At 38.6% G+C, this 60,977-nt stretch overlaps 4 protein-coding genes and 1 long non-coding RNA gene across 8 annotated transcripts; 1 reads left to right on the forward strand and 4 right to left on the reverse strand.

Annotated features, from left to right (window-relative positions):
• Window positions 1–15,122: 15,122 nt before the first annotated feature.
• Window positions 15,123–19,339, reverse strand: LOC108680786 (gamma-interferon-inducible lysosomal thiol reductase-like). Its single transcript, XM_047880981.1, has 5 exons — window positions 18,796–19,339; window positions 18,203–18,364; window positions 17,206–17,379; window positions 16,720–16,866; window positions 15,123–16,322 (listed from the first exon to the last, which is right to left on the reverse strand). The coding sequence occupies exons 1-5, from the start codon at window positions 19,198–19,200 to the stop codon at window positions 16,209–16,211; spliced, it is 1,002 nt and encodes a 333-aa protein (XP_047736937.1). The 5' UTR covers window positions 19,201–19,339; the 3' UTR covers window positions 15,123–16,208.
• Window positions 19,340–25,214: 5,875 nt separating this feature from the next.
• Window positions 25,215–35,444, reverse strand: LOC108680788 (DNA-binding protein SMUBP-2). Of its 3 annotated transcripts, none has more exons than XM_018169687.2 (6): window positions 33,552–35,444; window positions 32,737–32,924; window positions 32,460–32,583; window positions 31,625–31,801; window positions 28,982–29,898; window positions 27,889–28,724 (listed from the first exon to the last, which is right to left on the reverse strand). In XM_018169687.2, exons 1-6 carry the CDS (start codon window positions 35,314–35,316, stop codon window positions 28,578–28,580), a joined length of 3,318 nt encoding a protein of 1,105 aa, XP_018025176.1. In that variant the 5' UTR covers window positions 35,317–35,444; the 3' UTR covers window positions 27,889–28,577. The 3 variants fall into 3 exon arrangements, with proteins under 3 accessions (XP_018025180.1, XP_018025176.1, XP_018025179.1); XM_018169690.2 differs by lacking the exon at window positions 27,889–28,724 and adding an exon at window positions 28,731–28,806; XM_018169691.2 differs by lacking the exons at window positions 27,889–28,724; window positions 28,982–29,898 and adding an exon at window positions 25,215–27,358.
• A 5,885-nt stretch (window positions 35,445–41,329) lies between these two features.
• Window positions 41,330–43,919, forward strand: LOC108680790. Its single transcript, XM_018169692.2, has 6 exons — window positions 41,330–41,402; window positions 41,543–41,866; window positions 42,084–42,293; window positions 42,586–42,788; window positions 43,025–43,124; window positions 43,564–43,919. The coding sequence occupies exons 2-6, from the start codon at window positions 41,546–41,548 to the stop codon at window positions 43,771–43,773; spliced, it is 1,044 nt and encodes a 347-aa protein (XP_018025181.1). The 5' UTR covers window positions 41,330–41,402; window positions 41,543–41,545; the 3' UTR covers window positions 43,774–43,919.
• A 5-nt stretch (window positions 43,920–43,924) lies between these two features.
• LOC108680791 lies at window positions 43,925–53,424 on the reverse strand. 2 transcript variants are annotated; one of them, XR_001931447.2, is made up of 3 exons: window positions 52,943–53,424; window positions 46,643–46,767; window positions 43,925–44,062 (listed from the first exon to the last, which is right to left on the reverse strand). It is a non-coding gene; the product is annotated as an uncharacterized LOC108680791 (long non-coding RNA). The 2 variants fall into 2 exon arrangements; XR_001931448.2 differs by lacking the exons at window positions 46,643–46,767; window positions 52,943–53,424 and adding an exon at window positions 45,719–46,094.
• A 1,641-nt stretch (window positions 53,425–55,065) lies between these two features.
• LOC108680787 (probable transcriptional regulatory protein FMG_0893) lies at window positions 55,066–58,146 on the reverse strand. Its single transcript, XM_018169686.2, has 5 exons — window positions 57,812–58,146; window positions 57,332–57,441; window positions 56,950–57,083; window positions 56,537–56,705; window positions 55,066–55,601 (listed from the first exon to the last, which is right to left on the reverse strand). The coding sequence occupies exons 1-5, from the start codon at window positions 58,131–58,133 to the stop codon at window positions 55,401–55,403; spliced, it is 936 nt and encodes a 311-aa protein (XP_018025175.2). The 5' UTR covers window positions 58,134–58,146; the 3' UTR covers window positions 55,066–55,400.
• Window positions 58,147–60,977: the final 2,831 nt, after the last annotated feature.

Consider the following 60,977-nt stretch of genomic DNA (forward strand, 5'->3'; position numbering starts at 1 on the left):
ATTTCTGAACTAATCTAGTCGGCATCCATTCAAGTCTATTTAGGTAAAGGAAAGGTTTAAAACTTGCAAAACTTTTTCATTAAATAACACTCCTGGTATAAACGTTTTTTTTAATTCCAGATTTCGTAGCTTATTTATTATACATGGTAACTTTGTGGGCACTCACCGGATCGCAGCGCTGTCGCGTCCATATCGCTTCGTTCACAGCGCGTTGTGCTGCATAACACCACAACACTTCCTTGCCGACACACAATAAATAATTTCACTCACTAACTATAAAATATAATGATAAAAACTTTATTTGAAAATGAGAACTCTGCTAAATCATCGGCCTAGGATATAAAAGAATATCGCTCCTTCTCCAGCACCACTAAATTGTCATGAATATAGCACAGTAACAAATATATAAGAACCTTGAACGAGAAAACAATTCGCCAAGAAATTATACATTATGTAAATGATATAATGCCAACATGATAAATGTATGTTTACATGTAATTATAAAATATTAATTGTGTACCAGGATTCTACTTCTATTTTGAATTAATTGCCTGTTACGAATACATCAATATTTCATTTAAGTTAGCTTATTCTTCCGCATGAGTCCCACATAAAAAATCTTCTTAACCTACGCAAATGTTTTTACGATTTTCCGCTAAGCCTCGTCAGCATATCGTTCGGAAGCACGAGTTTAGCTCATTTAACTGTTGAAATTTTTCTAAACCAACCAAAACATTTTGCAGAGAACCTATCTCATGAAAGTGGGGTAAAATCAACAAATCCGAAAGTGCCTATAATATTTATCTAATCATGAATTTGATAGAAAGCAATATTTAGCCTGGATTCTCGATGAAGATATATATAAATACAGAATATTTGGTGAATTCCCCTTATTATTAAAATATATGACCATTTAATTCGCATAGGCACGCAAGAAAAGAAACTTGTTTTCTTTTCCGTTTGGATGGGAGATTCAACTACAGAACCTATGAGCTCTATAATAAGGTCCCAAGTTTAATACTAAAACAAATTTCAATCTTGATTTAACTTGTGCGGCGATGTTAATGTATGTTCGCGGTCTATCAATAATCGCTAAAGCAAATCACCGAATGATTCTTTACATGATTGTCTTAGCAAATACATTTAATGAAATTTCAAACCGATGTTACAGCTGCAGCAGAAGCAGCTGCAGCAGAAACAGCTGCAGCAGAAGCAGCTGCAGCAGAAACAGCTGCAGCAGAAACAGCTGCAGCAGTAGCAGCTGCAGCAGAAACATCTGCAGCAGTAGCAGCTGCAGCAGAAACAGCTGCAGAAGAAGCAGCTGCTTCTCAATTCTGAGGTCGGCCAATTATCCCGCACGGCGTCTCACGCGACGGCGATGTTGATCCACTTCCGCGTTCCGGAATTCAGTTTCCTTTGACCGGAGGAGCGCTGCCCAGCTCCTGACATCTTTTTCTAGAGGCGCTCCTCAGTTTTGGTGGAGAAAAGTTTTTTTCTAAGAACTTCTTCCTTCTCGAACCGAAAGCTCATTGGAAAATTGTGGTAAATGGAAAGCGCGCACAATGAAAGTTACCCGACATTAAATTCAACTGACATTTATATATGTATTTAAAATCATTGGTTATTTATTACCAGATGGGGCTGCGCACCTGTGAAGCCTCAACCATGCAACGTATAACCCGTGCCGTCTCTGCTACCCCTGATGCACAAGTGCAACCCTTAACCTACTCGTCGGCTCCCAAATAGCCCAGACAACACTTTATCCCTAATATAAAACATAGTAACTCATTTCTTACAAAGAGCTAGGCCTGAAGGAAAAGAATATTCTAGGCCTAAAATAAAGACTGATGAAGGCGGAAACTGAGGCTACAGAGCCGCCGACAAAAAAAATCCACGGGATGTTGCAGAGAAAAGACGGGCGTCGCCATATAACCTCATCAGTTGAGGCTCGTCTCGCTCTCCTGAGAAGGTCCTGAAATTGTGGACTAAAACGATATTTTAACTTGGGAAACAACCTTAAATACTTATAAAATATTTGCTGATGCGGCCAAAACTAAAACGATATTGCAACTTCGAATTCAATCCATCTTCACCCTGTCAGATCTTCTATGGCATTGTAATCTTTTGATTTACTGCAGATTTTTTACATCAGTTGAATGCAACGCAGGTTTTTCGTCTGGAACATAATTGAAGTTTTATTATTGTATTTTATCAGACAAAGAAACCCCGGTACAATCTCTTCCTACGCTATAAAATTGAGTGTTAGTTCCAAGACCAAACCATGATACGCGGTAGTCCCTCTCTATTCAAACTACTGGATGGTGAATTAATTATCAAACTGATTATCACGCAAATTGGAAAATTTATGAATACAGTCGAAAATTATAATAGGTCTAAAATTATTAGACTTATATTAGTTATCACTTAAACTTGTGGTCCCTGAAATTTCTGTTCTACTATTTACGTAATAAATTTGTTGTATAATTGAGTGGATCTTTCTTATGGAACGGATTGGATCGTCTTATTGTTCATTTCAAACTGGTTTATTTGAACTTGAGCGTGCAAATCGCACCATCTGACTTAATTCAGTTTGGGATAGCTTTTTCAAATTTACAATTTTCCTTGAATAATTTATTAGACTAAATTCAAATTAAACGACAGTATAAAGATGGGACCGCGAAAAAGAAAACTGAAATCATGGCAGTCTCAACTCTTCCCTGGAGACAGGCGCCCGCATCATTCATCGATATCGATACATTGTGGTATTCAGTTAGGCTCAAAATCAGGTTAAATTACTGTATAGACAATTCTCTAGTAACTGTAGAAAATGAGACTAAACTGTGCAAGAATTGATGGTAGGCATGGACATCGCTGAAAGACATAATTGCCCACCGACTTTAATTACAGCAGTTATTATTTAAGCTTTGCGAATTACCCCTCGGAGTCCTTCAGACGGGAAAAAATATTTAAAATGTAGTTGAAATTTTTCTGTTGTTTGTATGGAATTTCGATAATATTTTTAGATGCTGGGATTAGGCGAGTCAAGTATAATGAATAAACCAGTAACAATGTCAGTTGAAAAGTTGAGGGAACTTGAAGCCGCGCTGCGGATAAAACGATATGAAATAAGACCAAAAGATCACGTAATTGAGGGATTGCGTTGCACTGAACAAGCATTTATTTGCACTTGCACGTTTGGCGAGCGCGTAACAACAGCGAGCGTCAATCAATTAAAATTTAGAGTCGCCTCAGCTTCTGATTACCCGAACCAGAAGCTACTATACTTCTGAATACTGTTTGAATATATACCCCGTCCTCACATAAAATATGATCTCAGTATAGCAGTTGCATCGAAACGTTGAATGGGTGCGAGAAAATTTACAAATATATCAGGAATCATTTTTCCGGGATTCCCGTACTTTAGCCTCAATTTGAAAGTTCCTATACGCAGTCGTTAACGCGCGTGTACACATGCTAAACGACTTGCAAGATGGCGATGACGACACGCCTCATCTGATGACTCACTTTCAATCTCACTTTCTCGAAAGTGCAACTGCTCTCGAGGAAGAGTGATCAGTCCTGTCACGCAATCCATCTTCAACTTTTGGGCTGAGATTCAAGAAATCACATTATCCAAACAGCGCACTTGATTCACTAGACAGGTAATCAATCAGGCATTTTTTATGCACTGAGAACCACGTCGTTGCTGTGGGGATGACAAGTGGCTGGTGGATCACTCGCACCTCACACATCCACCATCTGATAGGATACTGTGTGAAGATTGTTAGCGGTTGATCATGCCTCGCTCATCCACCAACATGTTGTAGGATGCTATAGGATGACAGTTAGTGGTGGATCATGCCCCATTCATCCAACAACATCTGATAGGATGTTATATGAGAATTGTTAGTGGTGGATCTTGCCTCACTCATCCACCAACATGTGGTAAGGCGCTATAGGAGGACAGTTAGTAATAGATCATTCCCCACTCATCCACCAACATCTCATAGGATGCTATAGGAGAATTGTTAGTGGTGGATCATGCTCCACTTATCCACCAACATCTGATAGGATGCTATATAGGAGGACAGTTATTAATGGATCATGCCCCATTCATCCAACAATATCAGGACGGAAGCTATTTAAGGACAATGAATGGTGGATCACTCCTGCATCCCTCATCCACCAAGATCTTGCCCAGGTTGAAGGCGTGCCAGGGAGTGGAAGAAGTGAGGGCGGGTGAAGCCTTCCATCATCGGCAGGTATCGTAATCAATAGGGACCAGCAAACGCCACCTCCAATCTGAATCTTACGCGCCCGCAGAAAAGAGGGAACATTTGCCCCCGTGAGGGAATATGAGTGCAACTTTAACGGCCAGCGACTCTGCCTCATAGGAGAAGGGACATCACGGGTCAAAACGCGCGCATGTGGCGCATGTTGCCCCACGTTATAACGGTGCGTGTGGCGCGTGCACGGAAATGCCAATGTGGCGTGACACAAAACACCAGCGCAGCTTTAAACGCCTCCACAAAGCCGCTCTTATGACAGGGGTTCGTAAAGGCGCCACCCTTACTTCCAAGGCATCGCTTTAAAGTTGGAAGAGCAATTGTGTGGAGAAAGAGCGAGTGAGAGAAAGAGAGAGGAGTGCGAATAAAGAGAGTGAAAGAAAGGGTAGCACGAGAGAGGGAGCGATGGACTGACCGATGGTGACAGCAAGGCTCCCTCGGGTCACCAGACTATATATTACACTGAATATTTCCTCACACAATATATAAACCAGCTATAAATACAAATGTAGAGATTCTTGTTCAAAACGATCGGCTTTGAGATGAAGTGCACGGAATGTTCCCGTGAATACATGAAAACAAATTTTCAACAGAGGGTTATGACACATAATCAAGCAATCCACGCTACGAAGATCATTTCAACGGAAGAAATAAAAAACTAGCGTCAATGCCATTATTTGGAATTCATCATCTCATCATTATTCTGCATGAATCTAATCGTGATTCTCTATACACACTAATTTTGCTCTCCCTATCCAGCGCATAGCAGCTCTCTCAGTTTAAATGTACGTGGCCGCCTCAGTTAAACGAGGCAAAGGGAGCTCGCTATGCACGTCGTGCCAGTCTTGATTGTGCGTAGCACGCATATTTATACACAACTTCCAATTTGTTGTTTTTATTACAAAATAAATTGTTTATTACCGCTCCTGCTTTATTACGTTCTCCCTGTTGACATGACACGAGAGTGCACGCGCACCGTGACAGCTAATGATTCTAAATTCTCCTGTCGATGCGGGATGCACGCGCTGTTATTCGAGCGTTTCTTCGACGAAAAAGAACTAATTTTTGCTAATTAATTTCGCCAAAAATATTCGTTTGTTTCTATTTCTTTATTTATATATTTTCTATATTCTCTTATGAATGCGTCTTTTATGCAATTTTTTCCTGACTTGTGAGTACTAATTGCATAATTCACGTAGTATTTTTTTATCCGCCATGAACAATAATTTGTTCGCCCAGTATGAGCTTGATTTTCCTCCTTTATCCTCGCCACTCCTCCATCCTCGCTACTCCTCCATCCTCGCCACTCCTCCATCCTCGCCACTCCTCCATCCTCGCCACTCCTCCACCCTCGCCACTCCTCCATCCTCGCCACTCCTCCACCACGTTCACTTTCAATCTCTATAGCCTAATAAAAAGGCATTATAACAAACATTTAATTCTATGTCAAGGTAATCCATAATTTTTTCCTTAATCACTCTTCCAAGTCTTACCACTGAGAATTTATAGAAATAAATTCGTTCGAGCTCATTTACATTTTCATGTTTTGATTAATTCGTAGATACAATAAATTAATAAATTAAATTGAATAATTCAGTTTTGATTGCAAAAACAGCGAGAATGCTTTTTTTCAAAGGCAAATAAGATCACAATGACGCAGTAGGCGATACATCACATTGATGTTCAGTCGGGATGCCGGTGCCCACGATGGGCGCGACGATATTGTGAGGGCGCGACGATGTTGTGAGGGCACGACGATGTTGTGAGGGCGCGACGATGTTGTGAGGGCGCGACGATGTTGTGAGGAATGTTATATAATCAGTAAAAATATTAACAACTTCTACGCTGTAATTATTTTTCTTACACACAATGGCAAATTGGTGCTGGTATCACAATAGGCTTGCTAAAACTGGGGCTGACGGTACAATACACAGTGAAAAATTTGTGCTGATAGTACGAGTACAATACAAGGTCTAATACTTGTGCTGATAGTGCAATAAACGCAAACAAATTAGTGCTGATATCAAAACACACGCAATAATATTTGTGCTGATAGTACAATACACTGAGAATATTTTGTGCTGAAAGTACGATACACGGTCTAATACTTGTGCTGATAGTACGATATACGGTCTAATACTTGTGCTGATAGTACAATACACGGTCTAATACTTGTGCTGATAGTACAATACACTGAGACAAAGTGGTGCTGATAGTACAATTCACGGACTAATGCTGTGCTGACATTAGAATACACTGAGAAAAATTGGTGCTGATAAATGACAAGTGCAATTTAACATCATTCAGAGGTGCTGGTAGTGCGGCAGAGTTTCAATTTTTATTACCGAACAAAAGAAAACAGAAATTAGTGGTGCTGGTAGGAATAGAGTGCGATAATTACTGAGAGGTGCAGGAGTACGCAATAAAGTGCTTAATAATGAGCCATAGAAGCAAACAAATATCACGCAGATGAATGAGAAGCAAAATAAAATTATTTAATACTCTTGAAGCAGTCACGATTTTCATAAACACATAAATATAGAGGAATTATTCTCGTAAGTTGTGCTCATCACAATTAAGTTGGTGCTTTCCACACAAGCGGTGCTCCCTTCAATCACTCAATTAACGAAAATACGGAGAACAATAAGAAAACACTTCACTTGCACTGTAGGCGTTGCTAGATGCTCCTCAAATAATATGTTTTCTCTACGAGCTGTAGCCCGGTGAAAGTTTGCGAAATTAATTTTTGTTATTGAGTTAAATTTTTAATGCTGACTTGTAATTCAAACAGATGATTTAACTCATTCTGTATACCTGCACTTATCTGCAAAAGAAAAGAGTTATGTTGTTAGGCATCAATTAACGACGGGGTACTTAAGATTAAATAAATCCTTTTGATATGAAAAAGTGATTGCATGCCAGAAATTGATTTGAAAACGTTGCGGTCAAGTAAATACAAGAATAAATTATACAAGAAACTACTAACGAGACGCCAAATTTAGGTTAAAAGACCAGGATATCTAAATTGCCATTTAGATTATAAGACCATAAAGTTGTGCAACGACCGATAAATTGAATCGTTGACGCCAATACAGAACAGGACTGCTACGCGTCAACCTGGGTAGACGCGCTGTGCAAGGCACGGAGTAGAAGTCATCACAATAATACCTTTTGAAAATCCTCTGGACACCAATTTTTTATAATAAAAATTAATATTCATGTTAAAATCCCTAGTGAAGCTCTGATTTTTCCCTATAAAGTTCGGGAGCCCTTTTATAGGGAAAGAGGATTTCTCTATCTTTGTCAAACTTATTTTACATGCTATTTCGCATGTGATTTTGGTCCGTGAGATCAACACTCATTTCAATGTGTGTGTCACTCGTGCTGCTCTCTAAATTCACCATCACCTGACCTCTCGCCACTTGCTTACAATTCTTTCTTCTTATCAGAAGTTATTTACATTTCATCTCACGCTTGCCTGAGAAGCTCGTTCAAAATTTGAATGAATCGCATTATATAGCTTTAAGAGTGAGCAAGAAGAATTCGGGTACTGTTATAATTTGCATCATTTTATACCACAGCACGTGCAATAATTGTACTTTAATTTATATTTTTAATAAATTCACGCTCCCAACTACCACAAGAGAAACGAACTGAACACCGTACCACATTTTGAGACCAAATTCAAGCACTGCGAAGACCACGGGGGTAATTTCTATGGCTATGCACGCAATGATCTTGAACCTTGCAATGATTTCAGTTTCTTCCAATCTATTTTGTTAAAAAAGAGAAACACTCAGGTTAATTATAGATACAATATTTATTGCAATAGTTTTAATTTACTTCATTTTTGATAGCCGTACGCACATTTCATTCACTTGACTTCAACTCCAAAAATCAAACTGTTCACTATCACCATACACTGCATATTGGATTTTCCGTAATCCTTTAAACCAAGGAACCCCGAAAAGAAAACGCACGTTAACACTGCACAAAATTTCGATCTCCTGAGACCATCTACCGACGACACGCCTCGGCCGCCGTTAGGTCAACACGATGTCCCTTCAAAATCACGTCATATGAATCCATGTTTATTAGCTTCCTATAATTAATGTTTGATCCATATTTGTCTCGAGGGATTAAAGGAAGCACAGTCCCGAAGGTAGAATTTCGATTCCTTTGACATATGAGACAATTCTGCGAAGAATTGTGCAGGAAAGTGAATGTTTGGACTGAAGGCGATTCCAGCTGTTTGATCCACTATTTCGTTACTATATGTTCTGGAAAGGAGCCAAGCCCATGAACGTGATTCTTTTTATGGCTTCCCTGGTTTTTCCACAGGCTCGTAATGAAAGCTGGCAGAGTCTGGCAGCGCGTGATAGTGACACGATGTCTGCCTGCCGCTCCGCGTTCCCGCAAGGTATCCTGGAAGGAAGGCTGGGTCTGGAAGGCGCGGTGAGTCCTAAGGAGCGGCTCGGTAGCCCGTGCTCAACTGCCGCGTCCAGGACTGCCTCTGAGGTGTGGCATCCTGCGGCCGACTCCAGAGGCACTGGAAAGGGCGGGACTCTTGGTGCAGTAACCGCAGCTGATGCTCTTGATGCTGTTACTCTTTGGAGCGGCTGCTGCTGACTCTGTTGTTATGAATGATGTCCGAGCAGCTGCTGCTCTTGATGCTGTCACTCTTTGGAGCGGCTGCTGCTGACTCTGTTGTTATGAATGATGTCCGAGCAGCTGCTGCTCTTGATGCTGTCACTCTTTGGAGCGGCTGCTGCTGACTCTGTTGTTATGAATGATGTCCGAGCAGCTGATGCTCTTGATGCTGTCACTCTTTGGAGCGTCTGCTGCTGACTCTGCTGTCAGAGCAACCTTCAGTCGAAGCTGTGCAGAACAAAGGGTAGCTCTAACACACTTATGGCGATGCCAACATTATTTCTCCCCAATATTATACACACTATTAGTGACACTAACACGAGTGATACTTCAGATTCCAGTCGTTTCGTTGTTCGATTGTTTACAGACACTGATCATAACCATGCAAGTGTCACACTACGACAATCAGACAATCACTTCCTTATGAAAAGCATCAAAATGCAGCACTACAGCTACATATTGTCCTGTTAAAGAGAGCACTACATAAATCTCCACGGTCCCCTCTGAATAGCGTTCACTCACCCAGTGCCCAGTGAAGGGTGATGCCGAAAATAACTAATGTTAGCCGCTTTTAGATATGTTAAAAACGTAAAATGTAATAGTTATGTGAAACCCTAATGTACAGTGCAAAATTAATGAACTTTTGTTTTATTCGAATTATTTATTTGAAATATTTCCTGTAAACATTTTAGCTTTTAATACTTTTCACGTCTAACATTGCACTATTCTTATTACATCTCTAAAGCATTAGCCGATCCTAATACACCTTCTTTAATGGGCTTAAACGCAATGCAAATTTTTTGGAAACAAATTCTAAATACGTCTTTACCTCGTGTTTCATTGAATATTTGATTTCTTCTGTAGCAATATCCATGATATGTTTCCTCGCTTTACCTTTTAATTCGCCGAAACTAATAATAATATTCTGAATATGCATTCAACATATGCATTGTTGTTGAAATGTATTATGTTACTGAATTATTATTGATATTATGGTCTTTAATTATTTTAATAATGCGTCCAAGCCCTCGACAAGAGAATTCAATATACATTTCGTAATTTCTCAGCTTTGGGCCGTACCTAAAATAATAAAATATCATTTCAACTTCGTAAGTACAATAACAATAAATCAACTCCACTTTGTACTTATAAGGATGATATATCAATTTCATCGTTTGTCATTATTAATGCATGACCTTACTATTATTCAGCCATTATTCATCGATTTAGTCTTGATACGCTTTCAAAACATGCGTTAATTTATTGATTTCTATAATTCACAATGGAAGAATGTCTAAAATTTTTGTCTGTGATTAAAGTGGTCCTCTCTATATATAGTGGCGCAATTCCAACACACACATCAGAACCTGTACGTGTTGTATGAACATCAGAACCTGACGTACCTAAAAGAATAAAATATTAAATATCACCTCCACTTCGTACGTGAAACAATGCAATACAATAAATCATCGTACCATAAATCATCTCCACTTCGTACTTGTAATGATGATATATCAATTACATTTCGTTCCTGTATTATTAATGCATGACCTACACTATACCTCACTATTAGTCAGCCATTATTCATCAATTTAGTCTTGATACGTTTTCAAAACATACGTTAATATATTGACTTCAAAAATTCAAAACGGGACAATGTCTAAAAATTTAATCTATGATTAAAGCGGTCCTCTCTTTATATAGTGGCACACTTCCAACACATACATAAGAACCTGTACGTGTTGTATGAACATCAGAACCTGAACGTGTTGTATGAATATCAGAACCTGTACGTGTTGTATGAACATCAGAACCTGTACGTGTTGTATGAACATCAGATCCTGAACGTGTATGAACATTAGAACCTGTACGTGTTGTATGAACATCAGAACCTGTACGAGTTGTATGAACATCAGAACCTGAACGTGTTGTATGAATATCAGAACCTGTACGTGTTGTATGAACATCAGAACCTGTACGTGTTGTGTGAACATCAGAACCTGTACGTGTTGTATGAACATCAGAACCTGTACGTGTTGTATGAACATCAGAACCTGTACGTGTTGTGTGAACAAGAATAAATCGAACACTTTCCTATAACGCAACACAAGCTTTGTGAAAAACGCACCACACAACACGCAAGCATCACACAACACACACGCCTCACACAACATACACGCATCACACAACACACACCAGATCGCACAACGCATAGCACGCATCGCACACACACGCATCACACAATACACACATATTGCACACACAGAAGGCAGGAGGCGAGGGCTTGGGTGTGTGCTGTATTGATTGGCGACCCGACGCGAGAGGGGCGAGTGCGCCCCTCATCTCTACCCCTCATTCCCTCACCTGACTTTCTGCACCTCACTTCTCTGCACCTCACCAGACCCCTCTACCTAACTCTAGCCTATTCCACCTCTTTCCTCTGCCCCTCACCAGGCCCCTCTTCCTATCACCAGCCTATGACATCTCTCTGCCTAGCACCTCACCTAACTCTCAACCCTTCACCTAACGCAATTCTCTTGTGTATTTTACAGAGTTAAAATTTTACCACTAATTTAACCTTAAAAATTGAACTTTTTGGGGGGGGGGGAGATTTCGGAAAATTTTCCCGTCAAAGACAGCATTGATGCAATAATTATAGAATATTAATCCAGTAAAAATAAGAAAAAGTTCTAATGTGATAAAATAGGAAAAAACTTCAATGCGATAAAACTTTAACGCGGTAAAAAAATGCTTGACGCGTTAAGGAGACCATTAATACAATGAAGAGAACATTGATCGATGCTTTAACTTAAACGTGAATGCGCTAACGTTATAACTCATGCCAACTTTCCCATATAAAGAGAGTTTTTATTCAATTTTATGCTTATTAGGTAGCTACAACATTATAATCAACTGAATGGTAATATTCGGAATTTAATAAATGATTTTAGGAGCACGTAATATTTAATGTAATAACTTAAGAAACGCTCATCAATATTCGCATGGTTTGTGTTTTTATGATGAATTCGCATACATTTAGAGAAATGAGTGAGCCTTTGTCCAAATAACGACTAACTTTGCCATTATGTGGACCATTCTTACCAAATTTGGCCCGTCATAACTCGAGGTGTATCACTGCTACGCGCTGGAAAGTGTGTCAAATGTGGGCGGAATATCCCATTCATTCTTCTGAGTGTATCAACTGAATTCACAACGAGATGGACACGTCGTTGAACTTTGCATGTGTGCGACATTTCAGTGCAAGTTACGCTGAGCGGCGCGGCCTGAATTGATTACCTTGTTAACATGTCGGCCTCTCACGGACGTCCATTCGTCTCTGTCCGCACTCCGCAGGATCGCTGGCCTCTGCCGTCGTCCGTATTTTGTGGACAGCTGGCGACGACCATTACACGATGTTCTGAATACATTGCGAAACATTCAGAATTCGCTAAAAATTTTATGGATGTTTAGAGTAATTGCAAGTGGAAAAAAAACAGGATAACAGTTGGATACTTGGTCAGTGGTGAAAGCTCTTGCTAGGGTGGCCGATGCGAGATGATGTGATGTATCAGTGATACACTGTGCATGTATCACAGTTGAATGAATCAGTGATACACTGTGAATGTATCGCAGTTGAATGTATCAGTGATACACTGTGAATGTATCACAGTTGAATGTATCTGTGATACACTCTTTAAGTGCATTAAGCCAACATAAATTGTGTAAGGCGTTTATGGAAATGGCAAGGTAAAGGAATTTATTCGATGTAAACATGGTACTATAAATATTAAGATGTTGAAACCATATGATGAGACATTCATTAAATCTCAACAATTTACAAGAACTCTTGAACTGATACACCAAATATATGTAGAAATACCTCAAGTTCTCCGATTCATTTTTATTAGTGTCTAGTGTCTAAACTCATAAAAATTTCGGTATTCATCTTGGTAATCGCTCTGTCCGACACTGGACAAAATTGTTTGCGATAATTCCTTTCTCATTTTTCTCAACAACATCAGTCTGTGGCGTTCCGTCGTTGGGTCCACACTCAATGCGGCGGCAATCACTTAAATGAAATGTTTTTCATTTTACACGATCTTCTCACTTGCTCACTGGCTGTCCTTCTCCACTGCAGCTAAATCCACCGCATAATCTCCTTCTATCTCTACGTCCATTTCAACCATTTACTCCCCTATCTTTCTCATCTCATCTATCGCTGACAACCCTCTTAACTTTCTATATTCATCTTTCACTGGTTGTCTTCACTATACATCCCTGACAATCAATATTTCTTCTACCTCCTTTAAGCCTATAACATTTAACATTCTCCTTTTCACTCTCCATCCATCTCACCTCCTCCATCTCTCAAACTCCATTCCCTCGCGGATCTTCAGAGCTCCTAAAAACTCCGCCAAATCCGCAGAAATCTAAAAATCTCATCCTGGAACGATTCCCGGCATCAAAAGAACGGATCGCGAGAGGTTCTTCCATCGCAGAAATGATTTGAATTGATCAAATAGATGCATAAAGTATATTGAGGCCAGCCGACGTAGCTGCTCTCATTTATAGTCTGCCAACAGAGCAGACGAGAACATTATCTTGAGCCTGTGATTAACATACGTTTTTGTAATTTTATTAAATTTTAAAGCCTATGTAATCGATTATAATCTTGTGCACATTCCATCACACTGCAACGCGTTGCCTGTGAGAGTTCAGAATGTATCACACCAATCACCCTGGCATTTGGCATTTTCTGGTTACATTTTCCTTTTTAATAATACAAAATAGTTTTACGGTGGCAGATTGTATTGTGCCCTTTATAACTTTTGGCAACACAATAACAAGATATTTTGAAGAATATGACAAATTGGTAATATTGAATGTAAACTTCTACTGACATCGAAATCGAGTTTGTGCACTTACTATGACATTTAATCTTGAAAATATTCTAATGAAAATTTAGCATTTTCACAGGATGTTTAGAAATAACACAATGCTCAATTTGGAAAGATAAAATATGGTGTAGAGAGTTTCCAACGATAATCAAATGCACTCATTTCTCGCGAATTTTTCAATTAAACGAGATTTTCCTCTGACTATAATAAGAGTTTAGGTTAAATTTACGAGGACAACTAATGACAAATTCAGCTCTGGTATCTATAAACTATACCTTACAAGTCCACGGTCGTGAGCACACGTGCTTTAGTGGCATCGGTTAATACATTTCGCTAATTGGACAATTCTTGTCCGTTTTTTATTTTATTTATAGTTGTGTTCATTTTGATTACAAGTCTGCTTAAGTAAATATTAATGCGCTTTAAGTGGTCTGTTTAATTACCCGCACTCTTCTAGCGCTAAAGCGACGCCTTAATTCAAGTGATATGAATTTTCATTCATCCGATTCGATGTGGTACTAATAAAAACATTATCGCTACGAGTTTTAGCCCTTTGAGTTTGAGTACTCACATCCATCTAAAGCATCCGCTTTCTATTGACATATTTATTATTTCCCTGGATTGGCCCATTACTGTATAGTACGCTAGCAAACTGACGATTATGTGCAAATTGATACCTGCTATGTTTAATTTTTTAATATGCCGCTCCAACTCTATGAATTTTTCCATTTAACAAATCAAGTACTTGAAATCAAAACCCGTGTTAATTAATTATTTTCAACAGCTACATCATGCAGGCTTCCAGTGGCAGCTGGCCACTGATCTCGCTTGACTAAAAAACGTCCCTGTTCCCAGAAATGCACTTGACATATCCTGGCCAAAAAGTTTTCCCCAAAGTTTAGTAAGCTTAACACTAACTTGCATTATGCAAAACCACATTGTTGACGGCTTGGTAAGAAATTAGTGTCAATGTCAGATCTTACCCTAAAAAATAAACTAGCAGGCAAGGTAGCGGTGTAGAGACACAGTGTTGATGACTGTACTAGATTAAAATCGTCAAAAGATCTGATCAATAGGACAATCAATAATAATTTTACGTATGTTTATTAAAATAATATCTTTTGGCGACGAATTATGGATGTGAACAATTGAGGACCCTATAGATAATAAAGGCACCATCGTTTGTCTCTCTCTCTGTCTCTCTCTCTCTCTCTCAAGCGCTGTTCAGCTGGGAAGTTCAACTTAAAAAAGATTATAGAAAAATATTAGCTAGTTAATATTTACCGACTCACCATAATCATAGTTTTATTATTTCTGAATTAGTAAAATCGCGTTATTACATGAATTACGCGTTTTATTGTCATAAGTTAATTACCGAGTCACTACTCTATATGGACTCTTTTTAGCATTTGGCAATAATACACAAATGTATACAGTATACTATTTGTAACCTAAGGGCTATAAGAGGAAGATGTGGAATGTCTCATCAAACTAATCTCAATGCCTCAAGAGACAAGAAAACGTTTCAAGGAGGTAATAAACTCAGCTTCATTCACGACCGTTGCTCCGCACTTAACTCCCTTTCAGCATCGTACACTTTCAACGCTCAGCAAAATCCCGTCAGCAGAACCCAAGATCAACATTCGCCACCAAAAGCCCCCATAGAATCACCCGCGACCAACATCCGCCAACAAAATTCCCCTTAGCATCACCCACGATAAACAACCGGCACAAGAATTTTCCTTATTATCGCCAACGATCAACAACCGGCACCAGAAATCCCCTTATTATCATAACCCACGTTCAACAACCGGCATTAGAAGTCCCCATATCATCACCCACTTTCAACACCCGGCACCCGAAGTCCATTTAGCATTCCCAACGATCAACACCCGGCTTCAGAAGTCCCATATTCATCCCCCACGATCAACACCCAGCTTCAGAAGTCCCCTACTCATCCCCCACGAACAACACCCAGCTTCAGAGTCCCCTACTCATCACCCACGATCAACACCCAGCTTCAGAGTCCCCTACTCATCACCCACGATCAATACCTAGCTTCAGAAGTCCCCTACTCTTCACCCACGATCAACACCCGGCTTCAGAGTCCCCTACTCATCACCCACGATCAATACCCAGCTTCAGAAGTCCCCTACTCTTCACCCACGATCAACACCCAGCTTCAGAAGTCCCCTACTCATCACCCACGATCAATACCCAGCTTCAGTAGTCCCCTACTCTTCACCCACGATCAACACCCAGCTTCAGAAGTCCCCTACTCATCACCCACGATCAACACCCAGCTTCAGAAGTCCCCTACTCATCTCCAACGATCAACACCCAGCTTCAGAAGTCCCCTACCCATCACCCACGATCAACCCCCATGCTTCGAGGCCCCGCACTCAAGTGGCGGCGTGCCGGTGTAGGTGGCGCATACGTAGGCCTCGAGGTCAAATTCGCAAGCCGCTTGGATAGCGTCGTCGTGTTCCTGGGCAGAAGAAAGTGGTGAGGACAGTATTTAACAAGAATAATGGCAATAAGTCTCATAATGTTTAATTTTATACGGCAACATCTCTCATAATGTTTAGTCACAGACGACAACATGTCTCATAATGTTTAGTCACAGACGACAACATGTCTCATAAAGTTTAGTATTAGGCCCTGAGCAGCACAAATAATGTAGTGAGGGAGAAGTGTTGGATGTGGAGCACCGCAAGAGGTCTGATAAGATTTAATTCTAGACCACATGTCTCATAATGCTTGGTTCAAGGCTCTGGTAATATATTATAATCAATATTAAAAATAAAAGAAAGCAGACTATAATGATCACTTGCGTACCAGCCCTCAAAGTATGACGTATCGGTTATCAGTCCTCAGATGCTCACCCCGTTGCTGATCATCCAAGGGACATAATTGATGCGCGGCACTTGTGCTGCCGTGTATATTCCTGCCTCGTGGAGCAGCTCCTCTCCCTCCTGTGACGTCCAGCACGCCGAGATTTCGGCGAAGGAGACGCCAAGTTCTGCGGCACACTGTCAGTAAAGAATAATTTGAATAAATGTACTGGTTAATTTAAAAATCAAATTCAATATTTATTAATTAATCTTAATCCACGCTTCCCATTACAAAAGTTTATTCATGTCCATTGGGAACCATTATAACTCCTCTACCTTTGTGTGTTGTACAATAAGCGTGGCACCAAGTCTCATAATCTTCAGTTTAAGGCTCTAAGCAGCAAAAATCACTTTCTTCAATTCAGTTGTACACACCCACACCAACGGCTTCATCCTAACGAGCCCTCACCCGTTCACCAGCAGACGGGGGATATTCTGCAGTCATGACGCAGATGTTGAAGTCGATGTAGCCCTCACCTGTTCACCAGCAGAAGGGGGATATTCAGCAGTCATGACGCAGATGTTGAAGTCGATGTACTCAGGCTCCTGCGGTAAGTACTTCTTAGCGCACACCAGCAGCAGGTTGCCCACGCACTCGTCAGGTCCGTGCTGGCACGTGAAGTTGTAGCCACCCTCGGGCTTCGCTGTGTCCTGAAGAAGTTATTATTGAAATGAAATCATAATGATCATAGTGCAGCAAGAAGTGGCCTTGATGAGCACAAGGAATAACAAAAATTCATGATTATATACGTCTAAACATCACAAGTCAAAAACTAATGTTGCAAACCAAGTGTTGGAAATTGGCATTAATGTTCAATGTAACAAAAACATTAAAATATCGATAAAAAAATTATCCCAATTCACAGTTTACTCTAAAAAAATTTTCTTTTGTCTTATTTTGCTCAATTATTTGAGTCTTAGACAATTTAAAACGACAAGATTCTAAGTACAACTCCAGGAAATTTCACACAAAGGAAAGATACCTGGCATAACGGTTTTAGAATGGTTCTGGTAGATCTAAATTATTTATATGCATTGTGCTTTTGATTACTAATCAAGATACATTAACCGTTATTAAGGGACTCAATAGCGTCCTGCACAATACCGGTCCACGCCTGGACTGACTTTTACTTTCGTAGTTATGCCTGCGGTTCTCTGACTGTTTAAATGCATTTTTACTGCCCCAAGTGTCAAAATCCTTCACTTGTACAAGTATCCTCACGTGTAAATGCACCACGTCATCTTACGCAGAGTCGTTGACGGAGAAGACGTTGTGCTGAGCTGAATAATTGCTTAACCTTAAGCAGCGATGTAAAAGCTAGAAGAAGCTGCTCTGAGCTGAACACAGCAGCGGAATGCGGTAGTCAAACCGCGCACCAACAAACAGAGCACGCCAGATGACAAAAAATACAGGCAAACTAGTATTCTAATGTACATTATATGCATGCAGGGTTGTTAAATACATGGTTCTGACCGAAGCAAAGCCGTACGCAGTGATGTCAACGGAGAGGATGGATGAGAGGGATGCGTAGACCGGCGCAAGCTGCTCCTCCACGAAGCGGATGCTGTCGGGGCACAGCGACTCGTAGAAGACCTGCAGGCTCACGGGGTCGGCGTCAGCCCGGGAGCTCGCCACCTGCCGCAACGCGTCAAAAATTTTATCTTGGAATTGTCTCATTGTATTTAGGTTGTATTACAAACACATCCACCTTTGTAAGATGCTCATCTTATCACACTGGTATTAGATTAACTGGATTAACAGGATACAAAATTGCTTTCCATATGAAAATGTATATATTTATGTATGGAATTTAGCCCTATATTTGTTTAATCTGAAATTATTGATGTCTTAGCTCACTGGAATGGTGTAATTCTGACTGAAAGTTGGTGTCATTGGAATGGTGGGATTATCGTGCCGTGCTGACTGGAAGTTGACCAATGAAGGTAGTTTAATATTTATTACAGAGTAGCCTTTTAGAAGATGCGTAATGTAAGATACATGATTTGCCGTTAAACTCGACCTGCTCATGAAATGCATGTGCAAAGAAATGTTCTTTCAGGCCTCACGTGAGCAGAAGCGCAGGCAAACAGCGCTGCTGCGGTCGCCATGAAGGTGTTCAGAAACATTGCTCGAAATTTCCTGCTGAAAAGAATCACAAATAAGAAAGGCTTTACATTATTTGTATGTGTAAACCATTCAGAAAACCGCTGAAGTCGTGATAGATGTTGGTTACAATTTTTCTGCCCTTTTTGTTGGAGATAAGTGGTTGTAAGAGAAGTGACACGATTTGGTCTGCATGGAAATGTTGTTATAGAGGATGTTACACAACCTTGGAAATGCCATTTTTTCAATGTTAGATGGCAGTTTACATGGAAATTCGAGTCATTGCATTGGGCTGCTAAACTATAATTAAGCACATACGAAATAATTTCGTAAGTTAACTGTGTTCTATACGACACAGTGATGTTCATAATGCTTGATTATTTTTGTATGATCTTGGTCAGAAATTACAAATCAGAAATTGCACGATTACATTCTTATTACACGACTACACAACTACTACTTATTACACGAAGGTACGCGACTGGTACACGATTTTTCTGGTTCAAGACTGGTACACGATTCGATTTTTCACGTCTTTATTTAAAAGAACTAATCGGAAGGCATATCCTATACCAAATCGATCTCTATTATTTAATTTTAATTGATGAAGCCCATACTCGTTAAGGTATTTGTTAAATGCTGGCAGCAGTGGGAGTGTGAGGATGATATTTGAAGTTTAAACAAAGCTACCCATTTTTCCATCATTTTTCTTCTTGATGAGGCATTACAAACCAGGAACGCAGTTAAATTTACGTCAATTAGAATGATAGTATCTAATTTTCATTTTATTTTCTCTCCTGGTGACCGGTATTAGATTTGTATTTCATCCTACAATACTCATTTGACAGCAAACTTAGAGTTTCCCCAAAAAGAGTGATTTGTCATATGATTATAGGTGTTGGAAAGCGAATTCAACTAGTGAGGGTGTATGTGTGAATGAATTTAATTTTCGTTCAGCCGAATCAAATACACACAATAACCACAGTTGCCCGCTACGATTTTCGAAACTCGGGGCAGGGCATTATAAGTGAGTATTAAACCCGCGTTAATAATTCTATGAAATCTAAAGTAAGGAAGAACTGATGAGGGCTAGAAATACAAGATGATCACACAATATAAAAGTCATAAAACTAAACAAATTTGTTGGTTTCGTGGTTATTTGTTATGTTAAATGAACAGGACGGTCACATGTTCTTCAATATATAAGCACTGACCATACACACGAGTGCAAAAGTTGCGTCCTCTCCCACGACTAAACGGAAACCAGACCAGCTGCTGGGCCAACAAATTCACACACACACAAACACACACACACACACATACCCACACACGTAGTACTTAATTAATGTCCTTGGGAGCAACACCAGCTGCTGGTCCAACTGCTTCACACACGTGCTGCTTCACGGCCTTGGGAGCAACACCAGCTGCTGGGTCAAATGCTTCACACACGTGCTGCTTCACGGCCTTGGGAGCAACACCAGATGCTGGACCAACAGCTTCACGCACGTGCTGCTTCACGGCCTTGGGAGCAACACCAGCTGCTGGACCAACAGCTTCACACATGTGCTGCTTCACGGCCTTGGGAGCAACACCAGATGCTGGACCAACAGCTTCACACACGTGCTGCTTCACGACCTTGGGAGCAACACCAGCGACTGGACTTACAGCTTCATACCAATAACTATATTAGTGGTGTCAGCATTGAAGAGTTGGCCATTAGTCCTGATGCCGATTCCGAACATCGCAGAATTTTCACCACTAGTTGCGTGTCTCGAACACGCAACTCGCTGCTCCAAGTCTGATGATGTGAACTTTAACCCTTCGGCCGCCCTGCCGCACCATACACGCTTCTCGTACACGCTTGTCATATACGCTTGTCATACACGCTTATCATACACGCTTGTCACACACGCTTGTCATACACGCTTGTCATACACGCTTGTCATACACGCTTGTCACACACGCTTGTCATACACGCTTGTCCGTCCTGCCGTCCCACGCTTGTCACGAGGACTTATATGAACACTCGCATGCCTCTCGATGTCTAAATTAAATTCTCTCTGCGGGAGGACACAACATCAATGTGTGAGGCCTCTGCCTTACTTGTCCAATTGCTCGGTGATTGGTTCGATGGGGCGACAAGTTGCAGGTCCCGCTTCGTGCCGGTCCCGCTAGGTGCCGGTCCCGCTAGGTGTGGGTCCTGCTACGTGCCGGTCCCGCTAGGTGTGGGTCCTGCTAGGTGCCGGTCCCGCTAGGTATGAGTCCTGCTGCGTGCNGAGCATAGATACGAGCTCATCCAACATCAATGGTACGCACGGTATCGTGCATAGATACGAGCTCATCCAACATCAATGGTACGCACGGTATCGTGCATAGATACGAGTTCATCCAACATCAATGGTACGCACGGTATCGTGCATAGATACGAGCTCATCCAACATCAATAGTACGCACGGTATCGTGCATAGATACGAGTTCATCCAACATCAATGGTACGCACGGTATCGAGCATAGATACGAGCTCATCCATCATTCACGCTGCGAGAATATTCCAGGGACGATGACGGACAAATAATAAAGAAACATTTGTGTCGTTAACATAGTTTGTGCATTCCTCCTGCTGCAGAAAAATTAAGTTATCGCTGCGCGACGGACAGTAACCTTCGCAAGCTGCGTGAGAAGCCGACAGGGGCAACGCGTCTGCTCACTACGAGACGCGACAGTTCCCTTCGAAACGCGACTGCTCCTGATATGAGATTTGTAGAGCACTGAGTGGAGAATTGCATGTCATCGATGACTAATTTCCACTATATTACCACTAGGTACGCTCATTATCACTTCACTTCGTCACGCTCTTCATCAGATCACTTAATTTGTGGATTTTGATTATTTTGAAATTCACAATAATCTCTGATTATTTAGTAAGCAATCGTTGAAGTTTACCGCAATTTGCAAAAGAACACCTGGGTGGTGCGACACTATCTCCCGAACGCGCCCCATGCAAGCGTTGCTGCTGAGCCTGATCATTCGTTAACCAAAAGACCGAACCTGCCGATCCAAAACTTTATCCACAGTTTGATGCAGAAGAGCAACAGCAAATCTGCTCCATTCGGAACTATCCATTTAGCATCCATAGGATCGTTCTTCGTTGAACACATTAGATAACCCGAACTACACTCAATTGCTTTTGTCTTTTACTGTGATTACCAATAATTTACATTGGGAGTTTTATGCTTTGAAAATCTGAAATCTCACATGATCATAAGTAGTACTCACCGGGTGCTATGTATTGTCATAAATGAATACTGAAAATTAACATACTCTTTTTCTTTACTTTGCAATATTAAAAGCGTGTGCTATATATGCTTCAAAACATAAGATTATCCAAAACGTTACCTTTCTACTCGTTACTCGCAATTTCGCCGTTTTCGGCTTTTCCGCTTTCAAGTAACAGCTGTGTCTGTGATGAATGGCAGTGCTGACTTTTAATTTAGCACAAACGCTTTTCATAATTTTTTTTTATCAAAATTCGTCAACATTTTTTATATAGTCTGGACTTTTTTAGATTTTAGGACATTCTCTGTCGATTAGTTCAATCGAAAAATGCACTATTCTGCGATTCTGCGACCCGAATACACGGGTCAGGGTCCGGGTTTTAATCACTTGGTCTAGGTTTCTGTCACTTGGTCTGGATCCGGGTTTTAGTCAGCATCCTTTTCGCAGTATGGATACAGTGTTGCCAGATGGGACTTTTTCAGGCCAAAATTCGCAAACGTGGCCTTTTTTAAATGCATTGGCCTGACAAAATTCATGTGGCCTTTTTGGGCCTTTTTTATGAAAAATGTAATTCTCGAATTTGTTTTGTAATAATTTTGCCCTTCACTTATATTTCAATTTTGCCCAAGACGAGTACACTCAAATTGCGACACGTAACTGTGTAAACACTTTGGTTTAGGTGGCAACACTAGCGATAACGAGTGCCGCTTAATCCGGACATTACTTCGATAGTTCGGTTGAACCACAAGGACTATATCCAGTTGTCGACTCGTATTAATAACCATGGATGGCAGAGCTGACAGCGTGTATAATCGAGTAAAGTTTTCGCTTCTAAAGAGTAGTAAATTCAACACTAATTTAGGAGGTTATAGCACAGTTTCTCAATACATTCAGCTTTCTGGTGTGAGTCACTACCAAATTTCACTTTGGATAAATATAATAACTACTCTTCTCTAAGTTATGATAGGCAATATATCTTTTAACGCATTCAAAAATTGTGATAAATTTATAGGATTGACTTTTAATATTTACCTAAGTCTTGCAAGGACCACATCATGATCATCTTTCTACCGCAGAAATGAGTTTGAATTTATTTTCATCTTCCGCGTATAAATATTTTACCGTCAATGCCAAAAACTTCGCCACATCGAATCGAGGCAATCGAATCCTATATATCATAGTTCTGACCAATATTATACGGTTTTATTACGGTCGGCGAGTAACGTGCAAATCGCTACAGGCTAGCGCCTTATGTAGCACATGGAAAAATTAGTGTATTTTTGCTGTCTAAAAGCCTTGAGAGTAAATGCATGCACTGCAAACGGTTAGAACTACCTTAAATTTGAAAATTTCTCATTAATTTTAACTGGGGCCTTTTTTGGTCTCTTTTGTGAGCTAATTTGGCCTTTTCTCTGGGCTCCATCTGCCAACCTGTGGTATGGAACGCCAAGTTGAATCGTAGCTTTTGACGACGTCTTGCTCGCTTACAGTCGTGACGCAGCGTTGCCGTGTCCGCCTCGTCTTCAAGGATTCAAGTTCCAAACTCCATGCATAGCGTTTCTCATAAATGAATTTATAATGATTATATTTTGCATCACTACCTTAACGAATTATGGAAGCACTCAAAGGTGTCCCTCAACAGCAGTGAACGTAGTTCCGCCATCGTAATGTACGTGGATTGTCCTGCCACTGTTATCGTGCATACCACAACAATAATACATACGTGAATTGTCTTCGTTAGCCCTATTTTGTAGTACGACGATCATACGTAAAAATTTCTCAGTCTACCTCAGTTTGTAGCAAGTCGTGCAGCGATCGAACGTTGTATGCCCCGATGCGAGCTCTACAAAAATGAAAATAGTTCCTCGTCACGAAGTAGTTGCCAAGCGTTTCCCTTGTACCAACTATGAATTTGCAGTAATTGATCAATTTTATTAATCTTTTTGTAATATCTAATGGAATAGTGTGAGCGTATAGGGGAAAAATCAGCTTTGACTGTCGTTCGAAATTGGAAATGAGTTTCATAACCTGGCAGCCAACGCTATTCAGATAACATATCAGCATGATAGTGATACCGAAAACACTCAGCATAGAGAATACTTCCGTATGGTATTGGTAACTAGAAAATACAAAGAAAAATCACTTCATTATTTTATTTAAGAACACTAAAAGGAACATAAAATATACACATCGACATGATTATTGACACAGCCGTCGACCAATCTCAAGTACGAAAGTCTCTAAAAATAATATATACACAGATTACATGAGCGCTGTAAATTAAACGATGAGAGTTTGAGGAACGAATCCTCTCAAAAATGGATGGCTTTACAAATTTCTCTATATACAATTGCTGCAATTTCCAGGAGCATTTACATATACACATTTACAATTGCTATACACTTGGAACATGAATGGCAAGTAGCGTGTACATTGAATATTCATTCATGCGCGGTGGGTGATGACAGAAACTCATTCCAAGGTATACGCACAATTTGCGTTACTGCCTGGAACAACAATCATCGATTTGAAAAGTAGTAAAAGCTTCTTCGTGACCAGCAGCTAACCAATTGACTTTATGGTGCGAGCAGGAGCAGGCAAGACTCAAGTTGTGCTCACCCATGACCACAACGTCTCGTGGCAGATGTCGTCACAATAACTGAATAAAATACTAATGGTTGATGCCGTCGCCACAAAATAGGCAAATACTTATGGCTAATGCTGTCACCTCAAAAATGGCTAAGACTTATGGCTGAAACCATCACAGCAAATGAGGCTAAAAGACGTGCTTTCTGGTGGCCAGACAGAACCTCGTGGCTTATTACTCGTTTCTTTATAATAAACAACAAATTATTATTAAAGAAAGATCACAAATTGCTAAAAAAACAATAACGAAATAAATAAATGAACTTATATTGAATTAATATCTATATAAAGTAGAAAACGTCTATCCGTAAACATACACTGCATCAAACTATATGCTTACACTTCCACAATCTGCATACATATACTTCCGCAATCTGAATACATTCGCTTCCACAATCTGCATACGTACACTTCCACACTCTGCATACGTACACTTCCACAATCTGCATACATACACTACATACACTTCCACAATCTGCATGCATACACTTCCACAATCTGCAAGCATACACTTCCACAATCTGCAAGCATACACTTCCACAATCTGCAGGCATGCACTTCCACAATCTGCAAGCATACACTTCCACAATCTGCAGGCATGCACTTCCACAATCTGCAAGCATACACTTCCATAATCTGCATACATACACTTCCACAATCTGCATACATACACCTCCACAATCTGCATGCATACACTTTTACAATCTGCATACATACACTTCCACAATCTGCAGGCATACGCTTCCACAATCTGCAAGCATACACTTCCATAATCTGCAAGCATACACTTCCACAATCTGCATACATAAACTTCCACAATCTGCATGCATACACTTCCACAGTCCGTATACATGAACTTCATCACAAGACATTTATACATAGAACGATATTCACAAGACTTTTGTGCATTCTACAGAATATTGTCGCACGGAGAGTGGAACACAGTTTGTATCGCTGAGCCACGCGCAGACTGACATAAAATAACAAACGATACGACCAACGTCTATCAATTGAAAACTATGTTGAATTCAATTGGATGTAAACATCCTCAATGAACTGATATTCATTATATGATTCATCTGTGATCAGATGTTCCCAAGTAACCGTCATAATCGTAGCTATCCAGGCATCACAAGTGAAGCTCGGCGAAAAAAAAGAGCTCGGCTTATTAAGGTTTCTGCAGAAACGAACCAGTCTTATTGGAATATTATTGTAAATCAAATCATCAAATTGCCACAAACACCGAGGCTGGAGATCTCAAAAATATATGACTGAGAACATAAATTTACGAAATAACACCAAGATTGAAAAGAAAACTTTAAAATTATCATCAATAATTTCTTAGCGAAAAAATCATACAGAAGAATCACATAATATTCCAAAAGGAAATAAATGAATAAAAAAATATCGTAATTAGCGAGCAGCAATTGAAAACCAGGGAAGAACTAAAAGTCATGATAATTGATAAGGTAAGTGAAAAAAAAACTTAACTTAACTAAATTGATGACTAGAAATCGAGTGCAGGAAACCTGAAACTGATCAAGAAAATCAAAATCTGGATCGTACCAGCAAGATTTGAAGAGCATCAGTAAAATCAAGGGCGTCCAAGTAAGATCCGGTGGGAATAAGCAAGATCTGGCGCGCAAATTTAAGATAAGGAGCACATTATCACGATTTGGAGCTAATTATCCAAATTTGGAGCGCCCCGGGAAACTAAAAAGTATATTAGTAAGATAAGAAACGTCATAGCAAGATCTGAAGTGCCTTGTCAAGATATAGAGTGTCTCTTTAGTAGAGTGCCTCAACAAGATGCAGAGTGCCCAATAGGTACAAGGGTATCAGCGTAAAAAGGTCAACAGTAGCGCGTTACAGGAATGAGCACTAACAGTAAGAAGCTAAAACACAGTTACATTGATCGTACAGACAATTGTCCTAATCGCAGTCGGGACACGTGACGAGTTCGAGCACTACGCTCGGGACTCCCGTGTCGATGTCTGCTCCTGTAACCGTCGCGTCGGGAACGGTGATAGGGAGACAAGCGCCTTCTCGTGTAATGGCTACTGCTTTCTTTACGGCGGTGCTTGAGCGGTCTAGTGTCGCTGTAGCCCTGGCCGGCTGGTTCCAAGTTGTAGATGCGGTCCAAGTGATCACATTTCTTAGTTTCGCTGGAGTAGAGAACATTTTTGAGCGACTCCTGCAATTTCCCAGCGACTTCCTCTTTCATGATGGGAAATGTTTCACTGTCACACGACTCTATCAAGTACTTCCTAATAAGGCCAATGACGCCAGAGAAATCATGTAGATCAGAGAAGTCCCATGAAGACTTGATGAGTTTGCTCATAGCACGCGAGTAATTACGCGAGTCTAGGGCGTACAAAAAGAATGCCTGGTATTGACGAACCACAGCTCCCGTTATAATTAGCTTTTCCGATGCTGGGGCGGGCTTTTGCTGGGCGAAGACGTTCTTCCACTTTTGGAGTTCAGTGTTGTAGTCATATAGGTCGTTTGGTTGAACGTCAACATTTTCCGCATTGCACATTTGCTGGGCCAAACGCAGCTGCTTGTTCATTGACAGCGATGTGTGACTCAAGATCCAGCAGAAACCTGCACACCCAAAACAATCTTGTTCATAAAACGTATAAATTAACTAGGAAATTGGCAGTTCGGTATAGCCTGACTACCAAAAACAAATTTACACGTCACATTATTCCGAGCAAAAAGATAACCTGACAGAATTCTTCATCAGTCAAGATCCAATACAGCTTCGCATTACAAAAAAAAAAGAAACAAAAAAATTGTTTCTTGTGAAATTATACTTAAAAAGCAACACGTAAATGAGCAATGCCTAGGGAGCATCACGTAAAAATTTTTGTCCTATTTTAGGTTTCAAGTTCACTAATACTTAATTTGTCCATTGATCTTGATGAAAAAGGAGTAGGTAATAATGAAATGCATCAACTTGAATATGCTCGCAGAAGGAATAACTCATAACACAAGCCACTAGTTTCTCCGGTTTGTTTTTAAAGCATTTAACTCACCTGTTCTCGTTAATGAAGCATTTTTTTTCATAGAATGTACAAGGAAGAACGAAATGCCGGCCTTTCGGCACGACATAATTGAAAAAAAAAAAAACATTCTAGTTCCAGTGTGGTTATTAATATATGATACATGGCATTGCAATGAACTTAGGTGACAAGTCTTATCTGAATAAAAATACTTTTCATACAACAAATTGAAGTCTATCTGTCACGCAGAACACGGTATAAAAAGCTAATCAGATGAAAGATGCCTGAGTCCCAGTGAGTTAAACAAGTGTAGAAATGAATCGGTACAATAATCAAAATGGAAAATGCTCACCAAACGTTTCCATAAATTGAGCTCAATGAATTTGTTCCCAGCATTTGTTCCCAGCATTCAATGAATTTGTTCCCAGCATTCTTGATAGGGTAAATTCATAAGATAATAATTGTGAAAATAAATCCAACTACCTTCTGTTAATAGCTCATACAATCGCTTGAATATTCAATCAAGAAAGGAAGAAAGGCTGTATTGAGGCCTTGGTGGATTGCTATACATCTCACAACGGAAGAACGTTCAGCATACTGAAAACCTACATAGAATTTATCCCTGCTAAAACACTACAGAGAAAATCCCGTTTCCCAACATGAACTTATTTCCATTAACATACAAAAGTTTCACATCGCTGCCAAAAAATTGCAAAGTGAGTTCAGGCTTGTATGTCAGATTACCCTTCAATGGAACCCATCTAGTCACACATTTCCATTTTTCAACACAATTACTATCACAATGTTCATTTTGTAATTCATTTTTTAGTTTGTTTCTTGCGGCTCTGTTCGAGAGACGATATTTTCTTGTCGAGCGCGCGTTGCAGCTGCGCACGGCGGTCGTGCGAAGGAAGCTTGGACGGCACCCCAGACCCAGGGTAGATGACCCCTTCTCGCACCACCATCTGCAACAAGCCAGATTTTTGCAGGTGGTGGTCACCACCGTCTGCAACAAGCCAGATTTTTGCAGGTGGTGGTCACCACCGTCTGCAACAAGCCAGATTTTTGCAGGTGAACTGGCATCACATCCACTGGCATCACACTCACTGGCTTGACACACTCACTGGCATGACACACTCACTGGCATGACACACTCACTGGCATAACACACTCACTGGCATGACACACTCTAAGCACAGCACTGGAAGCATATAGAACTGACCGCTCTGGCATGCTGCCTGGCATGATGGCCACAGCCGTGGGCCTCAGCAATGAAGTGCTGCAGGCAGTACCAGGAGTGACAGTAGTTGCAAGACTGCAGCAGCAGACTTCCAGCGCTGGCAGCAGAGCAGCCAGCCAAGTTGCAGCGCTTGTGGCTAGCAGCAAATGCTGACAATACCGCATCAAAATCCTCCTCCTCCGTGACAACTTCCTTTGCAGACGTGCTTTTCATTTTAGATTCGTTCTTCTTGCGTTTAGATTTGGAGTTTTCTTTGTTAGCTGTGAGTTCGGAGGTTTGTTTTTCCTCTTGCACTTTCTTATTTCTGAGAGAAATTGCTTCGTTTTCTTTCTTTTCACAAGCAAGCCGATGGAGGGTGAAATTTTCCTTCAGGATATCCTTGCCACAAATAGTACAATGCTTCGTGAGGCGCTCAGTGGGAGCTTGCTTCTCGACTATAGCGGCTTCAGAACATAAGTCATTAGCCTCACTTTGAGGAACATTATAAATAGGAGCTTCTTCATCACGAGAACACTTCACCTCATTGTCCAAAGGAGATTTTACGTCACTAACTGCCACGACCTGAGCTTCAGCAACAGGTTCTTTGGACACAACTACATGTCTTTTCTTGTTCAAGCCCTCACTGTAATGCCACAGCCCCATGGACTGAGCTGCTTCATGAACTATCATTCGTTCAAATGAGCTCAATTTGGCAGAGAAATGATACTTTTTATTAGAAGACTCAATGAAAGTGTTGAGCATTTTGCGAATACGCTCGGTTTTAATCTGAGTTCTCTCAAACTCTTCCTTTGCTATCTGTTCCTCAGACTTTGACTCAGGCTTGACTTCAGGCTTTTGAGGCTTAAGAATATCACTGAGATCTAAATCACGAAAATCTGCACTGATTTGCGTGCAGTTCTCTGCAAGAGAGTACAAAAAAGAGCGCTTCAGGGATGACGTATGCCAGGCATTGAGTATTACAGGACAACATATGTCCCAGCCAAGTGATGCTAGGCATTGAGTATTACAGGACAACATATGTCCCAGCCAAGTGATGCTAAACTATTCTGATATATAGTGCGTTATAGTCCAGTCAGCCAACAGATGCAGTAATGATCATCACTATTCAACATCGATGCAAATTACTGAACTCCAAAAATCTGCATCATGAATCTTCCTATAATTTAGAGGAGTTAACTGATTGATTTCAACCTCTATTTTTTCAAAGTAAGACCATTGCGTGTTATATCCACGTCATCAGATGCGAATCAAACCTAGATAACAACTAAGACTCACGACATTGACTTCCAATCAACTATAATATTTTGCTGACTAACTGCAGAACCCATCAGACAGTCATATTTCAATACTACCGAACTCAGACGACTAACACCAGTACCAAGCTATCAAATACTCTAGACTGACTGCAACACAATTCTACAGCAATAGATGTCAACATATTCCTTCACTACCGTATTGTGAAGACTGACTTAAATATAAAACTTTCCAGACGCAGACTTAGTTCTCAACTACCGAATTCAGACGACAAACACTAGTTTTAAGTTATAAGACTGTCGAATGAAATACAGTTCTACACTAAAAAAAAACCGTGACATAGTTCTATACTGCCATACTTTGCAGACTGAGATATTAACTCTGCAGACAGTGATTCAATTCTACATTACACTGTTCGAAAAAAAAAAGCGAGAAAACGGTCTCACTGGCTTCCTGAAAGTAAACAATTTGGCCGTTTTTATTAGATATTACACGACTTTCTGGAGTTAAATTGGAATAAAACGACCACATGGTGTTTTTTTTCACGTGACGGCCGTTCCCTGAAACGCCGGTAATACAGTTTAATGGTGATTTCTCGACAGTGTAATGCACTCTACAAAATGTGATTTACCTAACTAATTGTAACTCTGAAGACGTGAGACATCATTATAAACTACAGCAATCTGCAGACTGTGGCATACTACGTACTTCAAAACTGTCATAATTTGTGTACAGAAGCACCTAAAAGCAACAAAGTTCGTAATTCTGTTCAAGTTTTAGAGCCTAGGTTTACTAAAAATTTTTAATCATTATTGCTGATTTATCCCTGCATCTTAGTAATTTCTGAAAGCGTTAACTGGCGTTTCTGCCTTCAAGATTATACACTCATTGAATCGATAACCAGAAGCCACTAAGGATGATCTATTAATTGGCGACAGCCACATTGTCCCTTAGTCGTGGCCAGCAGCTCAAATGTGACAACTTTTAGAGGGCAAGATAGTGGACAAAATTGCCAGACATGAGTGATTCTTTGACCCACTACTAATGTACTTCACGTTCAAATGGAGTGTGATCAAGCTATCTTACATTGCTGTGATGCCGGATCACCCGATCACGACTTTCTTTTATCATAAGTTTTTAAAGTCAACTTCATTTATAAATTCCAAGTGATAGGTTAAGTAATTAATATGGTTTAATTGTACCCCTTGCAACACTTGCCATTGACAGCAGTAGCACACATAACCAAACACTGGCAAATGGTTGATTTGTTTCTTATTGACTTAGTTTGTTCTATTCGATTCCTGTAAAATATCCAGGCTGTCTATAGGAGATCATTTATAGAATAATTCGATGTATGTACACCCGCCTCACCTTCATCCATGTGCTCGGCGCGCACCACTCTCGCGTTGGTGAGCATGTACTCAACGAAGGTCTTGAGAAAGCTGTGCTGCTGCAACGTCTGCGTGTCGCACACCACACTCAGATGCCGACGCGCTCGGGTCACAGCCACGTTTAGACGACGATCTTCAGCCAGGAAGCCGATCTCTCCTGCAAAACAATGTCTTTAGAAGGCTATACGTGTAATAATTCATCTTGACTGGCATCATCAGTTTTGCTATGTTTATTGTCACTATAAAGCTAGGCATTGCAGGCACTACCTGTGATGCCACTCACGGGTTTTAACAACACAAAACATGAAACTCTCCCTTTACATTAAGCCATCTCGTTCGTAATATTGGTAAGGATAGGGCTTCATATATAAATCATATATACATAAATTTCAGAACTAATAATATTGGTCACTATAAATTTAGCTTTATACTTAAAGAACACAGATAAGTCTAGGAAATGTATCACTGAACTAAACTCAGCAGACACTTGAACTAGTGGAGGCAGCAATGTCGCTTGGACCCAGCATGATAATTACAATTTGACCAACTGTCTAAATTACTGAAGTAGTTACCTTCACTTGCCTCAATCTTGAAAGCAAAAAGTGCAGCAATAACTACACCAAAGGCTCACTGAGGGCCAGCCGAATATTATAAATAATAATCATTTAGTGTTCATCACAGAGGACCAGCTGCTCATCATCATAAATAATCAGATGCAGACAACAACTAAAATACAACAACCTGTTCAGCACAAAATGACATTCAAGAGAACATAAATTACTGAATATTCATTACGTCAAAGTTATGAACATTACCCTTGGTGTTGGAGCGAACTAGTGTTAAAATCACAGCTTCCTTTTCTCTCCCTTGGAAGCCATCCACAGTCTGGACCTCCACTTCAGGATAGTCAACTTGAATGAGTGACCGCACTAACTTCACCTGGTGAGATAAATTAAATTTTAATTTCATTTTAGTTTTAGTGCGAGTAGTTGTTTAGTATTTGTATCAAAATAAAATAAAAAAAGTTGCATACTCTATCATCAATAGTAAAGTAAACAATTTATGAGTTGAAGGCAATAAGTTTCTCCTGACCTGTCGACTGTACGGAGAGATCACAGCAACCTGCTGCGGACTCAGTCCTGCTGCTATCATTTTCTGCACGAGGGCAAGAACCATGGACGCCTCGCCTTCGTTGCTCCTACTGCTTGCTGTGATGCTCTCGTCTATGCTCTCTTCAAAGCCTGGACACGAGCTGGTGTCCACAAGCAGCAGTGGCACACCTGGTTGAGAGAACAAAATTTTTGTTAATTTAAAAACAAGTGACTTCCTAACTGTATTGAGATTAGTGTAGTATATTTAGCATTAATGGCAAAGTATGAACTAAAACATCAAAATGTTTATAATTGAATAACAAGATTGGAAATAATTTTCAACATCAAGACTGACTGTACAATGTCCAACATTAAGACTATTTCATAATTGGGCCATAAAACAAGCATTGGATATTCATTATTAAAATTATTGTATAAGGGTCAAGATTCAAAATAATTTATATGATTGACTTTAGTTTTTAAATTCAAAATATATTTCATTTTGTGATTGAAATTAATAAGGTTACTTGGCACACACTACTCAAATAGTAATAAATCAAGCCAAATATTTAATATTTTTTCTTACTATATGACAGCAATGACCAATTGTTTATTGCATCTAAATAAACATTAAAAATTATGAAAGTTACACTTCTTTTTTACAAGCCACTCCCCAACTGATGTTTTAAGAACATAGAACAAACATTGTTCAATGAATTCAACTTGTAATAAATGCTGTTTCAATGTCATTTAACAAAAGGGTAGTGATCACATGAATTTGGTGACATATATGAGGTATATTTTGTTAAAACTGACCAGTGTACTCATTGTTGGAGACATGAGGCAGATCCTTGAGCAAATGTTGAGACACAGATTCATGTGCAATGAGCTGGTTGTTGTACAAGGCTGCTGAAGACCATGACATTATGTCCACATGCATGCGATATTGCACTGTCAGCATTTTTACAATTTTTGAGCCATGCAGATCTATTACTCGTTCCATAAGTGATATCAAGAGCGCAGAAGCTTCAGGAGAGAGGACTGTTGGAGGAAGCTGCTGGTGATCGCCAGCCAAAACCAACTTAGGGGAACGTAAGACACTGAGATAACAAGATGCTTCAGTACCCTGCGAGCATTCATCAATGACAGTGAGGCCAAAATGGTCCTTTTTGAGGTACCTCATTGCATTACTAGTGTGAGCTGACATCAGAGTGCACAAAACGACATCAGCACCTTGGATTAGATCTCTGACCATTCTTTCTTGTCTTTCATTCAACTCTTTTCTTAACTGTCCCAGTTCCTTGTAGGTGCTGTGTCTGTCTTTTCCATAAATGAAGTCGAGCCTTCTTGTCAAAGTGTTGATCTCATTTTGGATGTCCTTCACAATTTCACGCCCCTCATAGTTGTGCATGAGAGCATCAATTGTGTGCCTTTGAGTAGCAGGTGTTGTACGAGCAGGATGACCTATCCTGACCACTCGTATGCCAACAATGTCAAGTCTTTCTACCAGATTGTCAACACCCAAGTTAGAAGGAGCAAGAGCCAAAACTTTCAGACCCATTTTTACATGCTGACGGATGATTTCTATCAGAGTCGTGGTCTTGCCAGTGCCAGGAGGCCCATGCACAACAGCAAGGTCCTGCTGTTTCACAACAAAATCTACAGCCTCTTGTTGGGACTGATCTAAGGTTTTGTTGAAGAAAATCAACTGGTTAGAAGAATTTGATGATGTTAGCTTAGGAGGAAGCCTGAGGAGAGGTGGCATTGGATCAGATTCTCCAAAAAGAACTGCAGACAAGTGATATGAGGGACCTTGAACTTCAGCCATACACTTGAGGGCTTTCAATATGCGTTTAATATTCTCCAGCGAGGGAAAGTGCTTAACTGAATACGATGAACTTTCTTGGAATTCGTAGGCTTCATCAATAGTGATGTGGACATCTTGGTTTGATATATCAAGAACAACGCCATCTCTGCAATGATCTTCTTGACGGCACATGGGCCCACCACTGTAAATGCTCACATTATCACCTTTTCTTAGGCCATGAGGAGGCAAGGTTTGGTGTGCATAAGAAGCAAATGTGATGCATATTCGTCCAAAGCGAGTAGATGTTACTGAAACAACTTCTAAATGAGAAAGAACTCCTGGCACACCTTCGCCACTACTATTTACTGTCTTCATCACTTCCCGTTCATTTTCTGCATCCCTTTCCAACAAATAGAGCTTTTTTTGCAGTCTCAAAAAATCATATCGGGTCATTTTGTTAAGTTCACCAACACTAATTTCAGTGAATGTTTCTGGTTTGGACTCAGTATTGGATTTCTTTTCATCTTGAAGGCATCTCTGAGTGGACTCGCTAAAAATTTTAGAATTATTTGCCTTATTTTCCATTTCCATATCAGACATACCAATGTTTCTGGATTCCATTGCATTTTTTTCTAGATCACCTGTAGAGTTGTGGTCACCTTTCTTCTGCAAATGAATGCTAGGCAAGAATTTTTCATTCAAATCATCAAGGGCTGCAGTGGTAGTTTCAGTCTCCATCAAGAGATTATCTTGAACATTAGCCTTCAAATCCATGTTAGCAAGAGAACATTACTCAGAACTTCTTAAAATTTGAGTATATCTTACTCTGACTGTCCCACTAAAATTTGAGTGGATAAACAAACTTCTTTGCCATATAATTTAGGTCTAAAATCTGTGAAATGAAAACCTTATAAATGATAATTTCAATGTGAACTTAACAAATGCATACAAATTATAATTTGAAGCCACAAACCTAACTTTGTTATGTAAAAATATAAGTAAATTATGTCCAAATGTAGCACAGTATGGCTACTTAACTTAATACACCATTACTATGGCCAAGATTGTACATAATGGATACAGAGAAACACAGCTGTTGAACAAAAACCTTGCCCAGTCGTAGAGATTTCAATTATTAATGTTGTATATTTATAATGAAAAATAAGTGTTATATACCTTTTTGATGTCAATCATTTTAATTTTGATCTATAGAAGGTACTGTCAACTGGGGCTACTTGGGATGATTTTGAACATTTTTCTTTCATAACTTCTTACCATGAAACATTTCATAAACAAGTTTAGGCTCATTTCAAAGCTCTTTGCAAGGGCTATCACATGGCTTCTCCAAAAAAATTCCATATGCTATTCGTAATGTGCCAGAAGCAAAAAAAGAGTGTCCCGAGTAGCCCCGTTGAACGGAGCTACTACTCGTGACACTTGGAATAAAACTTAATTTTAAAACATTTAAAGCATGCAGAGTGTACTCATCCATTACTAATAGTACTCTGAATTCCACCTCTTTAATTGTACGTAGATGATGTAGAAGCAGAATAAATGACATTTTCTGTGATTTTTACTTGTTTTTCCTTTTTTAATATATTACCACATACATTAATTACCATATTTTTTTATTGATGCGATATTATCGTATCCATGAACATGCCAATGAGCATTTATAACAACCTTGTCCACTGCAAGCTTCATATCAGCAGCCTTATAGCGTTTTTTGTTTCTGTAAGCTTACAGGACTTCTCGTAAGTTCACACCATTTTTATTGGGTTATGTGTATTTACTATAAAAAAAAATATAACTCAGTACTCACTGCAGTGAGTGACAGAGAGCACATTTTCTTGTCTACGAAAACTAGAGGTCACGGACAGACAGACGGAATGACAGACATGGCGAGCACAATAGTGCATTTTTTCCATAAATGAGAAAATGCACTAAAAAGATCGTGAAAAATATACCTGAAACAGAAAGGAATGTTTTAGTGACAACCATCATATGTTTTGGAGAAATATATCATAGTTTAGGTCAATTACTTCCATGATGCCTGGTGCACAATTCTATATACGTACGACATTCAATGTACAATTTTGTGATGACCAATGATGCACTAATTTTTTGCTAAGTGAAATTTTTTTCACTGAGCAATATTCTTTGTTTTTAATCAATTTCTTTTTTAACTGGAGCCTTTGCTAACTGAGGTTTTACTGTAAATGCTTTTTTGGGGGTGTCCCAAATAGCCCTGATGGGGGGTGTCCCGAGTAGCCTCGCCATGTGGAAATGGCCGCCATTTTTTTGGATTAAGGTATGTAAATTCTGCAAATAAAGTTTTCATGCTGACACTTGTCTGCCACTTTTTTCAAAGCAAAATTTTTTAATACAGCAAATATTTTTTTTTACTACAGACCTTAGCAGAAGTGACTTTTCATAATATCATTCTTCACCATTTTTTCAGGAATTTTTCAAAGCTAGTAAATGTAGTATTTTTATGTCAAATCGTTTTTGAGTTTTGGGGGTTTTTGTTAAAAAAACAAAAAGTGGTCAAAGTTACCCCACCGGTCAAAGTAATCCCATTTTATGGTAGCTGCTCACATCCGCATCGTAGGAGACGGAACTGTTAGCGTGCACTGTGGAGTTGAAGAAGGTGCGATGGATGCAGTAATTCAGTACACTAAAACAATTTAGGTGTTTATTTTCTACGCTTAAGGCTTAAGGCAACGTAATGAGTAATATTTTTTTAGACTAAATTGAGATGTTAGTCATTTAAATGATGAATCGTGAAAACATAGCAATTCTGTGAGAATGTTCAAGATCTCTTACAAAATCCATGCAATGGCGGTTCGGTGTAATTCCATGAGAATTTTGAAAAGCAGAACCGGTACTCCTGATCATAACCTTAAATTTCCAATTGGGGTTACCCGGGCCCTGCCTGTCAAAGCTCAAAGTAACCCCATTTTACGGTGGTTTGAGACTTTTAAATAAGTCTGTGAATATATTAGGAATCCTCTAAGTATACTTGTATTTGCTGATTTTAAGTGGTAAATAAATTAATAGATGATTAAGTTAAGAGATGGTTTTAGACACATAAAAACTAATTCCAATACAGCTCGGAATTAGACACGCACAGCTTGTTCTGAGCTGGGTCCAAAAATTAAATTTTTCTTAATTAAAAGATTAATAGCTCTTAATTAAAAGCTTAATTTAAAAATTAAAATTTTTTAATTAAGCTTGTTCCAAGCTGTGTCATATTCTGATACAGCTCACACAGGGCATCGGAATTCCAACACAGGGCGCCGGAACGGCGGAATTACAAATTAATAGTTTGAACTTATGAAGCGCTGCCAAAGGCCCAAAATTAAGCTCACAATATGCCAAATTTAGTCACACACAGCGTTGGAATTCAGGTATTTGGTAGGTTTGAATTCTAAAGGCTTTTAAATAAATATGGCAACAGTTTGTGATGTTTCCTTGTTGCTGGCGGCCCGGCGGGTAGTGTGGTGTTTAGAGAGTGACATAAAGCAAACAGAACTTGAGTTGTGCATATGGTGATATTTTTATAGCCATTCATTTCTTGCTTTGTCCTTAATGTGTCAGAATATACTGCGTTTACCCTATGACCTCCTTTTGCTCTTACAAGCATTTGAACACAATTTGGCTTGGATTCAATCAAAGTTGAACACATTGTAGTCACTTGCTCATCATGATACCAGATTACCAGGTCCTAATTACAGCACTAATTAGCTTTGTCATTGTCATTTTTATTCAGGAGTCTTTGTTTGATTAACATTAACCTATCTGCCCTAATAAGCCCTATATATAGCCAAATGGGGTAAGACAGGATCGCAGCCTTCATGGGGTAAGAAAGGACCAGCCCATGGCGTGCATTCTAATTGCACTGAATTCAATATGACGAAAGAATATGTTAGAGCAATCATTGCCTGTCATTTCAGTGTTTGTGGCAACCCTCTTCTGCAAATAATGCATTTCTGGCAATTTTTAAAGAAAACCTATGTAAAGAAGGGTCACAAAATAGTTAACCCTGTTTGGGAAATAAGCTCTATCTAATGACAAAAAATTTTTTTGCCAGGTTTGTGGATGTAGGCAGGTAACCTCAAGTAATAGGCAACTTTTTAGACATACTAGGCATTCCTACCTGCTACCATCACTGCTTGACATGTATTCTAAAATGGAGTAAAAAAGGACCAGACATGGAGGCTCGTAGAAATGGAATCACGGCTGGCAAATCCATAAAACCACGGCTCAAAAAATTCAGTCGCGGCTCGCCAAGTAGATATATTCCATACTAGTAGCACAGTGGCATGATTAACCTATCTGCCCTAATAAGCCCTATAGATTATAAGTTATCAATGGGATTGATGTCGGGAGAATTTCCAGGCCAGTCTAAACTTTAGAATCTTCAGTCCAGACTGTCCAGTGAGTCTGAGTCCACTTTCTTCAAAGAATGTGCACATTTTAGGCCTACGTGAATTGTGAAGTATATCGACTCATGTCATGGTGGCAAACCAGAGCATTTTGGAATCAGTTCATTTTTAATTTCCTCAATAACTCAAGATTTAAACCAATTTCTTAAGTATGATAATGCTGGTATCCATGATACCTACCTACTTTACTGGTCTACTTATAGGTCTCAAAAATGAACTCGAGGGTGAGTTTAAAAAACTCTCTGCTTTGTCACTATGTATATATAACGTATTTGACATGGTGCGTACTGCGTGCAGCGTGATCCTGCTGAACCTGAATGGTGCCTGCCACCCGGCCCCAAGACCATAATCAACAACAACATAAGCCTTAAGGTAGCTTTATTTAGCTATAATACCTACCATCTTCATTACTCATTACTGCAAACAGATTGCCAAAATTCATTTCTAGCCTATATGAATACAGAATGCAGTTGCTATCACAGTGAGAGTGAATGAGTGAATCGTGATCATGACTCAAGAGTCAAAGTAAACTCAATGTCTTTATTGTCTTATGAGAGATGATCTGCATTCTTTCTAGCAAGTAGCAAACTAGCAATCAGCAGCTAGGCCTAATTGATCTGAGAGAGCTACCTAAGAAAATTAAAAATTTAAATATGTACAAAACTCCGTCTACAACTACAAGTTTATTCAGTTACAGTGTTACACAATAAATTTGGATGTTGCCAGGAATCTTTGTTTCACTAGACATTTCTTTCCGTAATTTGCGGGAGCCTCTAAAGACTAGTCCAATACTCTAAAGTCTACCTAAACGTTTTCATTTTCACCAGATACACTCAATCTACTGGAAGAGCATATCCGCTGAATCCGATTTATTGGAAATAATTAACGAAAGCACTTAATCTGCGACTGTGTCTGTGCGAAATTGTCAGGCCTAGTTTTCTGTTGAAACTCCCATCAATTTAAGATTGAGATTCAGAAATAATGATTTCAAACTATTCAGTTAAATCATAACATGAATACTTTTTCGTGAATTTCTCGAACAAAAATGTGGTGGAAGTGTTTCTTAGAGAGTTTTTCTACATGAATACTACGTGTTGGTGTCTGCAGCGCAGAAGGGAAGAAATTTTAGTTTATGCTCTTCATAATAAATTAGCAAATTAAATATCACCAACTATTGTATCTTTACGTAATATATGCGTAGGATATGTATATTGACGTTTCGACGAAAAAAATCATGCCAATTTTTTTCTAAAAGTATTAGATTTTTTATGTGTATGAAAGACACTACGGTACCGTAGTAAAATGTTGCCCAAGTCACACGTACAGACGTACTGTCATTCTGTCAAGTGTCACGGTACTGACTACGGTCAATGAAACTTGAAACAGCCATGGGTTGAAACTCAGAAGTGAAAAATCTTGTTCGAAATTTAGATATTCAAATGGAGTGTACCGATTAAATTGCAATTTGTGATTTCTCTACCGCCACTAGGTACCTACTACTTGGCTGACCGCTATTTATATCAATACTGTGGGAAACAATTAAATGCATTAGTCACTCCTAAAGTTGTCTTACCAAAAATATTTTTCATTGTGATAGAGAATGGTGTTTGTGAGTCCTCCCTTATTGCGATAGTTTCCACTTCATCTGGCTTTGAGTATTATTATTCACATCTAACAATTTTTTTAGGAGATATGTTTGAATGATTCGTCCCAATCGTTTACACAAGACAATCAATTACCTAGATGGAGTATATCCGTCTCAAAGTCCGACATTTTAAGATAGATTTTTACCTTCACTTGACTTGAGTGATGAGGTCTGGCTAGAAAGGGTTTCCATTCGTTATAAATTAGGGGACATGGATGATGGAACCTCAGATTACAGAGGTCAATTTTGTTACAATTTTAACGAAGTAAGGATCGGTTAGCTAAAAATTTCAGTTCTATTTTAATTTGTATAATGCCCAGAGCGTACCTTAGTTAGGTTAATCGTAAATCGATTATTTTTTTAATACGCGGAAAGAACGTATGAAAGTATCAAAGATTTTGTTCAAAATTTTTATTGATTTGTTTCATCATAAATGGCTATATGAGAATGTTTTAATATAATACTAATTTAATCCTGTACGTTTTTCAAAGTTTGCTATAGTGAGAACTCCTCATACAAGATTGTGTGTGAAAAGCTAATCATGTAGTGTAATCTGGTTGAAAATGCTGTCCTTGCTATTCTGAAATTCAACCATTATCAAAATAAATTTTTCTCTGCTTCGTCCCTAGAAAATAAATAAAAATTTTGCTCCTGAGTATACATCCAATAACTCACATGAGTAACGAGTAGGTATATTGGACTATCAGAAGTCAAAGTTTGGGCACTTTAAAAATGGTTGCTAGTTGTACCTCGGTTCTAACAATAAGGTCAGATAAAAATGCAATTCTGGCTACATTATCTGAATTTTATGACGTATCATTTAGAAACTTATTGATAAAAAATCGCAAATTACTCCAGTTTTTTCCATATCGGTCGTAAAATAGCTTTCTGACTCGATATTTTACAGGTTATGATGAACCAGGATAGACAGGTTTGTTCAGAGAAAAATTGGAGTCTATGGAACGCAGTGGTACAGAAGTATCACAGCCGACAAGATTCCCTCTTCGATGATTTGTTCGGTAATAACAAAACTCTGCTCGGTAGCGCAATGGTGCGCGATCATAAACAATCACCTAACGCACCATCAGTTCCAGTCACTCCTACAAGTGAAGTAACCGCGCTGAGTCCCAAGGCAGCGCAACGTGAGCTCATCGACCTCCTGAATAGAGCCACTGCTAGTTTGCCGCTCACATACGAACCATCCAAAGATTTGCGACAACTTTTGACACAAGTGAGGTCTAAAAACGTGAATATTTTGCAGTTTTTTTTTTACTTAAATCTAAAAGATAAAATTAATACCTGCTTCCTAGTGCACCTGTGAAATTTCAATTTATTGCCTGTTGTCAATATATTAAGAAGTGTCTTTTGAGGATCTTGCAACTTTGAACTTGCATCGCGCGTCCAAAGACAAACTTGCCCTAATTTTGAAAAGTTTCAATCATCCACAGATCTGGCAGAAAGATGACTTTGATATCACCCGAGCGGAGACGGAAGCTGCGTTATCTTCCGACCGTCCGTGGGGCCTGGGACAACTAAGCAGTCACAGAGGGCTTCTACTTCCCGAAGAGTCGTTGCAGAACCTTTGCGACCGAATCATACGAGCAAATCTTAACGAAGAGACGTTAGCAGCTACTGTGTTGCTAGTAGTCCTGCCATCGGTGAGTGTTATCCAAACGATTTATAAGTAAATCAAATTTCTTGTATGAAATTTAGGGACTGATAACTGCAAACGTCTCGACATAGGTATATGGCGTTCACTAAAAATTTAAACGGAGATTCTTGTTGCATCATTGCTCCTGCAGCTTATTCAAGCTGTGGTACCTGGCCAATTTACTCAGCTTAAGCACATTCAACTCTCTCCATAAACATACAAAATGCTAATATCAAAATCTAAAACTGTACTGAACGAGAAAATCAAATAAGTATTATTTTGTATCGATCTAAACACAGGTTAGCCAAGCGTCATCTCAATTATCGCACCCAACGATGGCTTGTCTGTGTCGCCTGACTGAGCGGTCACCTGAGCTACTGACAAGAGCTTGCCTGGCTCCGGCTCTTGCTCACACCACCTCACCCTTCTGCCCTGACATCGTCGCCAGGCTCGTCTCTAAGGTTGCCTTGGGCATTGCACCTCATGCGCATCTACTGATGAGGCAAGTATTTAATCTATTTTACTGTATAATAGGTTATTGCTATGAGCTCTTAAGTTCGGTACGTGGCTGTTTTCTAATTTGAAATGCTAAGTGCCCAAAAAAATCATCTTTCCCTACGCATTTCTATCGTCTCGAAAGGCGGCCACCAGGACATATGAACTTTCTGCTCAATAAACTCGATTAGTTACAGCATACTCCAAGGTAATAAGAATTTGCTTATAAATTCCAACGCACAGGTCCGTAACGCAGCGAAGTGAGGTATGCGAGCAATACCTGCAAGTGCTGGAGGCCACGTGCGCCGTGCTGCCACCCTCTCCCCAACAGCTCCTCATACACGTAAGGCAAGCGTGTTTAAAGATCATACCTCGGGACAACACCCGTAAAATATTTTCCGGTATTTCAGGCATTAGATAATTTGAATCATTTCCAGTGCAAATTGATTTTGGTAGGCAATACATTCGTTAGCGGCTACGAATTAGACGTTGTTCGTTATGTGCTACTCGAATTTTCATTTATAATTCTACAATGAAATTAAAGTGCGCTATACTCTGCCATAAGCAACATGCGACACGTATTATTCAATTCAGACAATTATTCAGAGAGGAAATATTTTTATGGATGAATGGGATTAACAAAATAACTCGCTGAATAATGCAGGAAAATTTTGAACACATGAATCTAAATAATCAGGGAATAATTGAAGCCGTTCCCAACTGGGAAACTCACGCAGATGAATAGCATTCTCCATTCATTGTGCTTGCATGCAATTTGCCAGAGCATCGCCACAGCCCTGCAGCGCGTATGTTCAGGCCTTCCCACCACAAGCCCGCGTGTGGGCAGAGCTTTATTGCTGGTGGTGAGCTCACTATTGCCGCACCTGAAGAATGTGGCTCCTACCACTGAAATCCTGCAGCAAACTGCTGATGCCCACGCATCTCCTCTGCAGAGAGCAGTACAAGCCAAGCTCAAGAGGATACGCTCTTGAAACTCGTTTTTTTTTCAGATACTCAAAATTTGTCGATTTTCGTACAAATTAAAAATCTATTTGAATAAATTAGTTAAACCTTTTGACTTAGCATTAAAACCTGAACATGGATGTGTTGCAAGATATTCACTGAGGAATAAGAGATATGATAGATAATTTGCAATTTAGTGATAGAGATTTACAAATGGTACAGGCAGTAGATGGCGTTTAAACGAAGAACTTGTGCCGCTTAGGCCAGGATGGTTCTTCACCCTCCTTCAGCTCGCGGTAGAACAGCGCAGATTTATCCCTGCCAGATATAAGTTGATTAGAATCCAGTGGAAATACATATTTCAGGTTGAATTCTATTGTTACTGCGCCAGACCAACATCTTAATACATGTCTGTTCATTCGAGTTTATTCAAGTTAAACAAATCAGCAATCAGCATTAAATATATTAACTCAAGTTGCAAATTAGGCATCTTCTTTCTTTTAAGAGCGGTTCCATCCTGTAAAAAGACCCTACCAGTGCATTGAAGTGCATTCAAGATTCCTTTCAGAAAACAGATTTACTTCTGACAGCAGGAAATATCATGATACTGATTTATAGAACGTATTTTGAGGGAAAATTAAGTAGTTCCTTGGGTTAAAAATTCAACTGAAATTCAGAGAGCTGGTGTATAGACGGCTAGGGATGTATGTTCACGCGCTGTTGTGTGTGTAATACAGGTATGTTAGATACCCGAACGACCGAGTTTATTTGCATGAAACGTTGGCGGGCTAGGCGCGAGAAAATCTCCTTGTAAAGATTTCGCCACGCAGAGAAATACGCGTGCGGGTTGACTGCTAATGAAAAGTGCAGAAGCTCACACCAGAAAAATTTTTGGGATCTACCCATCACTGGCCATGGTCTGCAGCTCTGCAAACGTCGTGGCGGCCACGGCCGTGGCCCGGCAGTTTCGTCAGATTTTAAATATAAATGGCCACGCGAAGTGTCGAGAAATTGATACAACTACAACTCCCTGAATGAAGGTATTAATAAACTACAAGTAACGAGTGAGGGTTATCTACATTTATGTACGACCAAAAGAAACTTAACAGCCTCTAGATAATAAGTGGCAGTGTTTATAAATTCAAAGAATCACAAGAATGAACACTGGGCAACAATTATCGTATCGTCACATCCAACAGTATAAGCGGGATGACAACAGGATGAGAGCAACGCCATGGCCGTAAAGTCAAGCCATTGTAGCCAATACGCTTGGACGGACACGGGAACCTGGGATATAAGCCAGCCATCTGGCTACCTGCAAAAATACGGCCCCGTATCACACCACAGGATCGAGCTACGGATCAACGTTTCCCGGTAAAGTACGAAAGTTCAAACAACGGTTAAACATTTAACAAGGCAGCGGGTAATTCAATACTTGGGTTATAAATTTAGAGTGATATATAAATAGGGATAAATATCTAGTTCAAAGTTTCTTTACAGTGTACGGGTCATATGTCTGAAACAGTATTTTTCTGATTGCACAAGTATTTGTCCTGAGTTTCCCCACTACGAATCAATATTCAAAAGGGCAACATTTTGAGCCTCGTGCACTATATTTGATTCCTAGGTAGCCATTGTATAAACGCACCTTATTGAATGTCTCAAGACAATTACGCTACCAAATTTACGTTTGATTTGATGCACTAGGAAGTGGAGGAGAAATGAGGAAATGAAGAGAATGTTAAATATACCAAAAAAGTAAACCAGAAAGCGGTATCATACACTGAAAACTGTGGTAAAGAATATATCTGGATATACTTTTTGATGCAAGTGTACTGTTCAATTGCCTTGTTTCATGTATACCTGATGAGGGAAGAGTTTATGGATGCAGTACTCAATATGTACCTGAAAACCAAAGAGCTTATTTATGCACAACTCAATTGCTTATTAAATATCACGTGAGATGCAAAATACCTGAAGAGCGTCAGGCGCCGCACTTCGATGTAGTCCAGAGTGCAGCCTGCCAGATAGCCAGCAAACACTATGGCCATGAGATGCCACTTTACCGCTCTTGGGGTAACATGTGCGAAGAAATTCGTCTGTAGAATATTCAACAATCAATTATATTGATCATACAGTCATCAATTCAGTACATTTATTTGGAATTCAACATTTAGTAAATGCAACAAATTTTTTGGTAATAATTATTACCTAAGAGTCCACAATGATAAAAATCTAGTCTTTGGTCAATCTCCGCAGATGATAGGTGCAGGGCAAATAATTTGATATCACTTATAGTCTTCTGTCATTGTATTGATCTTAATTTGTGTAATCTTGTTACAAATCTTAGTTCCAGCAATTGGGTTATAAATTTAGAGTGATATATGAATAGGGATAAATATCTAGTTCAAAGTTTCTTTACAGTGTACGGGTCATATGTCTGAAACAGTATTTTTCTGATTGCACAAGTATTTGTCCTGAGTTTCCCCACTACGAATCAATATTCAAAAGGGCAACATTTTGAGCCTCGTGCACTATATTTGATTCCTAGGTAGCCATTGTATAAACGCACCTTATTGAATGTCTCAAGACAATTACGCTACCAAATTTACGTTTGATTTGATGCACTAGGAAGTGGAGGAGAAATGAGGAAATGAAGAGAATGTTAAATATACCAAAAAAGTAAACCAGAAAGCGGTATCATACACTGAAAACTGTGGTAAAGAATATATCTGGATATACTTTTTGATGCAAGTGTACTGTTCAATTGCCTTGTTTCATGTATACCTGATGAGGGAAGAGTTTATGGATGCAGTACTCAATATGTACCTGAAAACCAATGAGCTTATTTATGCACAACTCAATTGCTTATTAAATATCACGTGAGATGCAAAATACCTGAAGAGCGTCAGGCGCCGCACTTCGATGTAGTCCAGAGTGCAGCCTGCCAGATAGCCAGCAAACACTATGGCCATGAGATGCCACTTTACCGCTCTTGGGGTAACATGTGCGAAGAAATTCGTCTGTAGAATATTCAACAATCAATTATATTGATCATACAGTCATCAATTCAGTACATTTATTTGGAATTCAACATTTAGTAAATGCAACAAATTTTTTGGTAATAATTATTACCTAAGAGTCCACAATGATAAAAATCTAGTCTTTGGTCAATCTCCGCAGATGATAGGTGCAGGGCAAATAATTTGATATCACTTATAGTCTTCTGTCATTGTATTGATCTTAATTTGTGTAATCTTGTTACAAATCTTAGTTCCAGCAAAAAACTAGCAAACAGTATGGGCAACAAATCTTTAATATCAATGAAGTATATAATGATAACTGATCAATGCTCTGTAATTGGAGTATTTTATTTGATCTGAAATCATACAATGAATTACAAAAGATGATGACAGCTTAGCTGCTGGTCTAATGATGTCAAAACAGTAGTAGAAACCAGGTCTTGTGCAGGTTCAAGACTCAAGTCCAGTCTATAATCTACAGTGGCAAATACTGCAGGATATCTTATTCACCAATAAACCTGTTAGCAGTTTGAATGTTATAACTTTGATACAAGTAATTACTTGCTTGAATAAGCTTGCATTTTTACTTGCAGCTTTAGTATATGTTTCTTGACTTGGGAGGAACATTTGAATCAGGTTTTACATAAGAAGTTTGTGAAACCTGCTTCAAATGTTCCCAAAAGATTTCCCAGTATTTTGGGAAATCTTTTTAGTTGGATGTACATAAATGTTACTGAAAGAGGTAGCAAGATACCTTTATCAAATTTACCCATGACCCATGCAAGTCATTTATGTATGGCTTGTAATATTTGACAAAATTTGACAAAATATTTGACAAATAGTATCGGACTCAAATTCCCCCAACTCCATTAATACACTTCTCTGAACAACAGATACAATAAACAAGACCACGTTAATATATATATACACACACATCAAATTCATTTATAATTGAAATGTATACTTTTTACAAATATCAAGCTTGTCTGTTCATCACCCATGCTTGTGGATGACATTGAACTGGAAACAATTTTGGTCATTTATACATACATACTTACTAAAATAAAATTTGAACACAACATGTGACAGGCAATTGCAGGTGCATGTATTAAAAGATTTTTGACCATGCAAAATCCAATTCAAGAAGAATTTTGTGCAAATTGTGGTTGAAATACCAAATATGAAGTTTATTTTGAGAAGAACTTGGCTGGAGGCTTCTGCCTCCACTATGTCAGAGAAAATCTGTCATATTGCCAGGACCACAAAGATGGGCTTAGCAGTATGACTGATCTGTGAAGTTAGCCTGCACGAGAAATTATGTTCAAAATAAAAAAATGTCAAAATTTGATTCCAGCAATTCTGGGTAATGGCTCAGTAAAACATGGCTACACATGTGAAAAGCAAGAACTTGCAAAATAAATGATTGTCTAAATGAAAAAAGTTTCATTAAAGAAAGCCCACACAGCCAAACCCCTTGCTTCACTTAAGTTGAACTGGGAAAGCTGGCAGATGCCACCTATGATTCAAATAAAAAATGCTGATTCTCATGGACAATTTCACCTATTTTTATGGCCCTTGTCAATTTCTGGAGTGGAAATTGAGAAAAAACATTCAACAGAGAAGACCATATAAACAGAGAAGAACTACCATATTTACTACTGAAATGAAATAAAATAAGAATCTTTCCTCATCTTAGTTCAATTCTAAGTAAAATTGTAGGTACCTACAAAAGAAAAAACATTGCATTATTATTTTTGTAGCACAAAATTATTTCTAGAATTCTTACTTCTTCCGAATGTACAGGGTGCGCTAGAGAAACTTACTTATTTGAAAGGTCAATAAAAAAAAGTACTCCAATTATTGTTTTAAAAATTTTTTTTTTTTTGAGAATACAGTTTCCCAAATTTTTTTTTAATACAGTCTTGAAAATGACATCTCATAAATGACGGCCCCCATTGCGCATACACAGATGAAGTCGATTTTTGAAATTTTTATCCACTCAATGCAGCATATCAATCGGTATTTTGGCAATGACACTGCAAATGTTGTTCTTGCGGTGTGCTATGGTCCGTGGTTGATCCACTTAAACCAGAAATTTCAAATAACCCCATAAAGAGAAATCACATGGAGTCAAATCTGGAGAGCGTGGCAGCCATTGGAGATCGCCTCTGAGAGAGATGAGGCGGTCGGGGAAATGATGTCGCAATAAATTCANGGTTCTGCCCCACCCTGTATATTGAAAGGTTGAGATTGTATTGACCTTTTAGGCAATTAGAAAGATTTTCCATCCTAATACGAGTATTCTAATTAAAATATTTAATTTCAATCTTAAAATATGTGAATTTAAAACTAAAAACAAAATAATTACAATCATAAGACTATATATTAAACAATTATTTAATGCAGTGAATGGATATAAAATATTTGAATTGTGCACATGTTTATTTCAAACAGTGTTAGCTTTTCTCATAACTATATATAAAATAATTAAATGCAGTGAATGGATATAAAATATTTGAATTGTGCACATGTTTATTTCAAACAGTGTTAGCTTTTCTCATAACTAAGTCTCGTTTCAAGTTGTATGAGGTTTGTTTGGTTATCGTTCAGTTTATGTTTAGTATTGGTTTGTTGGTCTGAATTAAATGGGAACAGTGCAGTCAGTCACTCAGTCACTACTAGTCGGTGTGTATAGAGGGTAGAGTCTGGTAGATTTATAGGACATAAAACTAGTAGATCTATTGATAGTGCTGTGCACTGTGCTATCAGCTACCTATCTGTTATGTGACTCATCAATGTTTAGGAGATCTGCATTCCTCAAGTGTTTTTGTATGTTGAAGCCAGTTAAATGGTCAATATTTAGCTCATTACCTTGCTCCATACAAACTTTACAAAGCTAATGAATAGACTTATCAAAAATTGTTTACCCAAAAATCCCTAAGTGGTGAACACTACCTTGACCTGTTGGCCATTATTGAAGGCAATAAGTGCCCTTATTAGCCATCCATTATGATCCATATACTGTTATTGTTAGTAGGCTAATTGCAACATAAAAAATAACACCTCAAAAATACAAAAAAGTTGAAAAAATCAAAAAAAATCAAATAAATCAAAAAAAATCATTGATTTTTTATTTTTTTGATTTTAAAAAAAAATAAAAAAAAATCGCCAACCCTGCAAATAAGTATGTTTCTCTGGCGCACCCTGTAGTTAACTAAACTATTAATGATACACCATAGGGTAAACAAGGTATATTCCGTCACATTAAGGATGCATCGAGAAATTAAAAACTATAAAAAAATAACTGTATGCGTTACTCAAGTTCTGTTTGCTTTATGCGAGTCTCAAAACACGAAAGCAACAACAAAACGTCACAAAATGTCGAAATATTTATTTAAAAAGCCTTTAGAATGGAAACCTACCAAGTCCCTATATTCCGTCACTGTGTGTGGCAATATTCAGCATGTGGTGAGGCGTATTCCATCCGCGCTTCAAATTCTACTGATATGTAATGCCGTCATCCACGTGTTCGAATTCCGTTTGCTGTGTGAGCTGTATTGGAATACAACATGGCTCTGAATTAGAACACTAATGAATATTGAACAGTGAACACTACTTAATTACGCTTTTAATTAACAACTATTAAGCTTTTAATTAAGCAAATTTTAATTTTTGTACACAGCTTGGAACGATCTGTGTGTGTCCAATTAAAGTTGTGACGGAATTAGTTTTCATGTGTCTAAATCCATTTCTCAACTTAATCATCTATTAATTTATTTACCACTTGATATGTCTAATCAAAATATGGCAAACCTTTTTTCGCTGCCATCAGCCTGTCTAGAACTCTACTGTGCACGTATTTTTGAGACGCGCGACCACGTTGATCATAAAAGATTGGGGAGCAGTGTTTGCCGACATTAGCACGGGCATTCCCGCTTCTATACATTTGAGCTATTTCTGCAATAGTTTTCGGGCACTGTATAACATATGGTAGTGACCAGTCAACGAGAGTCCGCATATCTAAGGTTTCATTTTCCTGGCCTCCGTCTTGGCATTGAGACTTCATTACTGCATAATACGACTCTGCAACGGCCTCACTGCCCCCCAAACTCAGTGCCACATCAAGGACCGTGCAGAGCTCTTTACCAAGAGCAGAGTAGAGCTTTGAGTCTGAGAAAATCAGGGAGTAAAGTTTGCCTTCATCGAGAGTCACAATTACCAACTCGTCTTTGGTTGAAATTTTAATTTCGAAATTACTCTGAAGATTGAAATCGTTCGTCTTTTCTTCGGAGAATTTCTCCACAAAAAAATCATCACCCAATGTACTCAAGGGCTCGCCAGAAAGAAGATGAAAACATTTGGTTCCAACAACATGCAGCAATTCTCCCTATATGGTTGAAACCAGAGTTTCCTTCAATTTACCGTAAAGTGAATGACTGAGTACGGGATCAATTGTAGTCAAGTGCAGAAATTACACCGGCTGGATGCAGTGCTATCAACGAAATTTCTAGAATATGACATAGAAAGAGACAGGGCTTGTAGAAATAACAGAGTAGGGTACAATTTGTTCACCGCTTTCATTGATCAAATGACGTTTAAATCCTTGCATCAAGTTATAAATAATTAACACCTTCTGTCAAAACGTGGACAACCAGCATTACATTTAAGCTGTATTTGGTTCAATTGTATGACGATATACCGATACAAGGGTAATTGTTTTTCACTTTTGCTGGCTTAAAACCTTCTATATACTGCCGTAAACTCAATGAACATTCCTACTTGAATTTCGTTTGTCTCGTCAATTGTCATTGGTCATCTGAGGAAATTGGGTATCGCTATGACATAGTGAAACCCTGAAGTCTAACTAGTTCTTTGTACTAGTAGAAGGCTCATTCTTTCGTGGCTGTGAGCCTGTGATAGCGCGTCGCGTCATTTCTACCTACCAGGCGGGTCAGCTGAGACTGAGAGGAGTCTCCGGTAGCGGAGTCGCCGAAGGTGAATTTATACATTTGTTATGAATTATTTTAAGGTAAATTTGTCGCCAATATCTTCTGAAGGCATAAAATTAGCTGATAATTAGTCGCCAAAGATATTTGAATATTCTGACACTTTGTCCACAGTGGCATCTTGCTGAAACCACACATTCCTAAATCCTAACGCACATTTCTTTGAGTCTTGGAAGAAAAAATTCCTAGATCATGTTCCTGTAATGAGCTCCATTAACGGTAACTGCGTGTTCGTTTTCTTTAAAGTAAAGACCAATTATTCCCATTACTGACGTTGCACATTACTCAGTGACATCAGACAGTAACTTGCTCACAGTTAAGTGACTTCTGGTGAAACTCACGTGGATTTACACCACACCAATAACGCATGTTTTGGTTGTTGATGCAGCAGGAAATGTGGAAGTGAGCCTCGTCACTGAAAAAAACGACCGCGTCTTCAGGCAGGTTGTCAACCAGCATTTCACATGCACTTTGACAGGTAACAAAATTGTGTTCAGTTAATTCTTGCACAGCAGCAAATTTATTTGAAAAAATTTGAGAAACAAACTTGGGAACTTTCTCTTTCAGATGCACCCCCTGTCGCCCCTCGGCCCTCCACCCAACCAACCTAACTGCACAGGAATTTTTTCAAATAAGTAAGTTTCTCTGGCACACCCTGTACCCTGTAGTTAACTAAACTAGGTATTAGTATAATAGTATTAATGATACACCATATTTTATTTCATATAGGCTACCTATCTCCAGCCATAATGATGATCAATGAGCAACTTTTGCTCAAGCCTGATATTCTAGATTTCCAGTTGCCGAAGTTGGGAATTGGATATGTTGGATGTAGAATATCATTCGTCTTGCTTAACTCTATGATTTTACAAGTTTTATATTACCTATTTTACAAGTTTTACCTATGCAGCTCCGGGCTCATAACGATTTCAAGGAATCTGAAATTTTGAATCTTTAACTAAACGAGAAAAGTAGGATATCGAGAAATTTTCACGTCAGTGAAAGACAGCATCAGGCTTTTGTATGAAGAAAGATCCTGTCAAATGAAACGATATTAGATCTCCTGTGAACAAGGCACGAAAAGGAAAAGAATCGGCTACAGGCCACATCAAGCCTACACTTCAGCGCCGACTGCCGAGATCAATATGTTATGTTATAAGCTAACTCACATATGCCATGTTGACCGTTGATTTCCAGCCAAATACTAATCAGATTTCTTTAGTTGTTCAAGACGATCCACTTGACCAGCCTTCCACTGAGCTGTGTGACGTAAATCAGCCCAAATTAATCCACCAACAATCGTCGGAATTAGGACTGATACGCTGTAGCGGCGTATCGTAGCGAGGACTTTCATTGCAATGCCGAATTACTTTGGAGTTCACACATTCTTTGAAAGTGAAAACAGAAAATTTTCGCTGCCGGTTTTCGATCAGTAACTACAACTCAAAGAGTGAGTCCTGAACGGCCAGTATCTTTATTGGAAAAACTTTACTTTTCGAAGCTTACCCTAAGTCTTCATTAAAACCAATTATTTGAAAAACTATACAATTTTTACGACTAACAAATAAACAGTATTGGGAGCCCAGTCGAGAAATCAACTCAAATTTCAAAATCGATAATCTTTAACACTATCCCAACCCGCCAACCGTAAGTAATGGTAGTCAGAAGTTCAGAACCATGAGTCAGAATTCCAAAATATTTCGCCAATTGTTGGTCACAACAGGAGTAGCTCTAAAGTAAAATTGCATCAGTATTTATTCTATTTTTTTCTAACCACACTTCTATTTTGCTTCACTTCTGGCTGTTTATTTCTATGCTTCAATTCTTATAATCGATATTTAACATAATTCTACCGGTCCAATTTATCTGAATTTTGCACACTTGCGTAGTAAATTTAGAGACAATGCATGAATCAATTGACAGAATCACCAAATAAGAGGTCAATCAGTGGCAGTCAATCAATTGTTTTGTATGAAGAAAATTTTGTAAGGAATCTCATACTTCTACAGCAGTTGCAGAATTTCTCGGACAAATTTACGGCCGGCCTTGCGGCCGGTGTCCAAATTCAGTAAGCAAGGAATGTCTCCCAAAGTAATGAACGTAGCTCGATGAAACTTGGTACACGTATTCATTAGGACCTAACGGTGATGTTTAGCTCGTGGAATTTTTTTAGATTTCACCTTAATTCGTAATTTATATGGCGAAACGTGCCGAAATTTACAGTGAGCATGACATTTCTTCTAAACTACTGTACAGTTTTGAACGAAACTTTGAATATAGAAACCTAACCTCCCAACGGTGATGTTTAGCTCGTAACATTTTTTTAGATTTGCCTTCTTTTGTTGTTTTTCCACATTCGTGATTTAAACAGCAATACGTGCTTAAATTTGCAGTGAGCATAGAATTTCTCCTAAAATATTGAACAGATTTCTGTTTAAATCACGAATGAAGTAAGAGTGGAAAAAACTGGCAAACTAAAGCAAAATATGAAAAATTGTCACGAGCTAAACATCCCCGTTGGGAGGTTAGGTTTCTATAGGCAAAGTTTCGTTCAAAAATGTACAGTAAGTTTAGAAGAAATGTCATGCTCACTACAAATTTCGGCACGTTTCGTCATGTAACTCACAAATTAAGGTGAAATTCCAAAAATGTTCACAAGCTGAACATCACCGCTAGGTCCTAATGAATACGTGTATCAAGTTTCATCGAGCTACGTTCATTACTTTGGGAGATATTCCTTGCTCACTGAATTTGGGGAGAACGGCCGCGAGTCCAGCCGCAAATTTGTCCGAGACGTCAGAAAAAATTTATCAGATGGTAGCTTAATTACAGCTGTGTGTTTATGTTCAATAACCTATAAATTCTGTTTCTTACTTAGTCAAAAAGAGGAAATCTGCTGATTATACTGGGCTCTCATCCGTATTACGTATACTGGGCTCTCATCTGGGCTCTCATCTCACTCCAGGCAGTTGAGACGCGACGAGTGGTGAAAATAAAAAATTTATTGCACATGTGTAACATCAGAGACGCCGGCCTTCTTAGAAGTATGGTCTTTACTTGAAGAAGTAATTTCAAAACGCATATTATTTAAAATCTGCTTCTTAATAACCAGTCATTTTAGATTGCCTACCAGAATCTGGTCACGAACTTTTCTACCGGTACAACGTTAGTAGGACATAATTACTCTTCTTAATCAACAAGAAGATGTGATTAAACTCAGTAGAATTACTATCTTTCGTGTAACTTTGATGAAGTATTTCACGAGTTCACGTCTAAGGGTAAGCAGATTATCGGCATGACAAATTTATTCATTCACTGTTAGAATGTAAAGTTCGCAGGCTAAGTAAAATAGAAGCGCTTTGTACAAAGAAGTATCATAAAAAGTTACTATCATGTGCAATAAATTACTTCTATTACACAGCAATCAGATGTATTTCGTGAATAGCAGGATTTGCTGCAAGTATGTTTAACAATTTGAAACATAAACATGATGTTGAAGTAATCAAGTTCACAGCACATAAGTAGCAATTGAAACAACGAAAATGAATAACAAATCATAAACACCTGCAAATCTTTCTCCGTATAAATTGAAGGTCATGTCGAAGATTTGTTTCTCTAGTTTCCACTTCAGACAACATTGGCATGAACCTTGACGACTTCCTCCAAGTCTTCAACTTTGTTGACACACGTGATGAAGCTGTCTAATTTATCTTCATCTAAGGAGATGGGGTTTGAGGGAATGAAAACAACATCCGTGGACTCGATGTCGTAGCCCAACTCCAGCAGACCACTGCGAACCTGACCAATGTCCATCGCCGCACACCAGAACTGCGTAAAAAAATATCCATTATTATTATTATTACGATTATTACGTGGAGCAAATTCGATTTTTTATTGACCTATTGAGTCGTATAAGAAGACCGGTGTATGCATCATGGAAACAAACGTTAGTATTTATAAGATGTCGAACAAAATCTAGAAGTAAATCAGGATATTGGTGATGAAAATCTCTAATCTCTTCATGTTTTTAGATAATCTCTCGTTTTCCAATACGTGATCCAATGACAGACGTCATGAACCGGCGCTTCTTTGCGTGACGTGTACCCAGCACATAACAAACATACTCGTTAATTTGCGCAATAATTGAGTTCATAAGGTTCGATGAAGAATATCTAAGCCTTGCATCATTGCATCATATTGGCAAACATGCATGTGGCGTTTTTGTTGTTGTTCCTTCCATGAAAATTTGGAAGGGTTCTGATCTAATTAGCCTGACCGTCAGGACTTTTCTACATCAATCTCCAGAACATTTCGGCCACATAAGAACATCTTCCTGCTTCATATTTAAAACACTAAGACTTTTCTGTATTCATGTTAAAACGAAAAATTGGAAAATAGATTTTAACTTTTGACCCAATCTAACGACGGTATCATAGATACTATAAATATCACACAATTCCTAAGATATCAGAAAGAATCTTGCTGTACTTCATGGAATGTAAGAAGTTAAACTCAAGTGTCCCATTTGCCACTTTGGCTTGCGCTTCTAAATTCATCAGTAATCTAAAAGGATTTAATACGACACCAACAGCTAATATACGATACGTATTAAGAGAAACATTTACAAATCATAGATGATAAATTCAGCTTAATGAGCAATTTAAATACATCCTTGATTAGAATTAAAAAATATGCACCATAATTTGTGAATTCATTTGATAATCGTAAGTAGGTATAGTTATCATTACGGCATGTGTACTGACCTGGATCATGTCATCTACGATTTCCACTTCCTCAGCTCCAACTTCTATAGCGTGGTCTTCAGCAAGCTCAATGGTTACAGGCTTCTCCTGTAGCTTGGCCGCAGCCACCACCAGCCCACGCTCCCGGAACATGTGACGCACACCACCCAGTTGTCTCTCCTCCTTGAAGCTGAGTTAGAGCAATCAATTGAAATTCAATCTCTTTCAGTACCTAGTGATTATGATAAATTCATATCAGGAAATGGGATAATAAATCTTGTGAGCAAGAAACTTTGGTAGTTGAATTTTTGGCCTGAGGGTTTGGAGAGTTGGATGCAGTTCTGGAGGATTGGTTACTACTTTTGGCATTGATTCTAACATCAGTACTGGCAAATATATGGAATTGTCATTGGCTATTGCTTTGATAAACTTGCCCATATTTCTTGACAACAGCACCGATGAAGGACTTTGGACGTCTAATATTATCAGTGAAGACGCAGATAAAGAGGCACAAACCATCCGGTCCTCTGAATGCTATGTAATGCTCCTTGGCATTAATCATTGATTTCTGTTGAAAAAATAAATAGTATAAATATAAAAAAAAATAGCATAAGCTAGAAGGTAATACCATAATTGCAAAAGACAATTGACTAATTATTTGATTATTTATCACTTAAAATGACAATTAAAAATGATTCAGAGTAGATAGTTAAAAAAACATAGAAATGGTAATATTATATAATTTCAATTGTGAAAATGGATTAAAGGAAATGGAGCCATGAAATGACTAATAAGACTCAAGAAATGCATACTAACTTGACTTTTTTCAATCACATTGTTGATTGTAGCATTGGGCATGTTATTCTTCCTTGCAAGGTCCAAAGCTGCAGCCAACTTGTTATTTGAAATTGGATCAGCAGATCCATCTGAAAAAATCAAGGCAGTAAGCAAGTAGCTAAATAGCTTTCAGTTTTATTTGATGCAGGCCACATTTTTTCTAAAGTTCATACTATATTAAGAACTTAAAGAGTTAACTTCTAACATTATAAGCAAGAAAGGAAATATTGCAGCATCTTTCAACATACAAGAAAAATATTAGAAACCAATTCATCCAGAATGAATAATCAACATTGAGTTATAGTTGCAAGTTTTGTTTTTAACTTCAACTAGTTGTGACTTTGTAAACTTCTAATGATACTTTAAAAGTATACCTACATTTATTTGCAAAGATTATAGAACATTGGAAATGGTCCTCCAAATAAGATACACATTAAGAAATGAAAATTTAAGACCAACCTTTCAGGGCTAACCTAATGCTCATCGTAATTTTGGAAAACAATCTGGATCTTTGAAGATCTTTACTTTCTTTTGTATGTTTTATATTTTGCCATTTGGAATGTCCAGCAAACCTCTTTTGAAAGCAAATCATGTTTTCAGTCTTTAAATTTAGATAAATAACAGGTAATGGTTGAAACATAGATAATTCCCTATATGAGGGACTATGAAGCATGCTTGATGAAGCATTAGGAAATGGCTTATTTGTAGTATTAAATAAATTTTTTACTATAATGTTTGCACAATATAGTTGTCTCATGTTGGATATGTTGAAATGAAACATAAATTTGCATCTGTGAAAAAGAAAGAAGAACATGAACATTACTTTAATACTCTCACACTCACAGCTGCCAGGCATGCAATGAAGCACAGTCACAGTCAGGCTAACGCTCCACCTGGTAGATCCATGAATAAACTATCTTGAACCATAAAATCACCCATCACTCAATGCCATAACAAGAAATTGCTATAATCTTTGAAGATCATTCATAAATTAATAAAAACAACATTCTGCCTAAACAGACACTGGTGCCGGTATACACAGAAAAACTTCCACTACAAATTATTTTGACCTCAGTTACATCTACCTAATAAATTTATTATTTTTTGCTTTAAATTAGTATAAATGACAGGCTGATCACTCAGTGATCACAAGACATGGCAAGCTGTACTGCATTTTATGATCATTTATAGAAGTTTTAGACCAAAATACTCAGTGAAGTTGAAAAAAAAAATTAAATAAAAGCCAAGTAGTATAAATAAAATTTACCTGAAAATAATTCAACTTCACTGTGGCATGATTCAAATGTTAAAAATAGAACAAGCCATGGGCCAATGACACTTCAACACTACAAGATTATTGACACTTCACTTGTTTAAACTAAAGAAGAAGAATGGGCAACTCGAATTTTCATTTGCAACTGAGGTCTCTTGAAGAATAAATAGAAAACAATCTTCAATGTGAGAATCTCATCGTTCTATTACAATTTTAATTCATCTCAATAAAGGTTTAATTTTTTTCCAATTAATCAAAAATTCTGCCACAATATGATAGCTAAATTCACATATTAACATTTCTAGATATAACATGATTTGCCAATTTATTTGTTACAAGGGCTACTGTCAAACAGGGTAATATAGGAGGGGCAGGGTAAATCACAACAGTTGTCTGCTATGGAGTAAAAATGCTATAGCAGCCAAACTAATTGAAATTTTGCAAAACTAAAATTAGTAGTATAAACTTCAACATTTCTGACATCTATGTAGCATAAAGGAAATGAAGAACTGATATGTTTACTATCTCTAAAAATCCCTGAAAAAATGCTGAGAAGTGATATTTTGAAGAAAAGTACTTCTGCTAAAGTCTGTAGTGAAAAAATATATGCTGTACTAAACAATTTTGCCTGAAAAAAAAAACTTGCAGGTGTTGGCTTGAAAACTTCACTGACAGAATTTTTGTACCTCAATCCAAACCCAACCATTTATTATTTTTTTCTCGTTTGCAGTCGATGCTAGGTCTTAATATAGCAGTCTTGTTCACCTGACCATTCAAGGTCTACTTGAATGGTCAGGTGGCTTGCAGCTGCTAATGTGATAGTACAGAAGTGCTGGAGGCTCCATTATTGGGAAAAGGGACGAAAGTGGTACAATCAAAGCAGGGATGTGTTGGTCTCCAACAATCAGCCCTTTTAACAGCATTTCTCTTACCCCTTTCAAATGGCAATTGTTTCAAGCTCTTCTGATGAAACTTTTTTATTCAATTTCTTTGCATGGATAAAAAGAGAAGAGTCCCAGGTTAAGGGGACCGGCTACCCTAAAAATTTCAATTTTGGCGTTTTCCGGTTTTTGTGCTCATCATAAAGCTTACTTTCTGACGCATCAAACGGTACCAGAATCATCTCTCTACGTCAAAAAACGATTTCGTGACAGCTCCCTAAAGGGGGGCGGTTTTGAGGCCCCTTCTGTAATGTCTATGGGATTAATTAGAAGGCTGGACACACTAAAAAGGAACGTCTGACGTAAAGCGGTCAATTATGGCATTATCCGGTGCTTATACTCATCTTAAAGCTTACTTTCTGACGCGTCAAACGGTACCAGAACCATCTCTCTACCTGCATTTTGAGGCACAGGATGCGTCGCAGAATGGGGGGGGCGGTGGGGGGCAGCCTTCACTATTTCAATGGGAGATAATTCGAGATTAGCACTACAAATATTGTTTATAGCAGCCAACACACTCAGTGCCCATCAAGACAGCAAGGTGGGATGTGTGCTGCCAGTCGCTCTATGCCTTGCTGACTTGGTTTGAGGCTTAATTAAGGTATCTTGGCTACGTTACGACTCTTGTACGTCCCACACGGCAGTTTTTTGAGTGTTGTAAACCTCCTACTGCTCTTAGGGAAATCCTATCTCCTCCTAGAGTTTTAAAGCTACAGCAATGAGACATATACCATTCGATTTGTAAAGACCATACCTATTGACTTGAACATCACTTTATTGAATTTCTGCCTCGATACGTGCCTCGATCTTGTAGGACGATATTTGTAGGAGGAGATAGATTTTCTAAAGTAGTACCCGTTTTTGGCGGTTTTCTATGAATTTCACGTTTTCTATCAATTTTTTCAAAAAATTCATAGGAGCAAAATGTTATTTTTTCACACTTTACATATGTATGTGAAGTTTCATGATGATCGGATAATAACTGTAGAAGTTTTTCCGGAGAGTAGCCGGTCCCCTTAAGAGAAAACCATTTTTATAATGAATTTTGCATTATTTGTATGTTTTTTTCAATAATTTCTAGAAGTGTGATGAACAAATAGGTCCTCTATAATGCTTGTTTCCATTTGTATTAAAAATAAATTATGCACATTTGTATAGTATCATTTAAAATAGATTTGCATTCACTATTTTATAGATTTGCATTGCAATTGCTTACCAGAACAATATGAAGATTGACATTTGGGAAGTATCTATTGAACAAGAATTTTAATTCTCTTGACATAGCTTCTGATGCAGGGCTGAAGTATGGAAAAGAACAGTAAATCTTCATATTGTGCTGGTAAACAATTTCACAATTGTCAATTGGTTCTTTTTTTAGATATAAAGATATGCTCCCTGTCCATATGCGATC

This window comes from Hyalella azteca, unplaced genomic scaffold (genome assembly GCF_000764305.2).
Source record: "Hyalella azteca isolate HAZT.00-mixed unplaced genomic scaffold, Hazt_2.0.2 contig6742, whole genome shotgun sequence".
In the NCBI taxonomy this organism is placed as follows: domain Eukaryota; kingdom Metazoa; phylum Arthropoda; class Malacostraca; order Amphipoda; family Hyalellidae; genus Hyalella; species Hyalella azteca.

Excerpts from the sequence above, each read along its gene's own strand:
- LOC108680787 (XM_018169686.2), bottom strand. The coding sequence starts at position 58,133 with ATGTTTCATTTCAACATATCCAACATGAGACAACTATATTGTGCAAAC. Across the intron at positions 57,442-57,811 it reads CATTAGGTTAGCCCTGAAAG|ATGGATCTGCTGATCCAATT; the intron begins GTTGGTCTTAAA and ends TGATTTTTTCAG. Across the intron at positions 55,602-56,536 it reads TCGTAGATGACATGATCCAG|TTCTGGTGTGCGGCGATGGA; the intron begins GTCAGTACACAT and ends TTTTTTACGCAG.
- LOC108680788 (XM_018169687.2), bottom strand. The coding sequence starts at position 35,316 with ATGGATTTGAAGGCTAATGTTCAAGATAATCTCTTGATGGAGACTGAA. Across the intron at positions 32,584-32,736 it reads TCTCTCCGTACAGTCGACAG|GTGAAGTTAGTGCGGTCACT; the intron begins GTCAGGAGAAAC and ends TTATCTCACCAG. Across the intron at positions 28,725-28,981 it reads CCAGGCAGCATGCCAGAGCG|ATGGTGGTGCGAGAAGGGGT; the intron begins GTCAGTTCTATA and ends GGCTTGTTGCAG.
- LOC108680786 (XM_047880981.1), bottom strand. The coding sequence starts at position 19,200 with ATGAACATCACTGTGTCGTATAGAACACAGTTAACTTACGAAATTATT. Across the intron at positions 18,365-18,795 it reads TTGCCTGCGCTTCTGCTCAC|GTGGCGAGCTCCCGGGCTGA; the intron begins GTGAGGCCTGAA and ends GCGTTGCGGCAG. Across the intron at positions 17,380-18,202 it reads CTGCGTACGGCTTTGCTTCG|GACACAGCGAAGCCCGAGGG; the intron begins GTCAGAACCATG and ends TAACTTCTTCAG.
- LOC108680790 (XM_018169692.2), top strand. The coding sequence starts at position 41,546 with ATGATGAACCAGGATAGACAGGTTTGTTCAGAGAAAAATTGGAGTCTA. Across the intron at positions 41,867-42,083 it reads TGCGACAACTTTTGACACAA|ATCTGGCAGAAAGATGACTT; the intron begins GTGAGGTCTAAA and ends AATCATCCACAG. Across the intron at positions 43,125-43,563 it reads CCCAACAGCTCCTCATACAC|AGCATCGCCACAGCCCTGCA; the intron begins GTAAGGCAAGCG and ends GCAATTTGCCAG.